At 37.5% G+C, this 72,089-nt stretch overlaps 2 protein-coding genes and 1 non-coding gene across 3 annotated transcripts; all 3 read right to left on the minus strand.

Annotated features, from left to right (window-relative positions):
* Positions 1-11,781: 11,781 nt before the first annotated feature.
* Positions 11,782-13,825, minus strand: LOC127128905 (F-box protein PP2-B15). The gene is made up of 2 exons (XM_051058266.1): positions 13,537-13,825; positions 11,782-12,451 (listed from the first exon to the last, which is right to left on the minus strand). Exons 1-2 carry the CDS (start codon positions 13,786-13,788, stop codon positions 11,933-11,935), a joined length of 771 nt encoding a protein of 256 aa, XP_050914223.1. The 5' UTR covers positions 13,789-13,825; the 3' UTR covers positions 11,782-11,932.
* Positions 13,826-25,594: 11,769 nt separating this feature from the next.
* On the minus strand, positions 25,595-26,911 carry LOC127132427 (F-box protein PP2-B15). Its single transcript, XM_051061374.1, has 3 exons — positions 26,462-26,911; positions 26,252-26,370; positions 25,595-26,171 (listed from the first exon to the last, which is right to left on the minus strand). The coding sequence occupies exons 1-3, from the start codon at positions 26,735-26,737 to the stop codon at positions 25,709-25,711; spliced, it is 858 nt and encodes a 285-aa protein (XP_050917331.1). The 5' UTR covers positions 26,738-26,911; the 3' UTR covers positions 25,595-25,708.
* A 6,175-nt stretch (positions 26,912-33,086) lies between these two features.
* On the minus strand, positions 33,087-33,193 carry LOC127133409 (small nucleolar RNA R71). Its single transcript, XR_007807387.1, has one exon. It is a non-coding gene; the product is annotated as a small nucleolar RNA R71 (small nucleolar RNA).
* Positions 33,194-72,089: the final 38,896 nt, after the last annotated feature.

The raw sequence follows: 72,089 nt of genomic DNA on the forward strand, positions 1-72,089 counted from the left end.
AAAGGAGCGTGAGTCCAGAATGGAGGGACCCTTCTACGCTCAAGACTCTGACACAACTGTACAAAGTACAAGATCTTGGGTTTGTGCCCCAATGCATCTACACAGTGGTGTGAGCAGAGGGGAGACTCAACAGAATAGCGGGGAATAGATTGCATATCCCTTGGGTCCCGCCAATTGCCTCATAGAGGTCTTTACCTGCTTGGCACAAAAGTAAACAATCACAAACATCGCCTCTTAAGGAGGACTTCAGACAGTTGCCTGGCCAGGTAACAGGCCAGGTCTTCCAGACTACATGAAGTATAGAGATTCTACCTCAACTGGTTAAAAAACCAAGCAACAGCAAGCAAGTTCTTAAAGAACTGTAAGCGACTAAATGTACCTGAAATCAATCAAGTATCATCAGTACTCAGGCAAACCAACAATAAACAGCAAAAGTCAATCTATACAGACAACACAAGTTAATGCACATAAGTGCAAGCCATGAGCCCAAGCTCAAGCATCAAACCCTACAACACAAAGTCAATGTTAGTTTACAACATCACAAGTCAACTTAATTAACTTGAATTTTCCTCCTTAAGCCTTTTGCATTTCAACCTGAAAATCTAAACCAAATATGAGAAACTAGACCACTAGGCCAAGCCTAGGGTCCAAAGGGAATGAAAAAATCAAAACAGCAAGTGAAATTTATCCAAAATCACATTCAAACAAATTAGAAACAAATTCAATTGGTCCCATTCTCATATCAATCACCATTATCATTTCATGCACAATTTAGTATCAAACATGCAATTTGCAACTTCAAAAGTCCAAACAGAACTATCTCAATCAAAAGCATACCAAAACAATTCAATTAATTCCACAAAAATTCACACCTAAACAAGACACATTCAATGTATAGCATGTCAATTTTCAGCTCAATTGGACAAAAGAAAGTAGGTCAATGAAAATCAAGAAGTCCAGACACATTTATTCAAGCCAAAACAAGGCATCCAAACAAGCATCCAATTCCATAAATCATAAAACAGTGACAACATATTAGAAATGAATGGGATCAAAACCATGATGTCCTATAATGTGTCTACAATGCTCATACCAAATTTCATCTTCATCCAATACATTATGAGAATTTCACAAACAAAATGCCAACATGTGTCACACAATGTCACAAAATGAGCATACAGAGAAGAAAATTATCAATCAATTAGAAAACTCCATCAAAACTTCCAGAAAAAATCACATGTAATCTTGACATATCAATGATCATTCATGCAAAAAATTGGAGCAATTCAACATTCCTAGGCCAGGCAAATAGAATCATGAAGTCAGCAGAAATCCAAACAAGTCAACACATGGTAGCAAAATGAGCATCAACTTCCATCAAATTCCAAACAGTGAAAACAATTAAGAAATGAATGGGACCAAAGCCAAACTACATCTAAACATGTTATGAATCACTCCATCAAATTTCACATTCATATGATATGGTATGAGCATTTCACAAGACTTGGAAGACAAACACTCAAACAAAGCCCTAAAAATGCTAAACAGCAATCAAAAATCTCAATTAAATGGAAAATGAATCAACAATTCATACAAAAAAATCATGGTGAAACTAGACATATTCAAGACACAGCATGCAAAATTTGAGATCAATTGGAAAAGCATAGGCATGTCAAATAAATTCATAAAATTGACCTAACCTAGTGTGACACAAATTGTCACACTCAACTTTCACACATCATATCTACCAAACCAGAGATCCAAAATTCACAAACTATACATCAAAATAACCAGCAAGGAGTCAAGAATTAGCATGTGAAATTTCATTCAATTTGGATAAGGTATGAGTATTTCGTGTTAAAAATGGTGAAACATATACAAAATGCACACAAGTCAAAGATCAATAGGCAAAGTCAAAAATCCACCAAGCACAACTTGGACTATCATGCCTATAAAAAACTAGATGAAACTTGGGATCTAACAAAAAAAGTTCCACTCAAATTGGATTAATATTGGATTTTATGTGAATTTTAGAAGATTTGTTAATTTATGGAATAATTATTTAATGGTTAAATGAATTGAATAAGCTTGCAATGGCAGTTCCGTAAATAGTCCAAAACGTGGTACAGCCTCATTTATTGCGTGGCAGCTTCTGGTTGGCCGGTTTTAGTGGGAAACAAGTTTTCGAAAATGGCCATGCTGTGAAACGGATTGAACAGCTTATTTTTCCAGAATTGTTCATGTTCATCACGCGTTCATCGCTTCTTCAACGCCAGCTTCGGTTACGAACTTTTCTTCACGAAATTGCACAAGCGATATACCAATCTCTCCGTCTCTCAACGTAGGTTACGAATATGACAACGATTTTTCCTAACTCTCACTATACAACTCGGATCGATCAATTAAAGTTAAGCACATAAAACCTAAAATCACGATAACTTCCTCTACAGTTAACCAATTCACAAACCAAGCATAGCATGTTACTCTACACTACAAGATCTATAAAAACCACCTATTAATTTAAGCAATGGTGAGATTCGAATTTATGTACCTTGGAGATGGCAGTGATGAATCTTGATGTTGTCTCGAGTAAAAACCAAAAACAGATGGAGATTAAGGTTGAGGAAGATGAATGCCACACCTAGCTTGATCCAAAACAGCTCCAAGTGTGAGAAATCTCAAAATGCCATTGATGAGTTCATGATGAACAGTCGCGGTTCTGAAGCTTTCTTGCATGGATTCACCAAAACAGTTGGAGAGGAAGATGTAAGGAGCACGAATCAACAAGAATTTCACAATTTGGTTGAGAATTGATGAAGATTTTGTGAAAAATGTTTGATGAAGTTCTTGATGAATTTGGAGAAAATGGAGGGAAAGTTAGTTAGATTTCTTGTGAATTGTGATTATCCTTTGCAATTCAGTTATGATTAAACATTTATACTCCATCTTAATCACTTTCTTAATCACAAAAACTCATGTGATTAGCATAATATGAAACTTAAGTGCAAGTTCCAAAATGCCCTTGCCAAATATTGAACCATGACAGCTCATGACAGCTCAAACAACTTCTAATTTGCATTTGGAGAGTGTTGCAAAAAGTCCCATTCCAAAATTCCATGTATTTCTCAAATTGGACCATTTTGCCCTTGGATTTTAATTGTTGCACTTGAAAATTGACCTTTTGCATTGACCATTTCTGATGAATTTTGATTATGCACCATGAAAGTACATGTGAAATGGAGTTTGCTCATAAAAAGATCATCCATTTTGGACATTCCATGTGAAAGTTATGCCACCTTGATTATGGGTCTTTTTTTGAAATTGAATGGACCATAACTTGTCAACCATACATGGGAATTTCAAGTTCTTGGACTTTTTGAAAAGGTGAGACCAAGATCTACAACTTTCATGTTGAACAAATTTTCATTTGAAACTTTTTTGGACACGTAATTTTGTGATGAAAAACTTTCCATGTTTGGAAACTTCCATTACAAGTCACTTTCTATTTTTGGCAATTTTTGTCCTGACTTTATTTTCTTCATTCTTGAGCTTTGACATGTCAAATGAAGCTTTTTTCAACATGAATGAAGTGTATCCAACTCTCTCCCACCTCCAAATCCATAAAATCAAGCACAGTTGACCACAGTTGACTTTTTCAACTGATAGATGAATTTGGCAATGCACTGATCAATCTGAGCCCCAATCCTCTGATGAAATGGCTCAAGGATGAAACCCTAGCCTCAATAAGCTCAATACAATCATGAAATGATTCCCATATCCATCATAGACCCCATCTCCTTGCTATGCCCTGATTGGCCCAATGCAACCGATTAGCGTTGACCAGTGGTCAAAACCCTAATCTCAAGGTGTCTGATCAAACTCTTGAACTTCTTGGATGATAATAAGACCATGATGATGATGATGTATCATTTCAACCAAGATCAAGATCAATCTCCAAAACCCTAACTCATAGCCCAATCCTCAGATGGTTAATGATCAGTCAATAAAACCCTAGGCTTGCATCTCCACCTCTTATCTTCTGACCAAGACTTATGAGGATGACTTGCACAATGTGACCACATGATATGCAACATGCAATGCCTAATGTCCTAAAATGATATGCAAATATGTTAAGCTAGTCCCAAGAGAGGAGGGCAAATTTTGAGGTGTTACACCCGCTCAGGGGGATTTTTGATCCCACTCTTATTGCAATTTGTTGACATCATATCAAAGATTAAAATATGCCAAGAAAGGTTGCATTTGGATGCTTGAGCACAAAGTTATGACATGTTGAAGTTGGCACGGAAATATGGTAATGTAACTTGGAAAATTCTAAGTCCTAAATGGCTGAAAATGACATATAATGTCTCAAAAATGATATTGTGCAAAACGAATTAGCCTCAAATGTTGAAACATGAAGAAGTTATGAACCTTGAAAGTTGAGAACAAGTCACTTGAAAATAGGTCAAATTTCACCAAGTCCACAAATGACCTATAATGTCTTCAAACTTTTGATGACCATCCAAGAATAATTGGCTCTTGTAATGCAAAGAGAAGTTATAGAGGATATTGAGAAGAGTCATATGCAAAAGAAGCATTCAAAAATATTGAGAATTGAAGGAGTTGTGATCCATTGAACTTTGACTTCAAATGTTGACTTTTGTTTTGTCAAACCTCTTGGAATAAACTTATGTACTTGGACTTTTCTTGCATTTAAAGGTACATGGGTGATCATATGAACTCAAAATAAGGTGTCCTTGAGTGTATCTTGATTGAATTGCTTAAAGTTTGAGGTAACTTGTTGAAGAAGGCATGGAAATAAATACATGGACCTTTGACTTTTCTTAAGAAATAAGCAATAAAACTTTGAGATGCTCTTGATTAAAATGAGATTGAAAGATGCTTGAGAACCTTAGAGATCATACTTTGAGAGATAATCCCCTTTAGAATCAATGGTTGGCCATATTTTGACTTAAGGAATCAACAAATACCCTAGTTGAGGAACCATGCTTGATGCTCTTGATGAAAAGCCCTACCTTGCATAATGAACTTAAAGAAAACAAGGCATATTTGTGCTATTTTGATTAGTGGTTAGATAAGCAATGAACATATAAACACAAAGGTAAAACACCAACAAAGAGATGTTTGATGATCCCTGCAAAAGGCAAATCCAAAGATAAGAGGGAGAGGACAAATATGTGATCTTGTTTATATGCAATGATGAAAATGATATGTGGGATATTAGGATTAAAAATTAGGGTATGCCACCTAGATACACACATTTTCTAGACATGGAGTCTAGTTTAGACTTATGAAAAGGATGACTACAAGCATAAACCAAACAACCAAAAGTCTTAATGTTAGAATAATCATGAATGTCATTGTAGAGAAAAGTATCAGGGCATTTGTAATGAAGTAATTTGGGCCGTTTGTTAATTAAATGGACAATATATGATAAAGCATAAGACCGAAATATTTTGGGAGTGTTAGATTGGAAAAGAAGAGCACGTGCACCCAAAGGAGGTGTTGATGCTTCCTTTCAACTAACCCATTTTGCTGGGGAGGTCTGATGATGGATACCTTGAGTTGAGTAGTAGGTTCTTAAAATGAACTCTGGTCCATTATCAAATCTTATGGTCTTAATAGTGATGTTAAATTGAGTTTGAACAAAGGCTACAAAATATGTAACCAATCTAGAGGTTTCATAATTAGTTTTCGTCAAAACAAATCCAACAAATAACGACTAAAATCATCAATAACAATGATAAAATATTTATTTCCTAGCAAAGAAGGGGTGGAAATGGGTTCCCAAGTATCCATATGAATAAGATCAAAACACTTAGATGATTTATTAGCGTTATTAGGAAAATACTATCTTTTTTATTTTGCTTGAAAGTATGTATCACAAGGATCATGAGATTTAGACAAGTGTTGTAAGGGAACAACTTTATTTGTATGAATTAAAGCATAATAAGGAGGGGGCATAGTTTATTGTGCCACAAAGTACAATTATTGATAAGGTGTTTATTGAGGTTGGGAACATGATTGGGAACCAGAGCAGTATTAAAAACATGTGAAGTAAACAAGTATAAGCCTTGATGTAATCTAGCTACACCAATCTTCATCAGAGTATGGGTCCTCTGTATGAGACAATGAGTGAAGATAAAAATTAAAGCAAAATTGAAAGAAGCAGTAAGCCTAGATACATATATTAAATTCATATAAAAAGATGGAATATCCAAAAATTCATGGAGGTAAAAGTTTTTTTTAGTAAAATGGATGAAGCCAAAAAAACTATGGTTATTATGGCTTCATTAAGAACCCTGATGTTAAGAGGATTAATTGGTTTAAGGAAAGTAAAATAAGACCTGGAATGGAACACATGATAAGTGGCCCTAGTGTCTAACAACCAATTATGAAGACACACATTAGGAATATAATGATTGGAAGAAGAAGTACCTGATTAAAAGTTGTTTGAGGATTGAAGGTGTTGGATTGTAGCTGTAGGTGAAGTTGTATTCTGATGAAGAAGTGAAAGTAAGGCTCATTGTTGATAAGTAGTAAGGACATATTGACCATGACCATCTTCTACGTTTCCTGAAGTGTCTTGAGGTTGATCATCAGTAGCGACTTGAGAAATATTAGGTTTTTTAAGATACAAAGGGAGGTCGTGCTTCTTAAAGCATACTTCAATGGTATGACCATATTTGTTGCAAAAGGTGCATATCTTGAGCCATTTAGGTTTAATGTAATAAGCAAGCTTGTTTCCTAAATCACATTGGCGCCCTTTCATATAAGGCTTGGCAATTTAAGCTATGGTATTTTCTTCTTCAATAGGGTGAATAAGTTACCTTTCTTGTTGTATGAGTAGTGAGTAAACCTTATTGACAGGGGAATGGTATTCATAAGCATGATTTGAGTGTGAACATGTGCATAACAATAATTGAGTCCTTTCAAGAAGCATGTGACATATTCATTCTCTCTATAAGCTTTAATTGTGGGGATTAGTAATTGAAAATAGGAACAAAACTGCAACTAGGAATGAGGCGGAAGTTATAAAACTCTTGCCATAGTTTCTTGAGTGTTATGAAGTATTGCGTTTGTAACACCCCAATTAAATACGTGTCTAGAATTGTATTAATCAAAGCATTTGTTTGATACTGAGTGCATACATAAGTGTCTAGATGATATCTAGAAACATCTAGGATACAAAAATACAAAACATTGTACATGAATTAGAATAGATGTTTACACATAATACTATATAAGATCACACTGCATAAATAAAACATGAACATCAGAGTCTTCAGGTCTTCAGGCCATCTTGCCTTTACCCTTATATAGCGTTAAGCTACTTGAAAGTAATCAACATGAATGGGGTGAGATTCTACATCTTAGTTGAGTTCTAAACTACACCATGATTCCACTCATATCTAAAGGTTCTCTAATCATATTTCCGTTTTAATAACACTACACTCACATGCTATTACATACAACTAAGGAAACAAAGCTTATTTCCGCTTCATACGTCACGTGAAAGTTGATATCATATATTCACAAGCCATGTAGAACTTAGGAGCTCACACTGGATTTTGAACGTGTCTAATGAATAACTAACCCAATTAGCGTTTCAAACATCCTTTAGGAAGACCTAATCTGTTTCTGACTAAGGTAAGGTTTTACTGATTTACCTACCTTCCTTCTATTAGGAACGTGTCAACTAAGGCGAGGTCTTGTGAATTTACCTACCTTACTTCTCTCGGGGTCTTACCCTTCTACTTTTAAACTAATTCAAGGTAAGCCCTAAGAATAAATATTTTCACCTATTAGGTTCCTTTTTTCCCATAATCATTGTATCGACATTTACCGAGAATCGAAGTGTCATTGCACCTCTAAAAATTTCTCATAGTTGGATTCTAACTCGATCCTATGGTGACCTCACTTACCAAATTATTTATGTTAGGCAAGCACATACATATAAATCAATAGTATTATCTCATTATTTTATCCTAATTGATTAACCTAAGAGACATTCGTCTTATTTCCAACTACAATCATCCCTTTGTATTTCACACCTTTTACTCCTTAATGATTTACATTCCTAATCACATATGATTATCAAGAGTTTCTGGTTCAATTTACCGCACTTGATCACTCATGTCAGGCCTAGGCATGCCCCCATACATTTTTCAGAGAGGAACACGACTCCCCTATGTCAGTGGATATAGGTTGTGTTTAGCCTAGAAAATCAAGGTTTTTCACACCCTATGATTTTGGTACCTGCATTTAGTCCAAAACTAACCATAATTTCATAAGAAACATGGTTTACTAAAAAGAAAGTGACTAGGAAGCATGCTAAGAAGAACATGCATTGATTCTACATATAATCACCTAGCCAATTCAATTCATTCTCGTACTAGCAAGATCAAACTAGCAACATAAAAATGATTTTACCAATGTTGCAGAGTAATTCTCATATTATAATCATATACAAGCATTTTTAACACAAGTCATCACTTTCATACTCATGCTATTCATACACTTTATGCTAATTAAAACAATCATTCACACAAAAGTCATGAGAAATGATCAAACACAGATTCATCAAGGAAAACAATCCCAAATCCCCATCATGCATGGGGCTACCCAATCAAAATATAGGATTAGAATCCCACCTTTGATGCAAATAACTATTTTTAAAGGCGATGGAAATGATGATGTTGTAAGCTTGCCTTTGATGCTTCTCCTTCAAGAAATCACTCAATGCTCATACATGCAATGAAATGGTGCTTGAAATCAATATCTTCTTCATCTTCTCCCAATTCCCCCCCCCCCCCCCCCCCCTCTCTCTCTACTATCTTCTCTTCTCAATTTTCAGAATTCTTAGTGAGATAAATGAAATGGTGAAATTAGAAATTTCACATCATCCAAGCTTACATACTAATCATGGACAAGGTCTAAAATTCCGTTGCCATTTAGCCAAATAACTAATGAATGCCACTCTCTTCCTAATTAACGATTAGGGTTCTTGCTAAGTCTTATAATCTCTTCCATTAGGCATTAATTTATCAATTAAAGGATGATGAAAGCTTAGAATATCTAGGGTATTACAACATTATATTCTTATCACCCTATTTCTGAGAATAAATTTCTTCCTGGAGGTCTATGATTCTTAAAATGTCACATTGGTGGTACCTTTTGTGAAGCTCATACCATATGTCTTTGGATGAATCCATACATATAACACATTTTGAGATATCTTTGTTAATAGAATTTGTAAGACACACAATAACAATATTATTGCAGTGGTCATAAGCGACATGTTTAGAGTCAGATGGGTTTAGATGTAAAATGGAGAAAGGAAGATGGATGAAGTATTCAGTAACCACAAGAATCTCCATGAAAATAAATAAAGATGAAGAATTTATGGAGAATTTAGAATAAAATGAGATATGCAGAGAGTGGTTTTTACATTGAGAATTTTGGAGAGAGAAAGCGAAGTGATAAATGAGAAATGAAAAATTGATTTTGCTATAGAAATGATGAAAACAAATAAGAAAGAAATTTGTGAGTTGAAAGAGATAAGGACACATGTATAATCCTTATTAAATCGGGGATAAGATGATAATGAAAAAAAAGATGAAATCTAGAAACTGAATGGAAAGATAAGACATTGTTAGCTTGAAACCATCGACCTAGTATGTTCAATAGGAGTAGAGATGTGAGATAAAAATGCAAGCTAAGTACAAGTGGATAAATCATGTTTTTGACGCCAAAAAAATCACAAGGTTCGACAAAGAGGATTCTCGACAGAGGCAGTTGGAAGACTTAAAGATGTTTTTCGACAGAAGTAGCAGTTTTGCACCAGTTCAAGGACTGAAGACAAGTGGAAGCAAAACAGAGGTCAAATGACCACGTAATAATGTACGTGTCAAATGCTGAAAAATTGACTGTTGTTGACAGTTATTGATGTATGTGTATATAAGTCGATTTAATATTTATAACAAGGATTCACATTTTTCATTGTTGTTCTCTATAAAATTCAAACATACAAGTTACAGAGATAAAAAGAATTTGTGAGAAATGTATGAATTTGCATCCCAAGTTTAATCTAAACACTTTTACTTCATTATTTTTATTACTTTCATTTGTTTACTTGATCTTTTAAAGTGATTACGCACTTTATTTATTGTGATTCTTATCTAATTATTCTACATTCAAGCGCTAAGTTATCAGACACAAATGTTTTTTCTCAAATATTTTTGTACAATATGTCCTTAGACATTTTTCCAATTTAATTTTGTAAGTAAATTAAAATTTGTGATTTGATTTAATAAAAACAATGATAAACACACGTATAGTTGAAAGAAAGAGAAAATATCAGAGTAACTTTTTTTCTCTTGATACCATGTTGAAAAATGATAGCAGAGAGATAGATAGAGTCATTAAAAAATAAAAATTATTTCATATTCTCAAAAGTGTCAAATAAAGAATGAGGTTTCTTAATGCATCCTATATACTTCTTACGTACCATGCAAAGATTCTAAAATGACTCTCAGTTTTTGGAGATGTATCTTCGGACGCATCCAATACACACACAACACAGACCATTATGAGTGGCGTCCTATAAGTTGGTTTACTTTTATTCTGAAAATACATCTTCAAAATAATCTGATAAAAAAAACAGTTGCATGATCACACAACCATTGTTGTCATTGTTATTTTCCTCTACAAACCCTCACCAAAAATCCTTTCATTATCAATCCATTTTTCATGCCAAATCTCCAAACTTGTGGCTCATTATATCAAAGGGAGCAAAATAAGTTAGACTTTTAGGTAAAGATCCTTTATTTCACACTGCATTGCTCATATTAATCCTGTATTTTATCTGAAAATATGAGCGTTGTGTCTGGAAATATATCTCCGAAATGAAAGTTCAAGCTCAATACTTGGTCGAACGTTCAAGCTCAATAACTTCACCTCCCTCGAAGATATTAAATACGAAATTCATCATCTCCTATCTTACAGAAACAATTGAAAGATTGTGAAGTTCGAGTACCGTTCACCGTCGATTGACAACGGAGGGAAGATTGAGTTCAACAAATTTGAGCTAAAGACGCAAGCAGATGTAAGTGCTATGTGAAATACGTATTTCCGTTTCGAAATAAAAATTTCGCTCGAGTTGGAAGCGACGAATTTAAGATGAATCAAAGATATTACGAAGATGTTGAAGCATCCACTTGGATATTGAAGTAATGTTGCATTTTATGTTGAAATGATTTATGTAATCCTAATATTATTTTATGAATCTTAATTTTATTTTGAAAAATTACATGTTTTTGATTATGTAACTGATGTGTTTGTGTTACAGAAATGTAATTACGATAACATTCAGGAAAAGTATCTCTAAAATAAATAAAAAAACAAATAATATGACGTCACTCAGAATAGTCTGTGTTTAGTGTGTGTTGGAGTGCGTCCAGAAATGTTTTTCTAAAATTTAAAGGCATTTTTGAATTTTCACGTGATATCTAAAAATAAGGTGCATTAAAAAAATCCTCTAGAATAACTAAAATAAATGGGCCTAATAAAAAACCGAAAACAATATAATTGCATAGTTTCTAGGTTGAAAATAAAAGGAAAGACAGGTAAAGAAAGATGAATGGTAAAAAGAGGAATAATAGAATAAATCAGGAAAGAAAAGAAATATCAAAGGATAATTCAACTAATATCTTGTAAAAAGTTTTTTTAATATACAAGAGCATTATTGCAAATAATATGTCTGAATAACCCTTCATGCTTATGGAACTTTATTAAAAATTAAAAGTACAAAATGACACCTATTAATGTATATAGGGTCATGAATGAGGACTTAATAACAAACTATGAAGTGATTATTCTAACAAACTAGTAAACAATAAACTAATTATTGTTAACAAACAGGTCTTAGTTCAATTCCATCAATGATTAGCCCACCTTTCAAGTGCACACCTTCAACTTCCTTGAGACACATTCTCACCTCTTGAACTTGAACTGATTCAGTGTAGAAACTCCCCAACTCAATCTCCAACCATTCATCATCACACTCACAATCACAAGATGATTTTGCATTTCTTTTGCAGTGTGAATGTATATAAACTTTTTCACATGATTTACAATCACCAACCTCAATAGAAACCTCTGATGGTAACAAATCTAACCCATAAGCACGATCTGCAATTTTCACTTTTAGATATGCTTTGTATGTTGTTTTTGGAGATAGCATTTCAATGTTTATGGTTCCCTTGATTTCTAGCCACCAAATGGTTCTGAGTTCAGCAGCTTCTGCAAACTTTGAGCCTTGAACATGTTTCCATGACCAGTAGAGAGGAGTGTTTCCAAATGTGATTGAAAGCTCCCTTGCACTTAACATGTAACATATTTTGCCTCTTCTTTTCTCAATATAAAACATCTGTTTCATTCATAAAACTATCATAAATATTGTTGCCTTATTAGTTACTACCATCCTATATTTCTTTTTTTAAAAAACATTTTAAATAAAGCTTCCATTTAAAAAAAATTATAATTAAGGAATAAATTAAAATAAAAAATTATAAAATATAAACAATTTCACAAACTAACAGGGTTGATAGTTAGTGAATGGTGATGTAACATTTTCTAAATTTTTATTCTTACATTTGTGTAATATAATTTATAAAATGATTGAATTTTTCTTTATAAATATAGAGTAAAAATACAAAAATTATTAACTTATAATTTGTGTATCCACAGGCAGTGGAGAAAATATGGATTTAAATTCATATTAGTAAATTCATATTTGCTCCTCCGCCTGAGAATACATAAATAATTTTTAGTTAATAATAATTGTGTTTATATTTCATAATAATTATATTAATAATAAATTATTCAATCTATTTTTAAATATAAACAAAATGATTTTTAATAAATTGTATACTAAATACAATTTTTTAACAATTTTTTATTTATAATTAAAAATAAGAGAGCATACAAATTGATATTTAAACATATTTATCAACATTTATTTTTATTGGTTGAAATATAAACGAGATTCATTAAATTTAGCTAGTATCTTGCATAAATTTAATATAACTCATAAATTCCAACAAATAAAAAATGTAGTTATATTTTATTAAATAAATTCTGAATTAGTATCTGACAATTCATAAGTTATTTAAAAGAGATGTAAATTTCGCTATTAAATTATTGTAAAATAATATTAATTTAATTGAAATATATTTATTGTTTAAAAGAATTTTAGATGACCGTTTAATTATAGATGTTTGATGTTGAAAAAAATTTATTTTTTATTATAATTATTTATAAAATAATGAAAAGAGATGATAGTCATGAATTTACTATGTAAATTTTTTTACACCACATTGTATAATAATTAATATCAAAAACATTTATTAAAAGATTGTGAATAAATTAACCAAAACCAGTTAAAATCAGTCATGTGAACATCATTAAAAAAAGTTGGAAAAGAAAAACAAAAGTTGTTGAAAAAGACTATACCTTGTTACCGTCGTCAATTAGTAGCGGTTTACATAAAGCCGCAAATAACTCTTTCTTTGAGGAACACGACAATGGAGGACCCACCAGTCTAGAAACAATTTGTTGATAATTATGTGGTAAGAATTTCTCCCATATACGATCTGAATCTGCCATGGATTGAAAAACTGAAGAAATTAGAGAAACTCTACAAACATCGATTGGTGATGTAAATGATAAAATGTGTGCGAAACAATCTTCAGGCACAAGTTCCATTATCCTATAATGTTTTTTTTATTTGCATATTCACATGTTATATGGTTTTATATAGTATATTAGAAGAATGGTCTATGATATCGAAAGTATGACGACATACTTTTTAATGTCAACATGCATTCAAAACATGTGAACATCATCCATAATTAGATTGCCGTGTTCCTTTAACCTAGAGCCAAATCAAGTAGATGAAGACATTTTTTTTGGGAAATATCTCCCATGTGTTTATGAGAAGATAGAAGACTTTTTAAAGTGAATAATTGACATGGAGATAATATGAAATCTTAGTAAGGGAGGGTGGATTTATGAAAATAAAAGGAAAATAAGTTTTTTTTTTAATTTTAATATATATATATATATATATATATATATATATATATATATATAGTTTTTTTTTTTATAATTTTCATAAAATGAAAATAGAAAATGTTTTTAATAAAATAAAAGAGAAAAAATTTATCACCAGAATTAAATTGTTTTTTTTCAAATTAACATATAAAAATATTAAATTATATTTTTAGAAAAAGTCATTTTTATTGATTGAGTTGGATTCACATTGTTGGTGCACAAGAAGGAAGATGATGAAGATGGAAGAGAGAATGTGTAACTTTCTATTAAAAAACTAAAATTCAGTGATGGACCAGATATTACAAATGGAGCTTAGCTTTGTTTATATACTACCAGAACCAACTTAAATGAAACTCAATTTATACTAAATGCAACTTCAAATGAAATGAATTATAACTAACATCATCCCTTAATTCATATTCAACTAATCAAAATCACCAACATCAGTTCCATCCCTGAGTTGGATAAAGTGTTAAGTCTTGATTGGTTTGGTAAGAATATATGTCGGTTGCTTATGAGTGCTACAGTGCACAACTTCAAGCACCCCAGTATGAACCTGGTTCCTTAGAAAATGAAACTTTGTGTCAATGTGTTTGCTTCTTACATGCAACACTGGATTATTGGCAAGGCTTATAGCTGATTTGTTGTCAATCATCAACTTCACAGACTTGCTCACCTTGATTTTCAGATCCTACAGCAGGTTCAGAACTCATACAACTTGACAAGCAGTCAAAGCACTTGCAATGTACTCAGCTTCACAGGTTGACAAAGTAAAAATTGATTGCTTCTTGGAGCACAAAAAAATAGGATCTCCTAGATACTTGAAAAGATATCCAGAAGTACTTCTTCTGTCAACTCTGTCTCGACACAAATTATAGTTTGAATAGCACATCAGTTCTGACTCGGTTTTAACACTAGAAAGGAACAAAACGTCATACTCCATCTCACATTTTCAGAATCCTTGAAGCTTGAAAAATGAATCAAATTTCAAATTCCAGGGTGTAGAGCTTATTTTAGTCCATACAAGGCTTTATGTAACTTGTACATCATCCCTTCCTGATTCTTTTTCATAAATCCAAGAGGTTGTAATGCATAAGCTTCCTCTTGTAAATGGCCATTTAGAAATGCATATTTCACATCTAAATGCATTAGAGACTAATTTCTATTAGCAACTATAACAATCACCAATCTGATTATTTCCTGTCTAGCTACAGGAGCAAACAACTCAAAGTAATCTAGTTCATATTTCTGCAGAAATCCTATAGCTATTAACCTTGGTTTGTGTTTGCCAATTGATCCATCTGACTTTAGTTTCACCTTGTAAACCCATATACCACTAATGGATTTCTTGTTCCTCGGAATCTCAGTCAACTCCCAAGTCTTGTTTATTTCTATAACCTCAAGTTTTTCTTTCATGGTCTTCAACCACATTGTCTTCTTAAGAGCTTATTATGTAATGACTGGTTCGGAGTCTACCAACATGACACACTGAATGACTTCTCCTTTAGAGTATATCTCATTATCTTGCAACATGTCAAACTTTGCAAATCTTTTTGGTATTTGTCTGATTCTTTGTGGTCTCTGAACTTGTTAAGAATCTTCTTCATATGATGGAACAATATCAGATACTTGACTTCCTTCAGAGGCATGATTACCACCAGATTCTGGATCATCATCAAAATCTGGATCAGAATCAGATTCATCTTTAGAGTCGGATTCGCCTTCGGACTCTTCTTCAGCCTCAAAGCCACCTTCAGACTCAGACTCATCTTCAGACTCATAATCTCCTCCAGAGTCTGAAATGTCTTCAGAAGTTAGCTCAGGTGTTAACATTGCACCAGAGTTGGATTGAGACTTGTCCCAGTCCCACTCTTTTGATTCCTTCACAACGACATCTCTGCTGAATTTAACTTTGTTAGTGACATGTCAGTAGAGCTTATAAGCATATGTACTGTGGTACCCTACAAGTAACATAACTCTACTTTTATCGTCCAACTTCCTTCTCTTAGCATATGAACATGTTTATAACGAATAGAGCGAAACACCTTTAGAGGATCACATTTTGCTTATCTCTAATCCATTTCTCAAAAGGAGCAATTTCCTTCAAGTTTTTAGTTAAACACCTGTTGAGCATATATGTTATAGTGGCAACAGTTTCTCCCCACAAGGTGTGAGGTAGCTTCTTCTCCTCCAGCATGCTCATTGTCATATAAAGCAAAGTTCTATTTCTTCTTTTAGCAAGACCATTTTGCTGAGGAGCATATGGAGCAGTCACCTCATGCTCAATTCCATTCTCCTCACAGAACCTTCTGAACTCTGTAGAGTTGTACTTACATCCACCATCAATTCTGAGAATTTTCAGCTTCTGACCACTTTGTTTTCCAACCTTTACCTTGAACTTCTGAAACTCAGCAAACACCTCATGCTTAAACTTGATGAGTAGTGCCCATGTCATTCTTGTGAACTCATCCATAAATGACATAAAATACTCGTTTCCTCCAAGTGAAGGTACTTTAAATGGTCCACATACATCATAATGCACTACTCCTAAAGCATGTTTTGCTCTTGGAGCCACTTCTGATGCAAATTGAAATCTAGGTTGCTTACCTCTCATGTATATCTCACATGACTTCTTAGGCTTCACAATCTTAGGAATTCCATATGCCATATTCTTAGAAATCATATGCCCTAAACTTCTAAAGTTCAGATTCCTCAATCTCTTCTGCCACAAGTCATAGTCACCTTCAACATGTTCTGCACTAAGGCATTTAATTTCAGTTGTTTCCACATTCACTTTGAATATTCAGTTGCTTCCCTGTTCAAATTGCATAATCAGCTTCTAATCAGAATCATACAACTTTAAGAGATTGTCCTTCATAGTTATTGAGAAACCTTTCTCAATTAGCTGACCTACACTCATCAGATTTCTCTTCATGCTAGGAACTTACAAAATATCCTTGATCATAACAGTTTTTCCATTCTTCACTCTGACCTTGACATTACCCATTCTTTCAGCATTCAAATACTTATCATCAACACATCTTATCTTTGTCCTCTTTCTAGAGTCAAAATCAACCAACCATTGTTTATTTCTAGTTAGGTGATTTGAGCAACTAGTGTCCATATACCACAAGTATACCAAATATCCATCATCAGACTCAGAAGCCATCAATAACATAGATTCATCATCAGATTCTTCTATGGCTATGTTTTCTTCTTCTGATTTCCTTTCCCTGTTTCACCAACAGTCATCAACAAAATGACCAAACTTCTTGCGACAGTAACATTGAACCTTCTTCTTGTCAAGCTTCTCCTTTCCCATATGATGTTTCTTCGCATCAAAGTTGGAGACTTCCGACTTCTGATAACCACCACCATGTCTCTTCTTGGCCTCAGCCCAAGACTACTTCTTATTCTTCTTACAAGAAGACGCCTTCAGAGCCTGCTCTACCTCTCTTTTAGAGGTTCTCTCAGTCAGAGGTAACTCTTGTGCCCTTAGACTGCTATGCATATTCAATTCTCATGGTTCTCATATCCTTAGAATGTTCAATTGCTACAAAAATATAATCAAACTGAGGAGTAAGAGATCTCAGTACCTTCTCGATGATTACTTATTCATAAAGAGTCTCCTTCCTTCTCTGATACCAATTATTGGTGCACAAGAAGGAAGAAGATGAAGATAATAAAGGCGGAAGAGAGACTGTGTAACTGAATCATGACAAACTTTCTATTATAAATTGAAATTCATTTATGGATCAGATATTACAAATGAAGCTTAACTTTGTTTATATACTATCAAAACGAACTTAAATGAAACTCAAATTCATACTAAATGCAACTTCAAATGAAATAAATTATAAATAACACACATGTTAACAAATTTGAATTTATAAAGTCATTAACCGAACCAAACAACTTCAAATTTAAACAAGTTGATTTAATTTAGATCTAAATCAAACCATTATAGATTTGAATTGTTAGTGCGTGACGAAGTTTTAATGATGAGAGAAAGAGAGAGCGAGAATAAGGAAATAAGGATTACTATTATTGAAGAAAGATTGTGATGTACAAAACTGAATTACAAAGTATCTATTTATATACTCCTAAGTTACTTGACTACTATGTAACAAATATAACAACCCTATGTTGGTGTAAGCCCTAGAGGCCAATACATTTTGGTACTTGTATCGAATAATAAAAGGCATTCTCTTTATTATGGTTGATTAATAAAGTCCCTGGAATAGATAGTCCGTTTAATGTATTAAGTGTGACTTAATCATGAGAACACATTAAACATAAGGACACTATTCCTAAAGTATCCGTAGTCGAGCTTTAGTGTGAAGTGGGATAACATTAAAGCACTATTATGTTTGTAGACTGATGATCACATCTCATGGATCATGGATAAAGAGTTATCAAGTCTTAAACATAGGTATGAATATTAGGAGTAATATTTATACCGGATTGACCCGCTATGAGAATACTATATAGAAAGTTATGCAAGGTGTCATAAGTTATTCTCATGGTGATAATAGTGTATTCCACTCTTCGACCTGAAACCACTATGGATCCTAGATGTAGAGTCGAGTGCTTTATTGCTGATCCAACGTTGTCCGTAACTGGATAACCATAAAGACAGTTGATGGGTACTCCACAAAGCATGCTGAGGGACATGAGTGACCTAGATGGAATTTGCCCATCCTGCATAACAGGATAAATGTCTATGGGCCCAATATTGAACTGGACAAGGATGACACGGTCTATGCCTTGTGTTCAATATAGACATAAGGGCAAAAGGGTAATTATACACATAATTATTATCACAGAAGGAATTGTCAGATCACATGACATTTTCGTGTCTTGGGTAGCAGTGATGTGTTGCTAGATACCGCTCACTGTTTATTATGTTAAATGCGTGATTTAATATAATTGCCAATGTCACGAAAACCTACAGGGTCACACACAAAGGACGGATTGATGAGAGATAGAGTAACTAAGGAATACCGTAAGGTACGGTGCCCTTAAGTGAGTTATAGAGCATCGTAAGGTACGATGTACTTGAGTAGAATACGAAATATGGTAAGGTACCATGGGCTTAAGTGATTTTGGGCATATTATAAGATATGGGCCAAAATACACTTAAGTGGGCTTTTTAGCTTGAAGCCCACACAAGTGGTTTTATAAATAGAACCCTTGTGCAGAAGCAAAAATTTTGCGGTTGCATTATTTTCGTTTTCTATCACTCTCTCTCTCTCACTCAAAGCCTTCATTCGTACCAGCTAGCACTGAGATTGAAGGAACCCGTTCGTGTGGACTGAGTAGAGACGTTGTCATCGTTCAACGTTCGTGATCGTTTCGTGGATCTGCATTAAAGGTTTTGATCGTCACAAGAGATCTGCACCAAAGGTTTCAACCGTCACAAGAGGTAAATATTCTATCACTGATCATGACCATTCGTAAGGATCTCTAAAGGAGAAAATTTTAATTTCCGCTGCGTTTTGGACCGCCAATTCTCCTTCACCCTAAACCCTAAATATCTTTTGGGCTTGGGCCACACATAAATTGGATTATATTATATCTCAACATACACCCTATAATCCAAGTTGTCGAACAAACTCTATTTATAGTTGGTTTGAACTATTCCTAATTTCATTCTCAAATTCAGGAATCTATCGATCTTCAATTCTTTGGTAAAAATGTCGTCCAACTATGATTCACTAGAGCAATGCCTCACTTCAAGTTCGCCTTGATTTACCTTCTCCCTAAGGATATGAAATCTTGCCTCAATGTGCTTACTTCTTCCATGCAAAACTAGATTCTTCGCAAGATTTATGGTTGGCTTGTTGTCTATCTGCAGCACCAGGGGTTTCTTTTCTTTGACTTCCATTTCTTCAAGCACAAATATGATCCAAATTGCTTGAAAAGCATAATAAGATCCTACTATATATCCAGCCTCACACGATGATAATGCCACCACAAGTTTCTTTCTTAAGCATCATGAGATTGGGCCACCAAATACTTGAAAGCAATAACCAGTTATGCTTCTTTGATCTTCCTTATCTCCACACCAATCAACATCTGAATAAAAAGTAACCATAGCTTCTTTGCTTTAGAGTCTCATAGAAATAGAAATCCTTAGTTTATTAATCCTTTTAAGTATCTCAGGATTCTTCTTGTAACCTTCATGTGTGACACCCTTGGTTCACTCATGTATCTGCTCACCAATCCAATTGAGAAACCTATACCAGGTCGACTTTTGCACACATATCTCAGAGATCCAGCAATTTGTTTGAAAAAATTTGCATCGACTTTGTCTTTCTCTCCATGCTTCTCTAACTTCAAGTTTGGTTTGACAGGTGAAAATGCAGGAGTCGAATCATCCATCTGGAATCTCTTGAGTATCTCTTTGACATACTTTCTTTGATGTAGCATCATACCTTGCTTCAACATTTGAAATTACATGCCTAAGAAGTACGACAACTTTCCCAGATCTGACATTTTAAATTCCTTTTTCATCAGCTCTTTCAACTTCGACAGGTTCTCCAAGCTATTTCCAGTCACTAGCAAGTCATCGACATATAAGCAGATGATTGTTATATCTTATGCCACATCCTAAACATATACACCATACTAACATTTTCATTTGACGAATCCCAATTTTACTAAGTATAAGTTTATCTTCTTGTTCAGTGCCCTAGGTGTCTGCTTGAGACCATAGAGTGCTTTATGCAACTTGTATACTTTCCTTGCTTCCTCCTGAATCACAAACCCATAAGGTTGTGTGACATATACCTCTTCATATAGAGGACCATTCAAAAAATTTGATTTCACATCTAAGTGAAATGTCGACTAACCTTGCTTACATGCCAAGGCGACTACTAGTCGAACAATCTCAAATCTTGCTACTGGTGCGTATACTTCAGAGTAGTCGACACCTGCTTTCTGAAGAAAACATCGAGATACCAATCTCTCCTTATGTATTGCTATCGACCCATCAACATTGTGCTTCAACTTGAACACCTACTTCACTTCGATAGTTTTTGTATGTAATGGCAATTCGACTAACTCCCATGTGTTGTTTCTTTCGATTGCTTGTAACTCTTCGACCATAGCTAACTTCCATTGTTTATCGTTTAAGGATTTGTTATAGTTGATTGATTCAACACTTGCAAGTAAGGCGAAATGAACTCATTCTCCATCTGGTGTGACTTCATCATCACCAGTTACGTCATAGTCTTGAATTCTTTTTGGATGAGCTCTAGTTCTTTGAGTTCTTTGACTAGTACTAACTACACCATCTTTGACTTCGACTGTGTAGGGCATGTCAACAACTGGTTCGACTTCGACTGGAATATCGATAATATTACCGACTTCGATATCATTACTTGCTTTGTCGAAATCATAGTTGATCAATGGCTTGTCAATTGGATCACTAGAATTCCAATACCAGGGAGAGTTTTCATCAATCACAATATCTCGACTCATCACGATCTTCTGATTAATTGGATTGAACAATCTACATGCACCAATTTTATGATATCCTACCAGAATATCTGTTCACTCTTGTCGTCAAGCTTCCTTCTTCTAGCGTAAAAAATATGCTTGTAAAAAAAGATCCAAACACCTTTAAATGACTCACTGATGTTTGTTTTCCACTCTAAACTTCTCCAGGGACCTTTTTCTTCAACTTATTGGTAGGGCATCTATTCAGAATATAAACAGTAGTGGAAACAACTTCTTCCCACAAGGATTTTGGAAAATTCTTCTGCTTTAGCATGCATCTCACCATGCCCAATATTATCTTGTTTCTTCTTTCTGCTATTATTATGTTGAGGCGTGTAAGGAGCAATTACCTCATGATCAATACCATGTTCTGAACAAAATTCTTCAAACATCTTTGATGTATATTCAGGGTCGATCTTGACTTTTTAGAGGCCCGGGGCAAATGATAAAAATGGAACCCTGATAAAAGATACAATTTTTTAAAAGGGGAAATACATTGTATTCTTCAAATAAAAAGATGTTACTACACTCACTTGTATATGAAATCTTTGTATTCGTCAGCGTCAACATTAGCTATAATTACTTCCTCCTCCAACCTGAATACTGCGAAAACCTTTTCATAAGTCTAAATAAATAGTATAAACAATATTAGGATCAACCTAGATATAGTTAATCATAAGTGAAAATTAACAAATTAAGATTATAAGTTAGTTATGGTAGAAGTCTTAGAGAAGGGAATATCCTTACATAAGAAAAAGCCTTACAATGACCACACTTAAATAGAATAATGAGTTTGTCAAGAAAATAAGATTCAGAAACATTGAAAATGAAAAAGGATCATCAAACTATAAAGTTACAGAAGATCACGTTAATATATACATAGCATGGTGCATAGAACTCCATTGAAAAATCTTTTGTTTCATCTTAGATAATCTTATCAAAGTTATCAGGGGAGAAAACTAACACACTAAATGGAAGAGAAAGTATCTTCATATTAGTACCTATATTAACAATATATTTTATACTAGTGTCTCCAAAAGATCATTAAACAATTAATAAATAAAATTAAAAAATTAAAAAAAAAAGATAAATTAACAATTACAAAATAAAAAGAATCAATGATTAAAAATTGAAAGAAAAATATTAAATCTTTAATTTCATTTTACTTTTATATTTTCTATTCATCTCTAAATAGTTTAAATTATTAACATTTATCATAATAATTAAAAAAATTAGGCAACAATAATTAAAAAGTATAATAAGGAGGATTAAACCCACAACCTTTACCACCATATTTGTTTAAAAATCAATCTCCCACCGCTTGGAAATGAAAAACTCGTGTTTAATATCTATTTTATAATTTATTTAATATAATAATAAATATATATTTTTATCTTTTTAATAAAAAAGGAGGCCCCTTAATTTGGAGGCCCTGGTCTAAGGGTCGTCTTGCCCTTGCTCAAGGTCGGCCCTATGTATATTCTCCACCTCCATCTTTTCGCAGAACCTTGATCTTCTTTTCACTCTAGTTTTCGACAAGTATTTTGAATCTCTTAAATATTTCGAATACTTTGTCCTTTCACTTGATCACATAGGTCCACAGCTTTCGACTAAACTCATCCACAAATGAAATAAAATACCTATTTTCACCAATGGTATGCTCCTCAAAAGGTCCACATACATCTGAATGTACAACTACGAGTATGTAGGAGAATCTCATTGGCATAGTATAAATGAAAGATTTTCTGGATTGCTTTCCAACTAGACAACCTTCACAGAGTTTGTCGGGCATCTCCAGACTTTGTATGCCAGTTACCACATCTTTAGTTATAAGTTGATTGAGTGATTGGAAGTTTAAATGTCCAAACCTCACATGCCACAACCAACTATTCTTGTGGTCGAAAATGATGTTTAGACATTGTACTTCATTCGAACTGATCATGGTCTTAAATATCCTATTCTTTGACAGAGGAGATTTCACGACCAAATTATTCCGAGTTTCAAATAGTTCAAAGGCTCCATCTTTCATAATCACTGAGAAACTGTTTTTGAACAATTATCTAACACTTAACAGATTTCACTTCATTATAGGTACGTAGAGTACATATTAGATAATAGTTTTTCCTCTATTGCTCCTTTGAATAACTATGTCGCCAATACCTTCTGCTTACAACGAGCTATTATCAGTAAGTTTGACCTTGCTCTTCTTCGAAGAATTGAAATCTGCTAACCACTTTTTTTGTAAGGCAAGGAGGAAGAATTGCTCCTTCCTCCTTGCCTTTTATCGCTCCCTTGTGTTTATTGTGCCAACAATTCTTGTCTAAGTGACCCCACTTTTCATAGTTATAACACTTCACACCTTTTTCTCTTTGCCTTTCTAATAGGGGTTTCTTCCTCCTCTTTTCGAGGATTCAAAAGCCATATCACCTACCTTCTTCTTTTGAGGGTTTGACCAAGACTTCTTACTCTGAGTCTTGTCTCATTTGCTTTTGTACTTGTCAGAACCATCATGCTTCTTCCAAGCCCGAGCATGTATTGCTTGTATCGAATCTTGAACCCATTTCCTTTCGACAATCCTAATCTCATGTGCCTCCAAAGAACCAACCAAATCTCCGAGTTTCATGGTTTCAAGATTGTTGGATTCTTGAATAGCTACGATAGTGTGATCAAAGTGAGAGGTCAATGTACACATTCCCTTATCAACTATCACCTTATCTGTTAGGGTTTCACCATAACCCTTCATGAGATGGACGCGATTCTTCACCTTTGACACATAACCTGAAATCTTTTCATCTTTTCCCATTTGCAGCAATTCATATTGTCGTCGTAAAGTCTGCAATTTAACGACTTTGACTTTCTCACCTCATTCATTATACCTGATAAGGATATCCCATGTCTCCTTCACCGATTCAACATGAGAGATCTTTTCGAAATTCTCCGGATCTACCGCCGATTGAATGCAATAAGCATCCTTGTAATATTTCTTCTTTGCCTCCTTGTTCGTGACTCTCTGAGCATCAGTTGCACTATCAACAAGCTCGGGGTGCGATTAGTAACCACTTCAAGAGTTTCATAAAATTTAAACAGAGATTACATATATTTTCTCCATCGAATTCAATTTTTATCGTCAAGAATTAGAAGAGAATTCATAATGCCATAAGTATCATTAATATTTGCAGCGATTGTTTAACAACCCATAATCCCGAAAATACAATTTCCGAAATATGATTCTTGGCAACATGATCAAGAACTTAATTGGAGTTCTAGATACCAATTTGATAATGCACGGGGCACTTTTAGTGAGGATATATATATATATATATATATATATATATATATATATATATATATATATATTATATATATATAGAGATAGAGAGAGAGAGAGAGAGAGAGAGAGAGAGAGAGAGAGAGAGAGAGAGAGAGAGAGAGAGAGAGAGAGAGAGAGAGAGAGAGAGAGAGAGAGAGAGAGAGAGAGAGAGAGAGAGAGAGAGAGAGAGAGAGAGAGAGAGAGAGAGAAGATGAGAGAGGAAATAATTGTTACTATTATTGAAGAATGATTGTGATGTACAAAACTGAATTACAAAGTATCTATTTATATACACCTAAATGACTTGACTACTAAGTAACAAATATAACAACCCTAAACCCTAATTATATTTTCGGTTTGGACCACATACAACTTAGATTATATTATATCTCAACATGAATGAATTGATTCAGGTTGGATCAGAATTTAAACATATCGGGTAAAATGCAAATTAGCTTGATTTGGATTATCAGATTGAACAAATCATCTCAACTCTTGAGTACCCCTAAATTGAGTTACATCCATGAGCATCAATATGTTCTTGTATAACATCAAACAAAAAAGAACTTATCTGAACATTAACATGGGCATCGTTAAAGAAAATTGATACTTATAATTATAATATATAAATAGTGAAATGGCATATTAATAAAATATTCTTTCATTTATCATATTCTTTTTAATATATATGAAACTCTTAAACATTTACAATATTACTTTCCCATCCTATAAAATACACACACACAATCAACAATAACATTATGTATGTTTGGGCCTCACTTCAATGCCTTCAAGAACAAGTCCTCCCTTCAACTGATGGCCAACTTCAGCAACACTCATTTGAATCTCTTCATCATCTTCACCACTAAAAAATTCACCAATCTCAATTTCCATCCATCCATCTTCTCTCTCACATGGCACTCCAACATTCTCTCCATCTTCTTGTTCTTGAACCATTCTGTTTCTTCTGTTTCCATAGAATAATGTCTCCATGTTACACTTATTCTCATCTTTATTACACAAATATGCTCTCCCTCTCTTTACTATCTTTCCTTTCGTAATTGATACTTCAGAAGGAGCAGAGTCAAGTCCATAAGCTCGATCAGAAACTTTCATCACTAAATAGGCTCCATACGATGTGTTTGGCGTTAGAACACTTGTTCTCATTTTGCCTTCTATTTCTAACCAGTTCACTGTTCTCAGCTCAGCCACCAACGAAAATCTACAAATTATTATTTATGTCGATGTGTCAGTGTCAGTGTGATGTTTTTAATATGTATGCTTCATAGATTAGAAAATTACCTTGATTCAGGGATTGGTTTCCAACTCCAGAACATTGGATCAATGCTCCATGCTATTGACAACTCTGTTGCCGATAACATGTAACATATTTTACCCGAACACTTCTCCAATTTGAAACTCTGTTTTCACAAATAACAGAACCAAACAGAGTAAAAAATTATTATAAACTAATTAGCTTTAGTAACAGATTAATTAAGGTTAACTAATCACCTTATTACCACCGTCAAGGAGAACTGGACGACAAAGAAAACGAAAGAGCTGTTTACATGAAGAGATGAATTTGAGAGCGAATTGATTCACAGTTCTCGAGAGAATGTCCTCGTAATCAGAGGGCAAAAAGTTCTTCCAAACCAAATCAGAGTTTGCAACTGAAACAAAAGTGTGGGAAACCATTGAAAATCGACATGCGTCTTGTGGTGATGTGCGAGACAAGATTGCAGAAACACACTCCTCAGGCAAAGAAACTATCGATGTAGCGGAATTCATTCAACCAACTTGGTTTTTTTGTTGTGTTCTATGTTGATGTTTTTTTTATTAAATTTAAGGGTAAGAGAGATAGAAGAGAAATTAGGGAGAAGAAAACTATTAAGGGTTGAAAATTGAAAATTGCAATTATCTTTATAGATATGACAGACGCTAGAAAAGTAGTTAGGCAATTTGTAATTGCCAACTATATTAAATTTGTATTTTTATTCATCATAGTGATCTTTAATAAATATACTAGTCAAATGTATGGGTGTTGGAATTATGATGTCATATAATAAATGTAGCATTGAATAAATACATTTGTTTGTTTTAACATCTTAGTACTTACCAATTTATTAGTCAAAGAAACTATTCACAAAAAAACTAGTAATGTTAGAAATTTTATTTTGTTATCACCGGCCTTTAATGTTGAGGTTAAAAAAGTTTAAAAAATAGAAGTGAAGAAAATGAATAGCATGTTTATTAGATGACTTATTGTAGTAAGGCTTCTAAAATCCAAAAACATTTAAGAAGTTCAATAGCATGTACAGTGGTGCAAATAAACAACTTAATGCCAAAACCACATTTTACTATAAAAAAAATCACATTTTGTGCGAAGGGTAACCTATTACTAGTTTTGTTGGAAATCAAAAAAATTAAAACTAAGACCAAATTTAGGGCAAAGGATAAGTTATTAATGGTTTGTTCAGAAGTTTAAATTATAATAGATAATAATATTTTTGTCCATATCGTATGAACGAGTTTTGATTGAGATTTCAACCTTAAAATATAAAAATTATTTCATTTAGAGCCTTCCTAACATATGACTATTCAAATACTAAGAGTTGACACGCTGAATATTTCATTTATTTATTTATTTTATTTTTTAAAAAAAAATCTGTATTATTTTATTATATTATTAATTAAATAATTTTTAAATAAAAAGTTATTTATGTTTACCGTATATTGTTGAGAATACATTAAGTGTGAGTAGTGTGGGTAATAATCTCACATTGATTGGAAATGTGGAGACTTGAGCATTTATAAGTGAGAGAACATCTATCACCTTAATATTTTAGATGAATATATGATGTGTCTCTCACAAATGTGTTGCTCTAAAAAAAAGTCTCACAATGTTCAATGATCCATACTGAAAAACTCCCAAAGCAAATGGTATCATGAGCCTTTGGTTCGAGAAAGGAACCAATTGACTTATATCGAAAGTCAACGGCGCAAAAACTCCCCAAACTAATGGTATCATGAGCCTTTGGTTCGAGAAAGGAACCAATTGACTTATATCGAAAGTCAACGACGCCACAAGGGCGGTGAATAAGAAACGTCCCGTTAAAGAGTGTCAACGACGTCAGGGTGGTGAATAAGAAACGTTTCATGCGGTACAATAGTTTGTGGAAGTAAATGTGAGTAGTATGGATAATAATCCCCTTGTTGGAAATGTGGAGACTTGAACATTTATAAGTGAGAGAACCCACCCATCTATCACCTTAAAATTTTAGGTGAATATGTGATGTGTCTCTCACAAAGGTGTTGCTCTAGACAAAAAGTCCCACAATGTTCAATGTTCTATATAAACAATATACAACACCCCCCCCCCCCCCCCCCCCCCCCCCCTCTCCAACATATATCTTTTCTTCACATTGAAATGTTCAATGTTTGGCAAAGCAACTATTTATCTAGATAATTGACCAATTTGCATCTCCAAAATTTTGATCGACGCATCATGGTTTCTACTCATTGTTTCATGGTTCTTATTCATCTAATCAAAGCTACTTTGAGTGACTTTAATTAAACTTTGAGAGGTCTCTTCCAACTGTGAAGGTTTCCTTTGAAATAGAGCTTGTTGGCCTTTTTCACACCTTGATTAGCACTTGAATTTTGATTATTGCTCCAACGAAAATTTAGGTGATCTTTCCAACCTGAATTGTAAGTGTTGGAATAAGGGTTATTCTTTTGAAAATTAGAAAATTGGACTTCTTCACTTGAACCTTCCTAAGAGCACCTTCTGTTTGCATGTTCTCCTCCAAAAAAATCACACCTAAGTGCTTGTACTTGGCTCATGTTAGCTTAACCTAAGCTACTTTCAGCTAGCTTTTTATTTAACAATTCAATTTGATCTAAAATTAAATTATGGGTATCAACAGCTAATATGCCTTTGGGCGTGCCCACAATTTCAATTTTTATCGGCCTTTTACTTTTTGAACGGTACTAATTCATACACGTCTTCCCAATAACGTCTTTCACCCATGGTTCAGTCATTGATCGGATAATGTCTCCTGCAGAATCATCCAACAACATGCATGTTTGACTCTTGAGACCTTTAATTAAGTTTTGCATCTGCTCCATATTATTCATATTGTTATTCGGGCATCTGCGTAACAAAGGTTTGAATATTTCCCACGAGTCAAAAAGTGACTCGGTTTCATGCTGTTCGAAATTTACAATCTCTGCTCTTCACTCGATAAACTGCGCAGTGGTGAAGAATCTTTCTAGGAATTTGTCCTCCAATTCCTTCCAAGTTTGAATTGTTCCATTTGGAAGGAAAAGGAACTGATCTTTAGCCCTTCGAATTAATAAGAACCCAAACAACCTCAACATAACCTAGTCTTCAGTGACATCGGTTGGTTTGCATATCGAAGCAATTTTGTAGAAGCGTACAAGATGCTCCCACGGGTCTCTGATCGCGTTCCCATCTAACAAATTATCTCTTAAACCTGAGAGCACATAATTTTTAATATCAAAGTTAGTAGGATCTGTCAATACAAACCCTCTTGAAACCTGTCCTTCATCGGTTCTTTTACATTAATCCCGCATAGTTTGGGGTGGTATCGCTGCCATGATGATTTCCTCTTCAGAGTCAGAAGAAATCGGTGGTTTATCTTCAGCTAAGATCCCTTGAGAGATATTTGCTTCCATGACTGCTCTCCTGGTAGCATGTGCGATTCTTTCAATTTCTGGATCAAATGGTGTCAATGTCGATCATGAGTTGCACATACAAAAATAAGAAATACCTCAGTATAACTATGATTAGTAAGAAAATAAAACGGAAATAAAAAACAATAAAAAAATAAAACATTGCACAAACGTCGCCTTGTTGAAATATCAATAATCCCCGGCAACAACGCCAAAAACTTGATGACTTCTCGACAAGTGTACTGATAGTGTCGTAGTAATAAAAAGATCGAATCCACAGGGACTGCCTATTAGCAAGACAAAATATGTGCAATGTATAAAAACTAGTAAAATGAGGGGTTTTCGAGTTTGCAATGCAAAAAGTAAATGAGTTTAAACAAAATTATGAAAGCTGTCAATTTATGTTTAGAATCCCCTATTTTTCTATTGTTGATGTTTGATGCCTTATATGAGTGATCTTACCACTATAACCCCATGGAGAATTAACAAAGCCGCTATAATCGATCCCTCGTGAAATAACTCACTAATCACTACTCTGAGCTTCCTATCCCTAGTCCACCAGTGTAAGCATGATTAGGCGATGCACAAAACATTAATTCCATATGCCACTACTCGGGGCCTCTTATTCCTATTCAACCTGCGTAAGTACAAGAATTTCCCTAGGTCCAACACATAGACTAATGGTCAGTATTCCATATGTGCCCATAATCAATTTAAAAGAGTATCTTACATAAAAAAACATTAAGAACAATAAGAAATTTAATGGAATTATAGATAAAAAGGTTCATACAAAGTGAAATCAACATATTACCCAACAATATTGAAATAAGTTCATCAAAACACAATCTAACCTAGAGGAGCTTAGCTACTCATAATTCAGATTACAATACCAAAATTGATAGATGGAATTAGCATATGAATTCCCTTGAAGTAATGGCCTCCAATGGCTTCCAATATCCTAAAAATCACCCTTGATGCTGTAAAAATCGTGCTTCGCTCTCCAAATTTTGTAACCCCTATCAAATTTAAGAGTTTCCCCTTAAAAAGAGCTCAAAATGGATTAAATGCGTCAAAAAAAGCCCAAAAACAAGATCATCGCGTGCGTGATGACTTGCATCACGTACGCGATGTAGCTTTTATGGTATCGTGCATGCGATGCTACCTTATGGGACACATGATTTTTCCCGAAGTTACACTCTTTTGCTCCCCTTTTCACCCAAATTTTCACTAAGTCCAATTTCTTCGCACTTAGCTATTGTTTCCTTATTCTTTGGTCTTTCTTCTTCATTTTGGCTCATCTTTCACTTTTTTTGGTCTGATTCTTTGATAACGCGAAAATGTATCGTATATTTGACTTAATATGCATTACTTTTTACTTGATTTTCCATAGTATTACACCGTATTTTATGTGTATTTCAGGTATTTATCGAATAAGAGATGTATAGGCAAGCAAAGAGGAAACTAGCAAAAAGGAAAGAAAAAGAGAAGAAAATGGAGCAAAATAGGAACGGTGGCGCCCTCCACAAGGCTTTAGGAAGTGGTGGCACCCACCACACTACATTAAGGTGGCGTCCATCACACTTCATGAAGGTGACGCCCACCTCACACAATGTGGCGCCCGCTACGTGGACCACATTAGGGTTGTGGCAGCCGCCATCAACCTGGTCCTCCTTATTCTTCTCCACACTTTTCGCCATGACCGTCTCTTACTTTTTCAACCAACCACTCCCCACTAGTAGATATCCAATGCTACTTTTAAGGAGAGTGGGGAGTATATATGGAAAAATTAGTTTTTACGGACGGGGTGCATTTTTTTCAGTCAGATTCTTGTTGTTAGATTTTCTTATGAGTTTCCTACCTTGTAAAAGCAATAGATTCTCCACATCGGGGACTATTGCAATTATTGTTTAAGCATCTGAATTTGATTGTAACAGTGTACTCGATTGCCAAAGCATGCCAACATTGTTTAATTTGAAGAATCAGTATTCATTCCAAGTTCTCGATTTATGTTTCAGGTTTTATTTTAATTGCCATTTTAATTACTTATGCCTTATTGTATGCTTAATTATTTGAATATCATGTCTATTACTGGATCCATGTCCGACTAAACCCATAGGTATCGATATGTAAAGACCGTCTAAACGACAGGATTCGTAAATAATTGGTGTTGCCTTTTTTAAAATATTATTTTCCGGTTTTAGTTTCTTGTTTTATTCAAAACTGTTTTCGTATGAGAGTACAAAGCAAACAAAGGTTACGGTAAATAAGAACGAGAGTTTGAGATTTTAACCGGATAGCTGAAACTAGACATTAATCCTAAACACAACGAGAGCGCTTTAGGATTAATTAGACTTTACTTATATTCAAACATTACTTTTAAATTCATAATGAGATCGCGAGAGCCAAACATTCTGGTTTAAGAGTATGGTCAGAGTCAATAAAAACGAGAGTGTGAGACGAAGTCCTTTTTATAAATAATTTCTACTGAAGAATATTTTGATCTTTAAGATTACATCAACTATCTATCGAATCCCTGAAGTTTGATGTGTTACATACCGATATCCCTTTATTAAATATCTTTATTAATATTCTGTTTACGTTATAGTTATTTCTCTTCATCCCTCCAATCTTAGAAAGATCCTCAACCTTAGATTTACATAGTAACATTAGATAACGATACGTTCGATTATTAGTCCTTTGGGTTCAATAATCTTTAAAACTATGCGATACGACTGTGCACTTTCAGTCACGATTCCCATAGACTTACTAAGTCGCGATCATGTTTTTGGCGCTGTTGCCGGGGACTAATTTAGTCGATATCGTAACTTCAGTGTTGCCCAGTATAGACTAAGGCAAACAATTCTATTTCCCTTTCTAATTTGTCAAGTGTATGCCAAGTACTCGCTCTCAAGGCGAGAAATTAAAGCTACCGTTCGACGAACCTGAGTGTTATATAAGATTAGAACTCCGGATACGAGACCTGATACGAGAACATCATATCAAGCAAAATCTTCCCGATCCTAATATCCATATTCCTGAACCAGTTATACAACCAGAGATGGCCGAAGAACCGCAGAACCGTCCTCTTAAGTACTATGCCATCCCTTCGCAGGATGAACCACATAACAACATCGTTGCCCCTGCCATCGAGGCAAATAATTTCGAGCTAAAACCTTCTTTGTTGTCAGCCGTACAACAAAACCAATTTTCAGATAGTCCCACGGAGGACCCGAACCTACATTTGTCAGTGTTTTTGCAATACGTAGACACATTGAAAGCAAATGGTGTTAGCCCCGAAGCTATAGGATTGCGTCTTTTTCCTTTCTCATTAAGACATAGAGCTAGAGCTTGGCTCCAGTCTCTACCATCCAACTATGTCACTACGTGGAACGAGTTGGAGAAAGTTTTCTTAGCATGATATTTCCCACCTAGTAAGACGGCTATGCTAAGAGCCCAAATAAACGGGTTTAAACAAAAAGATAACGAATCACTTTTTGAAGCTTGGGAGAGATACAAAGACATGATGAGACTTTGTCCACATCACGGTCTATAAGAGTGGTTGATCATCCATACCTTTTACAACAGTCTCTTGTACAACACAAGATCGACAATAGACGTCGCCGCAGGTGGCACAATGATGGATAAACCCTACAATGAGGCCTATCAACTTATCGAAAGTATGACCCAAAATCATTACCAGTGGGAAAGTGAAAGAACCTCCATAGAGAAACCTCCAACGAAAGGCGGTATGTACGAAGTAAGTAGTCTTGACCATGTCAATGCTAAGGTAGACACTCTTACTCAAAAGATAGACAACCTGACCATAACACCCGCATCCACCGTGGTTGCTGTAGCACCAAACTGCGAGATATGCGGAGTTCCTGGGCATGTTGCCCCTGAATGTCAACTTTTGACAGGAGTCTCCATAGACCAGGTGAACTATGCTAAAGGAAACCCTTACTCAAACACCTATAACCCAGGTCGGAAGAACCATCTTAACTTTACGTACAAAAACAATAATGCATTGTATGCACCTAACCAGGCACCTGTTGTACCACCAGGATATCATAAAGCTGCCACAAATACTCAAAATGCTCGTAGGAAGTCAAACCTAGAAATAATGATGGAAAATTTCATAGCTATCCAAGCCCAAACAAATAAGGATTTCCTAAATCAAAACATAGACACAAGTGAGCAAATCAAGCAGTTAGCAAACAAGGTAGACGCTTTAGCCACCCATAATAAAATGTTGGAAACACAAATTTCGCAAGTGGATCAACAACAAGCACCTACTGCTGCTTCTGCAGGCACATTTCCTGGACAGCCGCAACAAAACCCGAAAGGGCATCCAAATGCTATTATACTACGAAGTGGGACAAAACTAGACGGACCAACCGACCCTAGAATTCAAAACCCAACCATGCACCAAGACCCTGGTAAGGTAACTGAGAAGGAAGACGAACTAGAGGAAGATAAAAGTGAAGAGGCCGTAGATAAAGAAGAACCTTGTGTGCCTCCACCACCGCATAAACCTCATATCCCTTATCCTTAAAGACTTGTTAAATCTAAAAGTGTAGGGCAATTTAAAAAATTTGTAGAGCTTCTAAAACAATTGAATATCACAATACCCTTTACGGAAGCTATCACTCAAATGCCCTCATATGCTAAGTTTCTCAAGGAAATCTTATCTAACAAGAAGAAGATAGAGGATAACGAAACCGTTACACTTACTACTGAGTGTAGCACCATAATACAAAACAGTATGCCTCATAAGCTTAAAGACCCAGGGAGTTTCTCCATACCCTGTGTAATCGGAAAGTTTGTCATAGACAAAACACTATGCGACTTAGGAGCCAATATTAGCTTAATGCCCTTGTCCATATGCGAAAGGCTTAAAATAGGAGAACTAAGACCTACTAGGATATCTGTACAACTTGCGGATCGTTCTGTTAAATTTCTCGTAGGTATGTTAGAAAACATTCTGGTACGCATAAGTCAATTCTATATTCATACTGATTTCATAATCATGGATATAAAAGAGGATTCCAACAGCCCTATTGATCAATGCATTTTGATGCACGTTCTTTCATGTTTGTACTTAAGCATTTCTTCGGTTTGCTTTGATTATTTTTATGTTTTAATGTGTTTTCATAATTTATTTTATTTTTGCACTTATTTAATTTTCGTATTTAATTTTCAGCATTAGCAGCTTTCGCGAGAAAAATCATATCTTGAGCTAGGAGTATCGGATTGAGACGTGCTACCAGTCGATGGAAAGCTAAGAAAAAGATCTACAACTTTTGTTCAGAAGTAGAGAGCTGAATTAGACTGTAACAGGGCCAGAAAATTCGTTGAAGTTGCAGCATTAAATAAAACTAATGCTGCAACTTCAACGAATTTTCTGGCCCTGTTACAGTCTAATTCAGCTATCTACTTCTGAATAAAAGTTGTAGATCTTTTTCTTAGCTTTCCATCGACTGGTAGCACGTCTCAATCCGATACTCCTAGCTCAAGATATGATTTTTCTCGCGAAAGCTGCTAATGCTGAAAATTAAATACGAAAATTAAATAAGTGCAAAAATAACATAAATTATGAAAACACATTAAAACATAAAAATAATCAAAGCAAACCGAAGAAATGCTTAAGTACAAACATGAAAGAACGTGCATCAAAATGCACTGATCAAATTCCCCCACACTTGAACTTTTGCACTCCGAGCAAAATGAAAAACAAAACAAAACACAGACACATCAACGGTTACTCATTCTAGGCTATAAGTCATCTTCGGTTAAGTTTGCATCGATAAGTACTAATCTTGCATACTAAGGATATCGTAAGAAGACTAATCCACAATTGTGCAGTCATAAACCTCCTGAATACACAAATCAACTCGAATCATGTTATTATGTTAAAGCCTAACTTACTCATCCTTCTTTTTGCTTCTTTTTTCATTCAGGCGCAATCACATTAAGCCCGTTATCTCCACACACTCATAGCAAGGCGACCGGTTAGTGACTCTGATCCTTTTCTGCACGGGGTTCTGGTACTTAAGTGGCATAACCCTTTGCTTACTCAATTGTAGTTGCGGGGGATCGGACCATAATCCGCCCTACCAAGTTCAGCACCAGAAACCGCTGAACCAACTACAAAAGAGTCTTATTTCCAACTTTTTTTGAAGGTTCTACATCCGTTGGGTTAAGTGACCGGGTGAGGGTCACCAAACTTAGAAGGTGCATTCCCTTTTCTTTCTTTTCTTTTTCTTTTTCGGAACACTCACTTATATTCATCGGCTTCCCTGCGTAGAGTGTGTGTGAGATGGTGCTGACTGCTGAAATAAACTACTCAAGAGCTGTCAGAGAATGAGAATTTAAGGCTAAAACATAATAAGAATTCAAATCAATTTCCATATGCAGAAGACTTACGGTGTTAAGACGATACCGATCTTGTGAATTTTTCCCAAGTCTCCGCAAACTAATCTCAAATTATTCTATAGCCTAAAACTTTCAACAAAAATGCAATTTTTTTTTAGAAAGAAAACAAAAACAAAACAAAATGAAGAACAAAAACAAAGAAAATAAAGTATTCCCTTCCCACACTTAAAATATGCATTGTCCTCAATGAAAGAAACAAACATAAAATAAGAGAAGGAAGAGAGAGGAAAGAACACACCCGAGTAGTCAAGGAGGATAGGTGATCACATAAGCAGCCTTTCCCAAAAAGATATATTCTACATTTTCTTCTTCCAAAGTGGGGCTATCATGGAATAGCTTTGGGTAATGTCCATTGAACTTGAAATTTTTATTAGTATATTCGCCTTTTATTCCAGGATCAAAGAATCTTCTAAAAGTAAAAGTGTCAAATGGACACGTGAAGGTGATCTGATCTGGAATGTCAGCCAATGTCCAACCAAATGCCTTTTTATGCTTCCTTAAAACCTGCAAAAGCTTATTTTCTTGATCGAAATCAAGGTTAGAAGAAATTATAGCCGGTAGTTTTTCATTCATCTCTAAATAAGCATATTTCATATTTTCAGGAAGTTGCTTCAGCTCGAGGGAAGGTGGTTGCTCAATAGAATGAGTGTTTGGGGCAGCCGGGATGTCAAGAGCTTTATCTACATGAACAACTTTATTTGCAACCTCATCTGCAGTAAGAATATCAACTTGCAAGGCAGCCTCAATTTCAGCACAAACAGAGCAAATTTTAGTTTCAGTACAAATATCACAAGAATAAACATCATCAAAACCAGACAATGATGGAAAATCAGATGCAAACAAATCACTACAAGTATCATCAACAATTTCAGAAATCAAATCTATTTGAAAAATAGAATGTTCTTCCAAGGGTTGTTGGTTTGATCCTTGAGCTTGCTGCATGGCATTCACCAAAGTGGCAAGCTGCCCAATCTGTGTTTGCAAAGTCTTTAAAGTAGAATCTACTTGTTGTTGAAACTGGAGATTATTTGCAGCCATTTGTTTGACAATATCTTCTAGTGAAGGTCCAGAAGGTGCAGAGCACACAATCTCAAATTCCTTCAGATGCTCATGCGGATCCTCACCTGCAAGACCACTAAACCTTGGAAACAAGTGTATTAAACCAGATTTCAATTCAAAAGGAGTGTCAGCTTCAGGATATTCAATACACATGCCATTATAATTCACATCAGGGACAACTAACTGCCTTAAAGTTCTTTGGTCAGCCATAGTAAAAAACAAACACAACGAAGGAAAACGATTAAAATAAATTTAGAAAAATAAACTAACCCCGAAATTAATTTAACGGCGCCAATTTTATCCGCGGTCGCACACGGATCAAAAACGAGTATTTTTTACAAAACGTAGTTAGCGACAAATTGACTCGGATTATCGTTCTCACAAGGATTCTTGAATGAATTAACCAATGATAGTCCATATGTGAAAGGCTTAAAATAGGAGAACTAAGACTACTAGGATATCTGTACAACTTGCGGATCGTTCTGTTAAATTTCTCGTAGGTATGTTAGAAAACATTCTGGTACGCATAAGTCAATTCTATATTCATATTGATTTCATAATCATGGATATAAAAGAGGATTCCAACAGCCCTATCATATTAGGAAGACCATTCCTAGCCACTGCCGGAGCTATTATAGATGTTAAGAAAGGCAAGCTAACCTTTGAAGTTGGTGAGGAAAAAGTCGGATTTATTTTGACGCAATTCTTAAAGGCACCATCTATAGACGATACACGTTGTCTACTGGATGTCATCGACGAATGTATAAGATAAATGGAGAATGAGCAAACATCATACTCCGAAATACTGAAAATTCCAAGGCCTCATACTTTTGAAGATGAAAATTGGAGTAAGGAATACTAAGATGACAACCTAAGGGAATGCCTAGCACTAACGCCCGATCATATGCCTTGCCCAAAGAAACCAGCCCTAGAACTTAAAACGCTACCCAAAAATCTAAGGTACGAATTCCTAGGCACTGAACTCGAGCGATTTGTAATAGTTAATGCAGACTTAGGGCAGATAGAGACCGAAAAGCTTCTACACATTTTAAGAAAATATCCAATTGCTTTAGGCTAAAACATCTCAGATCTAAAAGGAATAAGCCCTTCCATATGCATGCATCACATAATGCTAGAGGAAGACAGTAAGATATCTAGAGAACATCAAAGAAGGATAAACCCCATTATGAGTGATGTAGTAAAGAAAGAAGTATAAAAACTGTTAGAAGTAAGGATTATCTACCTAATATCTGATAGTCAATGGGTCAGTCCAGTACATGTTGTACCGAAGAAGGGAGGCGTCACAATTGTTAATAATGAAAAAGGTGAATCTGTAGCATCAAGAGTGGTTACTGGAAGTAGAATGTGCATTGATTATAGAAAATTAAATAAAGCCACTCTGAAGGATCATTTTCCTTTACCGTTTATCGATCAAATGCTTGAACGATTGGCTAAGCATTCTCACTTCTACTATTTAGACGGTTATTCGGGACTTTTCCAAACTCCTATTCATCCTGACGACCAAGAGAAAACAACCTTCACATGTCCCTATGGCACATTCACCTATCGACGGATGTCGTTCGGACTGTATAACGCTCCCGTAACATTCCAAAGATGCATGATGTCAATTTTCGCTGATTTTATAGATGGCATCATGGAAGTCTTTATGGATGATTTCCCTGTTTGTGGGCAGAGCTTTGAAGATTGTTTATCGAATCTTGAAATGGTACTTAAAAGATCCGTAAAAGTGAACCTCGTGTTAAACTGGGAAAAATTCCATTTCATGGTCCGACAAGGGATCGTACTCGGACACACAGTGTTCGATAAGGGGATTGAAGTTGACAAGGCTAAAATAGAAGTTATAGAAAACCTTCAACCTCTGAAAACCGTAAGAGAAATACGAAGCTTCTTAGGACATGCCGATTTCTACCGGCGATTCATTAAAGATTTCTCAAAAATCACCAAACCACTGACTGACTTATTGATGAAAGACGCCGAATTCATCTTTGACGACAAATGCCTAGAGGCGTTTGAACAAGTGAAAACAACTCTTATCATCGCACCTATCATGCAACCGCCCGATTGGAGATTACATTTTGAAATCATGTGTGACGTTAGTGACTATGCTATAGGCGCAATCTTAGGACAAAGAATGGATAAGAAACTTAATGCAATATACTACGCAAGTAGAACCCTAGACCCTGCGCAGATGAACTACGCCACCACAGAAAAGGAACTTTTAGCTGTAGTGTTCTCTCTGGATAAATTTTGTTCTTACCTAGTAGGAGCAAAGAAATTATCTATACCGACCATGCTGCAATTAGGTACCTGTTAAATAAAAAGGACGCGAAACCAAGACTCATAAGGTGGATCTTATTACTGTAAGAGTTTGACCTAGAAATCAAAGATAAGAGGGGCACTGAAAATGTCGTGGCTGATCACTTGTCAAAAATGGAAGGTATTGAACCTAAACGAGTGCCTATAAATGAATATTTCCCTTACGAACGACTCATAGCCCAACTGGAAAGCAATACAGCTAAATGTGCATTAACCTATAAGGATACCTGATGGGAAAATAGCAAGTGTACTATTTTTCTCACTGTAGTAATAAAAGGGAAATTCCCCGTTTGTCGATCTCAAGGACTGCTTGACGATACAGAGTTTATAGATTGTTTCAATTAGACAAAAGCCTTTGGTTTTTGTGTTGTGAGTAATTATATTACCAATTACAAATAAATAAAATAAGTAAAAAGGTTGAACGAGAGACAAATGAGAGAAGATTTGCTGGGGTTCGGTGAATGAAACTTCCTGTAACAGATATAATTTATGAAGGCTTAGACAATAATTCTGTCCAATTAATTCCGGTCCTCAAGGGTATCTATTTCTAATTCCTTAGTGAAAAGACCTTTGATTATGTAACCTAATTACTATGTCCATAAATAATTAAGTTCATACTCAAGCATTCGAATATCAAGAATTACCGGTCAGATAGAAAATCCCTAGACCTAGGTTATTTTTACTATCCAAAATTCTTATACATATCAATGAATAATTGTTGTCCAGCTTAAACTATTCATATTAATCATCATTCGTTGGTCCGACGAATAAAGCATAAAGAACGGTAATAAGAACAAATCAATGGAAAAGAAGAAATAGTCAATGCACTCATAAACATAAAATCTGTCACATTCAGAATCAGGGTCACCCCCTAGCAATGGGGGGTTTAGCTACTCATAATCGAAATAAAAACAAAGATTAACATTGTTGTCATTACAGAATTTCGTGAGGAATCAATCTTCAATCGTCGGAAAACTCTTGAACATATGAATCCTCTGATAATCGTAGAGTCTCCAGGTCTCAAACGCGTCTCCTTTTTCTCTAAAAATTGTCCAACCCCCGGAAAATCGTGTTCTCCCCTCTAAATAGCTATGCAGTTGGGCTTTTCCTGATTTTGGGGGCCATACGCGTATTGCCCAGTCTGATACGCGTATTGCCCAGTCTCAAACGCGTACTGCACGTAAGACAGCATCTGATACGCGTATTGCCCAGTCTGGTACGCGTATTGCCCAGTATGGTACGCGTATCACCAGAAGCTTCTCTTTTTGCTAGATTTTCCATCCCTCTGGTCATATACGTATGCTACGCGTACTGGGAAGGCCCATACGCGTACCATGTAAGGCCATACGCGTATGGACAGTAGGTTCTCCAAGAATTTGGTTTTTTCTTCCGTTTTCTTGCTCGGGCCTAATTTCGCATCTGACGTTTGATTCCCTGAGCTTCCAGACTACTTTTTGACCTGCTAACATACCCAAAAGTGTAAAATATCCTCACGAAATTCATAAGTAACAACACACTTCATATTATAGAATTGAGCTTATATCTAACTAAAAATGCTTCAGTTTACGCAGTTTACCTGACTTATTTACGGTTAAATAGTGAAATACCTAGCATAAATGGTGACTGATCACAACCCCAAACTTAGCTTGTTGCTTGTCCTCAAGTAACATTTTATTACCATAAGATCATGTCACCCCAAACTTACTGTAAAACAGTTCTTGCCACAATACTGCTGAAATCTTTCGCACTGGACCTCTTGATGTTTTTTTTCAGGTTTTCTGATTTTTCCACATAGCCAACGAGCTAGAAACTCTTTCCCTCAGAGATATGACTTTACCTGTCAGCTTATATCACACTCTCACCAAGTCTCTCTGGGTTAAAATGTTATCACTCTCAAATCACAATATGCAATATCAAATCAGAAGTTTGAATAAATTCTCTCATCCTATCAACATGTACAATCACACACACTTTTTGAGGTCTTTTGGATTGTAACGGGGCTTTGGTTTAGGTAGGGTATGAAATTGGAACAAAGGTTTTTTTTTTATTTTTTTTATTTTTGGTCTTTTGGTTCAGAGTATATGAAATCATTCTCTCACTCCGTTTCTTTCCTATTATTCCAGTAGGGTTTTGTAATCCTCTTTTCCTTTTTTCTATAGTGAATGTAGCATTTTTCAAAAGCTATTCTTATTGTTTTTCGCTTTTCTCTTTCTTTCTTTTCATGTTGTTGTTTTTTTTTTTTTTTTTTTACTACATTCACTTACTATTCACTTACTGCAAAGCTACCCCAAACTTAAAGGTTGCTATTCCAACAACAACCCCAAACTTAGATAGAAACGTAGAGATGAAATCAATCCTCACATACTCTGAACAGGGTAGGATATTTACAAGGTCATGGGTTGAGAGAAAAAAAAAACGGGTATATCAGAAATAAATGATTAACAGGCTCAACAGGGTGAAACAATGGATAGTAATAATAATGGGATGGCTAGAAAGGCTCTAGGTGATAAACAAAAACATGCCTCAGTGTGTGTAGTCGTACAGCTAATAATAACAAAAGAACATACGCAAACCAAGATTGATAAAGACATACCTGATATCTCTCATATGATGATAAGTGTTTGGCTTTTTCGGATCTCACAAGGACGGGTTAAGCTGACTTGTTCTATCATACCTCTGAGTTCAAAGCTCATGCTCGTGGTTCTGATGTTAATCTTAACCAGTGCGTCCAATCATAAACAACAGTATCTACAGTCAGGGGACTGAAAGAGAGGACGCCCAAGTATTTGGTGTAAGTGATCAAGATAACCAATAGCCAGACATAGTCACATATCTAACAAAATAAACAGGAAACTGGAGGTAAACAAAATCAAATTCATTAGATTAAGACAACCCATAATAGGTGATTACATCAAAGCAAAAGAAAATAAAAACTGAATCAACCTAAAAAAAACAAAAAAAATACACAGAGAAAACCAAAAGTACAAAAAACATAATCAATCACCCAGTCCACCGTCCTGCATATGAGTGTCAAAATCAATCTCATCTGTCGGATCCAACATAGTGTGCCCTCGTGCGAAGGCAGAGATAGGCGTCAACGTCTCTGTGTGGCCCGACGGAGTATGCTGCTGCTGAGGTGGTGTCTGGTGCGGTGACTGCTGCGGAATCTCTCCCCCTATCTGAACAGACTGGTTCCACCAAGGAAAGGTGAACTGTCCGTAGTGAGGTGCTGGAGGCGGTCCAGAGAATCTATCTCTAAAGTGCTGTGCCTCCTCCCAAAGATCTGTCTGATGAGTAAGAACTCTCCCTGACAGTCCATACTGAAAACAGAAGTCCTGCATAACACAAAACTGTGACATCTGCATCTGGTACTCCCGAGAGTTCTCATCAATCGGAGAAGGCTGAGGGGGCTGTGTCTCGGTAGCAGTCGGCTGAGCCTCTTGGCGCGGAGCACTGGTGCTGCCCTCCTTGTCATGTGGTCGCCTCAGAGGTCGGGGCGGATCATCTGTGACCGTCCTCTCCTTCATCCAGTGGGCGTTCAGCGGTGCAGCCGGTCGCAACATAAGTGAATCAGAGAAATCCGGAACACCAGCTTTCTTGCACAGCAGGTAGATCACAGTCGCATGGCCTAATGATTTCTTTGGCGACTGAGCAATCTCATCCATATCAGCAACGATGATTCGTCCAATATTCACCTGCTTCTTTTGTAGGATCTGATGAAGAAGTAGGGCACGTTCTGATATCAATTCCGACCCGCTCCGATTAGTGCTCAAATTGTGATGAATGAAATATGCCAATGCCTTAGGAATCGGAGCTAGATCAACAACCATAATCTTCGCCGGAGAGATTTTTGAAGTAGGTGCCCAATCATGACCTGGCCTAATCAGTGACTCTTTCATATCATTGTACGACCAGTAGTTTTTGTCAGAACGCTTCAACTCAGCAAAAGGGCAAACATAATCATAGAATTTACATTTCAAGACACTGTTGATAGTTTTCGAATCATATTTAATCACCTTGCCTCTTACCCATGTAACGAAAGCTTCATTCCCTGTTGGGTCTTCTTCATCGGAGGTCACCCGTTGCGCGTTTGCATAAAATTCCCAAATCAAATCCAGCGCAACAGTTTGGATTTTATCATTAAAAAAGATTAACTTCTGCTTTTTGAGAAGATTAGTGACTTCTGGAAATGTTTCATTTTGATACATCCAATGCTTCTCTTCAACCATATTTCGGCTCTTGATCTGATCATATCTTTCTTCATGGTAGGAGGTGCGGAATATCTTGACCTCTTCTGGTGATTGAGACATTGTAGGATTTGTAGACTGAGTGAAAGAGAAGAAAACAGAGAGAAATCAAAGCAATACGCACAAAACACGTAACGAAAGCAGTGAGAAAATGAAGTCCGTACGGACAAAAACTATATAAGCATGCCCACAAAATGATATGCGTATGATACGCAGCCAATACGCGTATCTGGCTCCCATACGCGTACCATACGCGTATTAATCTGCCTTACGCGTATGATACGTTGCTTAAACCAGTGCAAAAAGTGATTTGCGTAACAGATCACGTATCAGAATGTGATACGCGTATTGCCTGGTTCACTACGCGTATCATACGCGTATTATTCTCTTGTACGTGTATCATACGCGTTTCACCAGAGGAGCGCAATATTGTGGTCCATTACGCGTATCATGAGGTCCATACGCGTATTGGCAGTTTTTCATTTTTCATTTTCATTTTTTTTCTATTTTATTTTTTCTTCTTTTCTTTTAAAAAAAACTGACTCGGCAAAAATAAAATAACAAAACCAATCAAACCTCCATTGGGTTGCCTCCTAAGCAGCGCTTCGTTTAACGTCGCATGGCTCGACGGGACACCTCATACTCAGATGAGTTTAACAGTTTCAATTGGTCCCCCTTCACCGGGATTGTATGGTTTCAACCTCTGACCATTAACTTTGAAGGTGTCGCCATTCTTCTCATTTTTAAGCTCTATTGCTCCATGAGGAAGTACTTTGTTAATGACGAACGGTTCAAACCATCTTGACCTCAATTTCCCTTGGAACAGCTTCAACCTGGAATTAAACAACAATACGAGTTGTCCCTCCCGAAATTCCCTCTTCTGGATCTTTTGACCATGCCATTTTTTTGTTTGTTCTTTGTAAATTTTGGCATTTTCATAAGCTTGATTCCTGAACTCTTCCAACTCATGAAGTTGAAGAATTCGGGACTCACCAGCTTTGAAAAGATCACAGTTAAGGAATTTGGAGGCCCAGAAGGCTTTGTGCTCGAGTTCGAGTGGTAAATGACAAGCCTTACCGTAAACTAGTTGATAGGGGGACATACCTATTGGTGTTTTAAATGCAGTCCTGTATGCCCACAATGCATCATCCAGCTTTACTGACCAATCTTTCCGAGAAGCACTTACCGTCTTTTCTAAGATCTGCTTTATTTGACGGTTGGACACTTCCACTTGCCCACTCGTCTGGGGGTGATATGGTGTGGCTATCTTATGCTTGACATTATACTTTTTCAACAAATTCTCAATGAGTTTATTTATAAAATGCGTACCTTGGTCACTAATTAAAGCCCGTGGTACCCCAAACCTAGAGAAGATGTTATGCCTCAAGAACTTCACCACCACTTTAGCATCATTTGTTGGTAATGCCACAACCTCTACCCACTTTGACACATAATCGACCACAACCAATATGTAATTCTTACCAGATGATGGCGGAAACGGTCCCATAAAATCAATACCCCAAACATCAAACAGCTCCACTTCTAGCATGGAGTTTTGCGGCATCTGATTCCGCTTTGTAATGTTACCTATTCGTTGGCACCTATCACATTCTCGGACTATAGAATTTGCATCCTTGAATAGCGACGGCCAATACAGACCCGATTGGAGGACTTTTGCTGCAGTTCTATCTCCACTGAAGTGTCCACCATACTCCGAATTATGACAAGCTTTCAGAATGTCGGCTTGCTCTCTTTCTGGAACACATCTTCTGATCAAACCATCCACTCCCTTTTTATAGAGAAATGGATCATCCCATAGGTATTACCTGCAATCATAAAGAAACTTTTTCTTTTGGTGAGAATTAAAATCATCAGGTATAACCCCACCTACCACATAGTTCGCATAGTCAGCAAACCATGGTATCTCCTGAACAACAAGTATTTTCTCATCAGCGAATGTGTCCTGAATAGGATGTTCCTCCTCAGTTTCTTTGATTGGGGACATGCGAGATAAGTGGTCCGCGACCGTGTTCTCGCACCCCTTTTTGTCTTTGATTTCCAAATCAAACTCCTGAAGGAGGAGGATCCATCTCAAAAGTCTCGGCTTTGATTCCTGCTTAGCAAACAAATACTTTAAAGCAGCATGATCAGTATACACAATGACTTTTGAACCAAGCAAATATGATCTAAATTTGTCAAAAGCATAAACCACGGCCAACAACTCCTTTTCGGTAGTTGCATAATTCATTTGGGCCGGGTTAAGGACATGACTAGCATAATAAATCACATGCAATAATTTGTCCTTTCTCTGTCCTAGGACAGCCCCCACAGCAAGGTCACTTGCATCAAACATTATTTCGAAAGGCAAGGACCAATCGGGGGCGATTACAATAGGTGCACTGATCAACTTACTCTTTAAAGTCTCGAAAGCTACCATGCAGTTTTTATCAAAATTAAATTGCTTGTCCTTGACTAGCAAATCAGTCAATGGTTTGGCAACTTTTGAGAAGTCTCTGATAAACCTGCGATAAAAACCTGCATGACCCAAAAAACTCCTTATCCCTTTTTCATTCACCGGAGGTGGGAGGTTAGCTATCACCTCCACTTTGGCTTTGTCCACTTCAATTCCTTTGTGGGAAATTTTGTGTCCTAGCACAATTCCTTCCTGCACCATGAAATGACATTTCTCCCAATTGAGAATAAGGTTAGTTTCCTGACATCTTTGCAAAACAAGAGACAAGTTAGCTAAACAATTATCAAAAGAAGAACCAAACACAGAGAAATCATCCATAAACACCTCCATATACTTTTCAAGCATGTCGGAGAATATAGACGTCATACACCTCTGAAAAGTAGTTGGGGCATTACATAGCCCAAATGGCATCCGTCTGTAAGCGAAAATACCATAAGGACTTGTAAATGCAGTTTTCTCCTGATCTTCCGGGGCTACAGCAATTTGATTGTATCCCGAATATCCATCCAGAAAGCAATAATACTCATGACCTGCAAGTCGTTCTAACATTTGATCAATAAAAGGGAGAGGAAAATGATCCTTTCTTGTTGCAGTGTTCAGTCTTCTGTAATCGATGCATACTCGCCACCCTGTCACTGTGCAAGTTGGGATCAGTTCATTCTTTTCATTTAAAATTACTGTGGTTCCTCCTTTCTTTGGTACCACATGCACAGGACTTACCCACGAGCTGTCAGAAATGGGGTAAATCATTCCCGAATCCAACAACTTTACAACCTCTTTCCTTACCACTTCTTTCATTGCTGGGTTTAACCTTCTTTGTGGTTGTACTACTGGTTTCTGATTATCCTCCAACAGTATCTTATGCATGCATACTGTGGGGCTAATCCCTTTTAAATCCTCAATAGTCCAACCAATAGCACTTTTATGTTTCTTTAGTACCTGTATCAACTTTTCTTCATCTATGGCATTTAGCTCAGAACTGATAATAGCAGGACAATTTGTTCCAAATCCTAGAAAGACATATTTGAGGTTTACAGGTAATTGTTTTAATTCAAAATTTATACCTGGTTTACTCACCTTTTCATCTTCTAATTCTGGTGAAGCTCTCAGATCCTCCCACCTGCGTGGTTTGGATTTCATCCAAAGGGGTTGTGTATCCAGCATGGCAAGCACTTATTTTTCTTTTTCATCATCATTCTCTTCACTCTCTCTGACCGACAGACTAAGAACTCTTTCCAATGATAATTCAGGAAACTTTCTTTGCATTGTGCTAGTTACCATTTGATCAATTACTTCCACAGAGTGGTTTGTACACATATCCTCTTTATGTTTCATAGTATCTCGGACATCAATTCTGAGCTCTTCATCATATACCTTTAGGGTCAAGGTACCTCCCTCAATGTCTATCATGCATCTTCCTGTTTCTAAGAAAGGTCTTCCCAGAATCAGAGGTAACTCTTCATCTTCTGGCATTTCCAAAATTACAAAATCAACAAGAAAAACAAATTTATCAACTTTGACCAGAACATCCTCAACTACCCCAAAAGGTCTCTTCACTGAGTGGTCAGCAAATTGAAGTGTCATTCTGGTATCTTGAACATTTCCAATTCCTAGCTTTCTGTAAATAGACAAAGGCATAAGGCTAACACTAGCCCCCAAATCAATCAGCGCCCTTTTAAAGGACCTATCTCCAATGGTACACGGGATGGTCACATACCTCTATCTGGCTTCTTCACTGGAATCTTCATACCCTGCAAAATAGCACTACAAGTTTCAGTTAGTATAACAGGGTCAGTGTCAGTGGTGCGCTTCTTGGAGATGATGTCTTTCATGAATTTCGCATAGATAGGCATCTGCTCGAGTGCCTCAGAGAATGGAATATTGATTTCTAATTTCCTGAACAACTCCATGAATTTCTGAAATTTTTTCTCATCTTGCTTCTTCTTTTTGTTTCTTTGTGGGAATGGAAGCTTAATGATGGGTTTTGGTTCAGGTAGCTTTTCTTGTACCACCGGCAGTATCACACTTTCTTCCTCAGGTGGTGTCTTGTTTTCTAAGATTTCCAGGTCCACTTCAAGCAATTTATCTTCTTCTTCATCCTTCTTCTTAAGATCTTCAACAGATTTTCCGCTTCTTGTTGTTACCGCACTCACATTATTGTGCTCCCTCGGATTTGTCACTGTTGCACTCGGTAATGCGCCTGGTGTTTGGGAATTTGTTATCTGTTGTGCTATCTGACCCAATTGAATCTCCAGATTTTTAATGGATGCATTTGTGCTCTTCTGATTATTCCTGGTTTCTTCCTGAAATTGCATACTCTGAGTTGCCATCTTCTCTATAGCAATCTCCCAATCCGCTTTCTTTGGTACTTGTTGCTGATAATGTTGTTGTTGCGGCTGATATTGTGGTTGGTAAGGTGGTTGTTGTTGTGGAGGTCCTTGCTTCTGAACATTACCTTGCTGATCTTTCCAAGAGAAATTAGGATGATTTTTCCATCCCAGATTATATGTATTTGAGTAGGGATTATTCTGCCTCAGGTAATTTATAGCTTGCACTTGTTCTGCGGTTGCAACACAATGCATGGCAAAGTGTGGTCCACTACAAATCTCACAAATCATGGTCGGAACCGGTTGAACTTGAGCAACAGTCTGGGTACCTAAATTCATAGCTTTCAATCTTCTTTCAACCTCAGCTGCAATCTGGTCTTCCATTTTCACTACTTGATTTGCTAATTTCAAGTCAATTTTTCCCTCCGGCTGATTTACAGTACGGTCATATAGTTCCAAATGCTCATTCGCTGCAATAACTTCGATGATTTTTTTGATACCGGTTGCTGTTGAAAAATTAGACGAGCCACCAGCAGCTGTATCTATGAGTTGCTTAGTTCTCATCTTCAGCCCGTTTACAAAATTATGCATTTGTTCAGTTTCATCCAGATTATGTGTAGGACATGCAACTAAACATCTCTTGAATCTTTTGTATGCATCTCCAAGTGTCTCTCCGTCTTTCTGTTTAAAATTCACAATGTCATACCTCTTACGGATTGTCATACGGTGAACTGACTTGGGGTATTTTTCTTTTTATCGCAATGTCGCGGATAGCAAGAGTCGCCACCGACTTTTCTTTTATCCAATAAGGAAAGGTGGAAAAGAACAGGAAAGACCTCAATAGATTTTGGGTTCGGGAGGTACATTATACAAAGGGAAGGTGTTAGCACCCTTTGTATCCATGGTTATCCATGGGCTCTTAATTGCTGGATCACTTATATTTTTGTCTGAAAAGTGTTGGTGAATTGCTTAAAAAAATGTTTGAAAGAGAGTTTAACTTTGTAATGATTCTCGTATGAATGTATACAAAGTGTTTATCTCGTTTGATTTTGAAAGCGGTTTAGAAAAGGTATAACTTGGTAATGATTCTAGTGTGAATGTATACCAAGTGTGACGTGTGAAAAATGTTTTAGGTTGTGAGTCAGCAATTAAGAGTTATACCTATCCGAGGTCTTTGTGGGCATTTCCTATCCTGAGGAGGGTAAAACTGTCCTTACTATTGAGAAGTAAGTAATTTTATCCTTTGGATATAAAGGGATATCGTAGGGTCATCGCTTGGTCATTGAAGGCAACATTTGTAAGGATACCTTAGCATTCAGAGGGACGATCATCATTTAACCGTAGGCTACACCGAAGGGTCATCGAGGGGCAAAATCATTCAAGGGCAACATCCGAGGGACTATGATTTATGTTATGATGATTTAATCGAAGGGTCTTTGCTAAGTGTATCCCCACGTTCGCGGGACATGACCGTAATACCGTAATACCGTAAGGCAACAAAGAGAGGTCCAAGGTCACATATTCAAAGGCCATGTTTTACAATTAAGTATTTAAGATGAATTTCCACATTAACATTAATTAGGCAATTAGGATGAATCTCCCCATTAAAATTAATTAGTTCGGAATCCATCTCCATAAGGGTATCCCTCAAATAAAGTGGAATACCTAGCAAGCCACCTTCTTCGGGAGTATGTGAGCCCTTACAAAATTCCGCAAACAGGTCAGAATACCAAATGGGGTGCAATCAAGAGTTGCACCAAAGCAGTAATAGTATCAGGTAAACAAAGCATGGTTATAATAAAACAGGTCAGATGGGCAAAGATCAAAACAGAGCGAAAAACAGCGGCATCCATTACAACAATTCAAGGTATCCAGGCATACCTAAGTCCACATGCAAAACCTCAAATATATTTATGAATTCAATTATGGTATCACATGTGAATTCGGAACATAAAGCGGCGATAGTAACGCAAACCTGTTTGCAATTGAATTGCAACCTTGAATTGGCCGATCGGATCGAATTGAGCGGTGCCGCCGGCTTTTCCTTCAGGGTTTCCTTTAGGGTTACTCGGAATAAGTTAAACAGTAGTCCTGAACACTCCACCACAAGCCGGTAGGATTTGTTCTTGGATTCTTCAACTAAACAACAAATTAAAACGAAGGAAATAAACTAGATCCTAACGTAAGGTTAGATCCGGTAAAAAGGTACACAATAGTTTCCGTTGCAGAAACTATTGTGCGAAAAGAATTAACTAAATGCTAAATGGAAATAGGAAATTGCAAGGGAAATAGTGTAGAACTCGTAGGAAAAACAATGCCTAAGCTGCTGGAAAAGAAAATATGCAAAAGCGAAAACGGCAAAGGAAAAAAATGTGGAAAAGCTTCCGGGCCCCTTTTGGTTTTGCAAGTAGCTATTTATATATGCTTCAGTAACCGCTTCCGCTGCCAAAAAGGTCTTCAACGTGCATAAAAGCATGGCGTGGATATAGGGCTCAACACTCCCTTAACGCTCAACGTCTCTGAGGCGTTCCTTGCGCCAAAAATGTAGGGGAATGGTGTGACGTTCGTCACACCATGTGTGACGTCCGTCACAGGGGTGTGCAAGGCGTGACGCTCGTCACAGCCTCTGTGACGCTCGTCACAGGTGCAACACCTGTGTTCTTGTACTTTGGGCTGGGCTTTCGTTCCTTTAAGATCAGTGTCATAAAAATGAGTCGGAGTGCCCTGAAAAAATGTCTTGAAATATTAATGGGCAAATTTTGGGGTATGACAGCTGCCCCTGTTCAATATTCTTGAACCGAGAGAGTCAGAATGGTATGTACGCCATTCGTGGTCTGGAGGTGGAAGATTATTGAACACTTAGAACGCCCCAAAAATTTGCACTTGTCAATTAGTTAGTCTTGATGGAGATGGGCTTAAAGATGCCATCTAGGAAGTTTGATGATGAGAGCTTCAGAGTGCGTCGTACGTTAGAAGATATCTGAAGTCACGGGTGTCACTGGGTCATACGCTAGACCGTATAGTGGGTCATTCATTAGGCCGTCGACTTCCCTGGGGATTTAGAATGGGTCATACGCCACTAGGGATAAAGGATCAGAATGGATCGTACGCTAGATCGTATCTGAGTTGCGGAACGAGCCGTCCGTTAGGCTGTATCGTTACTGGGGGTGAAGGATCAGAATGGATCGTATGCTAGATCGTATCTGAGTTGTAGACTGAGCCGTCCGTTAGGCTGTACCTGATGATGAAGGGGGGGGGGGGTAGTCATACGCCAAACTACACTTCAGAATGTACCGTACGCTAGGTAGCATTTGAGGGGATGAACATCCAAGCGGGTCGTAAGCTAGACCGTCTCTGAGTAGCAGGACGAGCCGTCCGTTAGGCTGCATCTGATAATAAAGGGGTAGTCATACGCCAGACTACACTTCAGAATGTACCGTATGCTAGGTAGCATCTGAGGCCTTGAAGGTCCAAATGGGTCGTATGCTAGACCGTATTGGAGTTGTTGAAGGTCGGAATGGATCGTACGTTAGATCGCATCTAAGTTGAAAGAGTCATATGTTGAGCTGAATCAGAATGAACCGTATGCTAGGCTATATTTGATAGTATTTGTATATGTTGTATTTGCAATAAATGTCTGGGACGGGCTTATAGATGCCATCGTTAGGAGGATGTCAGAATGAATGTTGACATGGAGTATATCTGAAAGATATAGTTGAATCCTGAACGTAATTGTCGAGGATGTCCGTCTGAATGGACCTTTGACTGTATCAGGAGGATAATTAACCTGAACAATAAAGTTAGCTTCATGCCATGTCATGATGCATGAGATGTTTTATGCTTCTGAAACTAAATGCGAACAATGTATGCATGCGTATGTTGTGAAATGATGTAATGAATGAATTATGCATCGGAAAAGTTCTTCCAGGGGACTCTACTGGGGAAAATAAATCTCAATCTTCTGGTTGGGAGATACTGGTATCGATGACCTTTTCTTAGCCGGAGATGCTTGATTTCTGTCTGATGGTAGAAATGTTCAACAGAAGCCTGGCTGGGGATAGAAGAGATGACCAGTCTGTCTGGTGATGCCGACCTCTTCTGGAAAATAGCTGTCTTTGCTGGGGAATAGGATTAGCAACGGATTCATTGGAAAGCATGATCAGACCTTCCCCTCGATCCTGAAGTCTAGTAGTAATCGCTATTTCTATTTTATGCACGCATTTTTGGTAAACATCGATCATATTCAAATGCATATATCAATTCAAGTTAAATCAATGGACGTTTATGCAAACAAAACAGAGAAAGTAAAACAAGAGCATTTTTTTGAAACTAAAATTATATTGATTTCGAAAGAGGGCCTATAAACAGGCAATTTGTGTACAAGGAGACAAAAATCCTAGTAAGAGGAAATTGTCAAGAAAACAAAGAGAAAGCTATGCAGAAAACGTCCTATTGACTTTAATTCCACTACTGCCATTATGTCTTCAAGCCTCTCATCTCCTGCTGTCGGATAGAAGTGATTAGCTTGTTCAGTCCTTTGAACTTGGATGAAGCTGTCTGAGAACGGGACGTAGTCATACGCTTTAATCCCTAATTTTTGCCTGGACCGCCTTTTCAGGTTTTCAATCCACCAGGATACCCTTTTTTGCCCAAGCCTCCTTTTCAGGTTTTCGACTTGCCGGGTGTACATTTTTATATGTTTATCCCTAATTTTTGCCCGAACCCCTTTTGGTTCGCCGGGATGCCCTTACTTTTATCTAGGTACGTCGACCTAGCGGGTCTCTTTTATGCGTAGTATTTTTTAACTATGTCTGCGTTCACGGGATGCGGGAAGTCTTCGCCGTCCATTGTGGCTAGTATCATGGCTCCACCAGAGAATATCTTCTTAACTACAAACGGCCCTTCGTACGTGGGAATCCATTTGCCTCTGGGATCACCTTGTGGTAGAGTGATGCGCTTTACCACCAAGTCGCCAATTTGATACACCTGTCTCTTGACTCTTTTGTTAAATGCCTGGGTCATGCGTTTCTGATATATCTGTCCATGACAAACAGCCGCAAGTCTCTTCTCATCAATCAAGTTTATCTGATCGAGTCGAGTCTGAATCCATTCATCTTCATCTAGGCCCGCCTCTTTCATGATTCTTAGAGAGGGAATCTGAACTTCCACTGGTAAAACGGCTTCCATTCCGTAGACTAAAGAGAAAGGAGTTGCTCCTGTCGAAGTGCGTACTGAAGTGCGATAACCGTGAAGAGCAAACGGTAACATCTCATGCCAGTCTTTGTACGTCACTGTCATCTTTTGTATGATCTTCTTGATATTCTTATTAGCAGCTTCTACAGCGCCATTCATCTTTGGTCGGTACGGAGAAGAGTTATGGTGCTTTACGTTGAACTGCGTGCAGAGTTCAGTAATCATCTTGTTGTTCAAATTAGTACCATTGTCGGTGATAATCCTTTCAGGGATACCATACCGACAAATAAGACTATTCTTGATGAACCGTGCCACCACATTCTTGGTGACAGAAGCAAATGAGGCGGCCTCTACCCACTTTGTAAAGTAATCAATAGCGACAAGGATGAAGCGATGCCCGTTAGAAGCAGTAGGTTTAATCTCTCCAATCATGTCAATGCCCCACATTGCAAAGGGCCAAGGTGCGGTCAACACGTTCAATGGAGCAGGAGGTGCATGTACTTTATCCGCATATATCTGGCACTTGTGACAGGTTCTGGAGTGATGGTGGCAATCAGCTTCCATGGTAGACCAATAATACCCTGATCTCAGAATCTTCTTGGCCATCGTATGTCCACTAGAATGAGTCCCAAAAATACCGTCGTGCATATCTCCCATAATCTTTTCTGCTTCCTTTTTATCCACACAGCGAAGCAAAGTCGAATCGTGGTTACGTTTGTACAATACTCCATTACTCAAAAAGAATTTAGCAGAGAACTTCCTCAGGAATTTTCTATCATTGATAGATGCCCCCTCAGGGTACTCCTGAGTTTCTAAATATCTTTTTACTTCGTGGAACCAAGGTTTCTCTTCCACTTCATCAGTATTAAGCTCATAACAATGTGCAGGTTCATCCAATCGCTCAATGGTGATCATGGGAGCTTCATTGTCCCATCTGACTCTGAACATAGATGACATGGTAGCCAATGCGTCTGCCAACTGATTCTCTTCTCGTGGGATATGTTCGAATGTAATCTCTCCAAAGTATGGGATTAGTGACAACACCTTCTCTCGATAAGGGATGAGATTCGGATGTTTAGTGTCCCATTCTCCTTTGATCTGACTGATTACTAATGCTGAGTCTCCGTACACACTCAAAAACTTGACCCGCCGGTCTATAGCAGCCTTGAGTCCCAAAATACATGCTTCATACTCAACCATATTATTGGTACAATGAAAACATAGTCTAGCAGTGAAAGGCGTATGGTAACCCTCGGGAGAAATGATTACCACACCAACACCATTGCCCAATGCATTAGAAGACCCATCGAAAACCATAGTCCATCGGGATCCTAGTTCGGGTCCTTCATCCGGTCCAGGTTTTTCAAAATCAGTAACAAGCATGACATCCTCATCTGGGAACTCAAAATTCATAGATTGGTAATCATCCACTGCTTGATGAGCCAAATGATCGGCTAGCACGCTTCCTTTGATTGCTTTCTGGGTAGTATACTGGATGTCGTACTCTGTTAGAATCATCTGCCATCTTGCTATTCTTCCGGAGAGAGCGGGTTTCTCAAATATGTATTTGATAGGATCCATCTTAGAAATCAATAAAGTGGTGTGATTCAACATATACTGTCTCATTCGGCGAGCAGCCCAGGCCAAAGCACAACAAGTTTTCTCGAGCAGTGAGTATCTTGTTTCACAGTCGGTAAACTTTTTGCTAAGGTAGTATATGGCATGCTCTTTTCGACCGGACTCGTCATGTTGTCCCAACACGCACCCCATTGAATTTTCTAACACGGTTAAATACATGATTAGAGGTCTTCCTTCAACTGGTGGCATCAGAATTGGAGGTTCTTGAAGATACTTCTTGATTTTGTCAAAAGCTTCTTGACATTCCTCATTCCATATCATCCCTTGATTTTTTCTCAGTAACTTGAAGAGGGGTTTGCAGGTGGCGGTCAAATGGGAGATAAATCGGGGAATGTAATTCAAGCGTCCCAAGAAACCTCTGACTTCTTTATCTGTATTGGGAACTGGCATTTCTTGAATAGCTCTCACCTTGGCCGGGTCAACCTCAATCCCTTTACCACTGACAATAAAGCCCAGGAGTTTGCCGGAAAATACTCAGAAGCAGGAAAATACACAGAAGCAGGAAAATACTCCTTCAAGAATGCTGTTTCCATTTGTTGCCATGTAGTAATGCTTCCTACGGGTAGGGAATAGAACCATTCCTCAGCGTCCTCAGATAACGTGAATGGGAACATGACCAATCTCTTTGCCTCTTCAGAATGCCCATCAATTTTCAATGATGTAGTCATAGTCAGAAACCTCTGCAGATGCTTGTTTGCATCCTCATTGATCTTTCCTGCAAAAGGTTTGCTTTCTAACTGACGGATAGTTGAGGGGTGTAACTGGAAGTGAGCAACATTAACAGGTTGATTAACAATGGTCAATCGCACTGCTGGATTATTCTGTCTGCCATAGTCACCTAAAAGTCTTTCAGCTGGGGGTGGGTCTGCAGCCATGTTAACAGTGTCTGGATGTGAATCTGTGTCTGACTCAGATTTTTCGGAGTGAACAGAGACTGGTGTGACAGGTGTGGCCGGTTCTTCGGTGTCAGAGTTTGCCAGTTTCTTTCTTCTAGCTTCTCGAGCTTTGCGCGCAATGTTCTCTCTGGTTTTGCGTCAAAATGAAAATCAGCTGAGGCCTTACCTCGCATACACAGATTAGACAGAAATTAGTTATAATAATAATAAAATAAAATAAAATTAACAGTAAATAAAATTTTGGATGCAGAGCAACAAAATTCTAATTGAAAATAAATTAATAAACTCTATTATCTTTGGCAGTCCCCGGCAACGGCGCCAAAAACTTGATGGGAAAATAGCAAGTGTACTATTTTTCTCACTGTAGTAATTGTCGCATCCGCGAAAAACAACCGGCGGGCTAAAACAAAACAACACAGAGCCGCCACCGTGCGTTATTTATCCCAAAAGAGGGAAAGGAAACGCTCGAAGTAAACCTGGGAAAAGCATGGTCTCGCGACCAAAGAGATGGGATCGGGAGTCGGTTACGCAAGGGGAAGGTATTAGCACCCCTCACGTCCGTCGTACTCGATGGGATCCACGCTCTAAAAGAAAGAAAAGGTTGCTAAAACAAACATCACACACACACACTGAAGACAACACAGGTGGGGAAAGAGGGGAGAGGGCTCGATAGGATATTGCATCCTATGCCTACGTATCTCGTTTGGAACGAGAATCAGAGCTGCCGTAGTTCGGCTCACGCACGCCGAAAAAAACACATGCACAAAAAGGCAAACATGGAACCCGAACGCCAATAGCTGGACTTACATCAGCTTCCGAACCAAACAAACACACACTGGAAACCAGATGCCACTTGATGGACTTATACCGGACTCCAAGCACACAACAAGAGGATACGGAATGCCAATGGCTGGGCTTACATCCATCTCCTACACACACAAGAAGAAACAAACAACAAGCTACTAAGGAGTCGGGAACTCGAGCCTAGCAACTGTCAAGCAAACACACACAAAAAGAAAAAGGGTGCCCGGAGAGATCTCGTACGACCTCCTGCCTACGTACCTCATCTGGTATGAGGATCAGGGCGACGTAGTTCCCCTGAACGGGAAAGAAATTCTCACCTAACCAGATACAAAGGGAGACACACTACTAGGGAGCTGTACTCGAGCCTAGATGTTATCATGCATCATTGCCCTATGTTATGGTTTCTATCCTAACTTGCACAGGCAGCAAGTTAATCCTAAACAGGCAAAGCAATCAAAGCAAACAATCACAAATAGCACACACTATATACAGACAGAGGTGGCTCAAACAAGGGTTAGACTGCCAAAGCAAGTCAACTGTATCAGGTGATGTTAGCTCTTAACCCTGACATTGAGAGTCAGGGTGAAGCAGATGAAATGGGAGTGAGGGGTGTGCCTCACAGCTCTTATCCCTGGCCAGGGAGAGCTTCAGACAAAGAAAGTGTGGGTCCAGAAAGTGGGAACCCTTCTACACTTATGACACTGACTCAACTGTACATGGATCTTGGGTTAGGATCCACAAGGCATCAACATGTAATGTGAGCCAAGGGACGACTCAACAGATTAGCAGGAGGTGGACTACACACCTCTTGTGTCTGCCAATTGCCTTAACAAAGGTCTTTTTTTGCTTGGGGACAAAAATAAACAAGCACAAACATCGCCTCTTAAGGAGGACTTCAGACAGGTGTCTGGCCAAGTAACAGACCAGGTCTTCCAGACTACATGGAGTTAGTGATTCTACCTCAATTGGTTTACACAACCAAGCAGCAGCACAAGCAAGTTCACAATGAACTATAGCAACTAAGGTACCTGAAATCAATCTAACATAATCAGTACGCAGACAAACAAAAGTCAAACAGAAAATTACAAGTCCACAGCACAAACAGATAACAAGCATCAATGCACAAAGGTGCAAGCCACAAGGCCTAAGCATAAGTCTCAATGCCTACAAAACAAACTCAAGTTAGTCATAAACAAGCAATAAACCAATCCCAATTGAGTGCACATCATCAAGTGTAACACCTCAAAATTTGCCCTCCTCTCTTGGGACTAGCTTAACATATTGCATTGCATTTTTAGGTCATTAGTCATTTCATATTGCATATCATGTGGTTACATTGTGCAAGTCATCCCTCAAAAGTCTTGGTCAGAAGATAAGGGATTAATGTGCAAGCTAGGGTTTCATTGATTGAATGGACTGGTCACTAACTGTCTGAGGGTGGTTCAAATTAGGGTTTCATGGTTCTCAAGGAGATTGAGCTACATCTTGGTTGAAATGACACATCATCATCATCATGGTCTTGTTATCATCCAAGAAGTTCAAGAGTTTGATCAAGATACCTTGAGATTAGGGTTTTGACCACTGATCAACCCTAATCAGTTGCCTTGGGCCAATCAGGGCATGGCAAGGAGATGGGGTCTACAATGGATATGGGGATCATCATGTGATTATATTGAGCATATTGAGGCTAGGGTTTCATCCTTGGGCCATTTCATTAGAGGATTGGGGCTCAGCTTAATCAGTAAATTGCCAAATTCATCTATCAGTTGAAAAGTCAACTGTGGTCAACTGTGCTTGATTTTATGGATTTGGAGGTAGGAGAGAGTTGGATACACTTCATTCATGTTGGAACAAGTTTCATTTGACATGTCAAAGCTCAAGAATGAAGGAAATAAAGTCAGGAGAAGAATTGCCAAAAATAGAAAGTGACTTGTAATGGAAGTTTCCAAAAATGGAAAGTTTTTCACCACAAAATTACATGTCCAAAAAAGCTTCGAATGAAAATTTGTTCAACATGAAAGTTGTAGATCTTGTTCTCACCTTTCTAAAAAGTCCAAGAACTTGAAATTCTCATGTATGGTTGACAAGTTATGGTCCATTCATTTTCCAAAAATGCCTATAATCAAAGTGGCATAACTTTCACATGGAATGTCCAAAATGGATGATCTTTTTATGATCAAACTCCATTTCACATGTACTTTCATGGTGCATAATCAAAATTAATCAAAAATGGTCAATGCAAAAAGTCAAAATTCAAGTGGACTTAAGTGTATTTTTGGTGTGAACATGTGATTTTGAGATTTACAAGGCCAATTGACATGAGACCAAAGCCAACACACTCCAAATGCCAATTGAAAGTTGTTTGAGCTGTCATCTTGCTGTCACATAGCCAATTTGGAAAGGTCACTTTTGCCCTTGCATTAAGAAATCACATTATGCTAATCCAACTCATTTTTGCTAATTTGAGATTAAGAAGTGATTAAGGCATTGGTATAAAGCTCTAATTGTAACAGAATGATAATCACAATTCTCAAGGTTTGTAACTAACTTTCCCTCCATTTTCTCTCAATTTCTCAAGAATCTTCATCAACATTTTTCACCAAAACTCCATCAAATCTCAACCAAATTGCAAAGTTCTTTTTGATTGATCTTCCATGAACCATAAGCTACATCTGTTTTGGTGAATTTGTGCAAGAAACCTTCGAAATCGTGACTGTTCATGTTGAGCATAACCATGGCAAATTGAGAATTCTCACACCTGGAGCAACCTTGGATCGAGCTAGCTGTTCTACTCAACTTCCTACACCTCAATCATCATCTGTTTGAAGCTTTTACATCCAGAAACTCCAAATTCGAGCACTGCCATCTCCAAGGTGCGTAAATTCGAATCTCACCATTTCTTAAATTGTCATATGCTTTTGAAAGATCATTCAATGTAGAACACGATGCAACTTGTGGTTTGTGAAATGATTGACTGTGGAGAAAGTTATTGTGATTTGAATGTTTGATGTCACAACTTTAATTGCTCGATCCCGATTATATAGTAGGAATTAGGAAATTTGAGTCACATATCTTTGATCTACATTGAAAGACGGTTCTAACGACTATACGTTTGTGCATTTTGGTTGAGTTTCATTGTTCATCGTTGCTGGAAATTTCTGAAAGTGTTCTTGTACAAGAACACGATGAATATGCTGTTAGATCCATAATTGCCTTGGCTTTGGTTCAAAAATGTGTTTGGCGCCACCGTGAGCCAATCAGCGCGCGCCATGCAGTCTTTTCCAAACTACGTCGTTTTGGCTAATGCATTAAAATTTACAAAAATGCCATTTCCGTGTTCAATTATATATTATTTCAATTTGTTTTTTTTCATTTCATTTTCATTTTGTTACATGATCTTAAAAAATTCATATCTCACTCAAAACTCATCCAAATTGAGTGAGACTTTTTGCATTGTTTTCATGATGATGTGTAGAATTTAATGGTTATTTTTGTGGATTTTTTGCATGTGTAGAAAAATAATTAGCCTAGGGTTTGTGGAATGTGTCACATTTATGTATGTCTTACCAAAACCTTCATGAAATGCTCATACTTCCAAAGAAATAAATGAAAATTTTTGTGCTTGTTCTGGACATGTTGATGGTGATTTTCATGTGTGGTTTGTAATTTTTGGATACATGGTTGATTAGATATGATTTTTTGAATAGAGGTGTGACAATTTGTGTCACACCAAGCTAGGTTAACTTCATGATTTTATTTGCCTGGCTTAGGAATGTTGAATTGCTCCAATTTTTTGTGTGAATGAACATTGATATGTCAAGATTACATGTGATTTTTTCTGGAATTTTTGATGTCATTTTCTAATTGATTGATAATTTTCTTCTCTGTATGCTCATTTTGTAACATTGTGTGACACATGTTGGCATTTTGTTTGTGAAATTCTTATATTGTATTGGATGAAGATGAAATTTGGTGTGAGCATTGTAGACACATTATAGGACATCATGGTTTTGATCCCATTCATTTATTAATTTTTGTCACTGTTTTATGATTTATGGAATTGGATGCTTGTTTGGATGCCTTGAATTAGCTTGTATAAATGTGTCTGGACTTCTTGATTTTCATTGACCTACTTCCTTTTGTCCAATTGAGCTGAAAATTGACATGCTGTACCTTGAATGTGTTCTGTTTAGGTGTGAATTTTTGTGGAATTAATTGAATTGTTTTGGTATGCTTTTGATTGAGATAGTTCTGTTTGGTTATTTGGAGTTGCAAATTACATGATTGATGTTAAATTGTGCATGAAATGATAATGGTGATTGATATGAGCATGGGACCAATTGCATTTGCTTTTAATTTGTTTGAATGTGATTTTGGTTGGTTTGCACTTGCTGTTTTGATTTTTTATCCCCTTTGGACCCTAGGCTTGGCCTAGTGGTCTAGTTTCTCACATTTGGTGTGGATTTTCAGGTTGAAATGCAAAAGGCTTAAGGGAGAAAGTGCAAGTTGATTAAATTGAGTTTTGTTTGATGTTGTAAACTAACATTGATTTTGTGTTGTAGGGTTTGATGCTTGAGCTTGAGCTCATGGCTTGCACTTATGTGCATTAACTTGTGTTGTCTGTATAGATTGACTTTTGCTGTTTACTGTTGGTTTGTCTGAGTACTGATGATACTTGATTGATTTCAGGTACATTTAGTCGCTTACAGTTCTTTAAGAACTTGCTTGCTGCTGCTTGGTTTTTAAACCAGTTGAGGTAGACTCTCTTGTCTCCATGTAGTCTGGAAGACCTGGCTTGTTATTTAGCCAGGCAACTGTCTGAAGTCCTCCTTAAGAGGCGATGTTTGTGATTGTTTACTTTTGTGCCAAGCAGGTGAAGACCTCTATGAGGCAATTGGCGGAACCCAAGGGATATGCAATCTATCCCCCGCTATTCTGTTGAGTCGTCCCTCTGCTCACACCACTGTGTTGATGCATTGGGACATTAACCCAAGATCTTGTGCTGTTGCACAGTCGAGTCAGAGTCTTTGAGCGTAGAAGGGTCCCTCCATTCTGGACCCACGCTCCTTTGTCTGAAGCTCTCCCTTGTCAGGGATAAGAGCTGTGAAGTCTAATCTTCACTCACCTTTCATCAGCTTCACCTTAGCCTCTCAATGGCAAGGTTAAGAGCTAACTCTACCTTGTATAGATGACTTGCCTCGGCAGTCCACCCTTGTTTGAGCCTCACTTGACTGGATATAGTGTGTGCTATGTGAAATGTTTGTTTTATTTTGATTGATGCTTGCATGCTTGCTTTCTTCCTGGATAGGATTAGCTTGTTGTTGCGCAAGTAGGTAGAAACCACAACATAGGGCAATGATGCATGATAACACTAGGCTCGAGTACAGCTCCCTGGTAGTGTGTCTCCCCTTGGTTTCTGGCTAGAATTTCTTTCCCTTTCAGGGGAACTACATCGCCCTGATCCTCGTTCCAGACGAGGTATGTAGGCAGGAGACCGTGCGAGGTCTCTCCGGGCACTTTTTTTTCTTTTTGTGTGTGTGCTTGACAGTTATAGGCTCGAGTTCCCGACTCCCTATTAACTTGTTTGGTTGTTGTGTGCTTGGAAGCTGATGTAAGTCCATCGAGTGGCATTCGGGTTCCAGTGTGCGTGTGTTTGGTTCGGATGCCGATGTAAGTCCAGTGATTGGCGTTCGGGCTCCACGTTTGCCTTTTTGTGTGTGTTTTGGTTCGGATGCTGATGTAAGTTCAGTGGTTGGCATTCAGGCTCCATGTTTGCCTGTGTTTGTGTGTGTCTTGTTTGGCGTGCGTGAGCCGAACTACGGCAGCTCTGATTCTCGTTCCAGACGAGATACGTAGGCATAGGATGCGATGTCCTATCGAGCTCTCTTCCTCTTAACCCCATCTGTGTTGTCTTCGGTGCGTGTGTGTGTTTGGTGTTTTAGCAACCTTTTCTTTTCTTAGAGCGTGGATCCCGTCGAGTACGACGGACGTGAGGGGTGCTAATACCTTCCCCTTGCGTAACCGACTCCCGTACCCTTTCTCTTTGGTCGCGAGACCATGCTTTTTCCAGGTGTCTCTGAGCGTTTCCTTTCCCTATCCTGGGATAAATAACGCGCAGTGGCGGCTTTGTGTTGTTTTTGTTTCAGCCCGCCGGTTGTTTTTCGCGGATGCGACAGCTGGCGACTCCACTGGGGATTGATAGATGTTGACCTGTGCTGGTCCATCTTCCCTAAGCGAGTCTCTCCTAGCGTTCTAGGATAGTTTAGGTTGTTTTGCTTTATTTATTGCATTGATTATCCTGACTGTGTATATATTTGCATAAATATTTGCATGCATTATACTATCATGTTGCCGTCCTCTGTGCAGGTGGTTCATCTGATTTGGGGTGGGTGTTCTGAGTGAGGCCCAATACCCAGGCCTGAGTGCACACCTAGGATTAGCGTGGTCTCATGTCTCTTCACATGTTGTACGACATGATGCGGAGACATGTCACCACAGCCGGACGAGGTTCATTTGAGAGAGTCTTGCCGGGTGGAGTTATTCCGCTTAGGTTGGATTATCTCTTTTGGGCTATTGACTTCGGTGACCGTTCATTCCCGGATCTTTGGTTTAGACGATCTCAGGAGAGCTACAATGGCACACCCGAAAGGGCAAACCCATTGTGTATCTTTGCCCGATTGTCGAGACTATTATCCGCCTTAGGATAACCTGATTAGAATTTACCTGTGAGGGGCGGGTGATTCTTTCAGATGCATGTTCAGATGGTGACTCAGATGGTGACTTTTGGTTCCGTTGATCAGAGTCATATTTATAAGTCGGATTTATGGTCATTTATTGCCGAGACGCCGGAGTGCTGTCCGAGTTATTTATCAGTGGGGATCCGTTTATTTCAGGATTCCCCGGGCCGATTCAGAGGATTATGGTTATCTGACCAGAGATTGTTTGGTGATGATGATGATGATGATGATGTATCTTTTCAGTTCCGTTTATTTTGGAACTCTCTTGAGTCGGATTTGGTTACATATTCCCTCAGATGGTTGTGATCGGTTCAGAGATCAGGGTTGTGATTCAGTGCGACAGATGATCAGAGGACTTGGAGGATGGCACAATGCATTGCAATTCATACATCTGCATCATTCTCATTTTGCATTCATCTGCATCAAACCTACATCTAGCCACATGGGGAGTATTATGGATTGAGAATCTGGTTGAGAGACATCCGGATGCGACATCAAGTATAAGCAATTGTGCTCTTTGACCTGAAACAAAGCTCAAATGTGAGAACACAAACCACTAGTACAAGACTAGGGTCAAAATAGGATCAATAAGTCAAAACAGAACATGAAACTTATCCAAAATCAAGATCAATCAAATAAGAATCAAATCCAGTTGGTCTCATGTTCATATCATCAACCATTATCATTTCATGAAAGAAATAGTGCAAAACATGTCATTTAGAACCTCAAAGGACCAAACAGAAAGATCCAATCCAAACTCAATCCAAAACAATTCAATAAATCCCCAAAAGATTCACAGCTAAACAGCATTAATTACATGTCAATCACACCAAATTTCAAGCCAATTGGACAATGGGAAGCAAGTCAATTAAATTCATCAAGTCAAGTCATGCTCATACAAGTCCAAACAAGGCACAATATCATGTATCAACTTCAAGCAAGCATAAAACAGTGTAAGAACATGATAAATGCACCAAACCAAAACCATGACAAACTTCAATGTCTCTATAATCACTCCACAGAATTTCAAGTCCATCCAATACATATCAAGAATTTCACAAAACAATTAAAAACATGACTCACAAAAAGTCCACATTTGGTCAAACAGAAAGGAAATTCTCAATCAAATTGGAAATGCACTCAAAAAATCCAGAAAAATTCACATGTGAACCTAACATCCCTAAGCATCATCATGCAAAACTCAACCCAAGTTCATATGGCATGGTAACAAAAATCATGAAGTCAAACAAGTCATGGTGTGACACAAATTGTCACACCTCTAATGATCATGTCATATCTCACAATCCAGGAATGCAAAAATCACAAACCACATATCAAAATGACCAGGAATGAGTCTAGAACACACATGTAAAATTTCAAGAATTTCCAATTAAGCATCACCATTTCATGATCAAAAGAGTAAGCATGGTGCAACAAAGGACATGTCCAAATAAATCCTAGCCAAAACAGAAATCCACATGTGCACAATTTCATTAAAAATCACAAAAAAATACTAGAGGTTACCAGGATCATGGTGAAAAAAATTTCATTCAATTTGGACAAGTGGTTTGGGAGTTATGATTTTTCATGTTGAGAAAAAAAATAAAAAATGAAATGGAAGCATGTGTAATATATGAAGCATGATTGAAATAAAGGCTAAAGCAAAAAAAGTGGAAATGACACAACACGGAATCGAAGGGAGGTCCAAATTTGAAAAAAAAAGGCGCTCAAACACTACCAGCAATGAACAGTAAGCGAAATTTGGATCAAAATCACTTTTCTGGAAATTTTTTGAATGTTCATCATGTGTTCTTCATGTTCATAGGTCCAAGAACAAATGTTCACCAAATTGGACAAACTTTATATCAATGGAAAGGTCTTTCCACGTACATTCACAATCTCAAATTAATTTAACCTAATTCCTCATGATTTAAGAAATTCGAATGCAAACATGTTTGTGCACAAAACTTCAAATCATCATAACTTCCTTGTTTCTCAACCAAATTTAGTGGTTCAAAGTGCAGAATTCTCTACTAAACAAGATCTATCCAAAGCATCAAACAATTTCAAGAATCATTAAAGTCGAAAACTCACCTTAATTTGAGGACAGTTGTTAAATCGCGCGTTTCAGGCTTCCAAAAGCAAAACAGATGTTCTATGATGCTAGTAGAAGTGAATGGATGCAAGGCCTTGGCTCAATAACGCACGATCTTGATGAAATCTCCATTTGCCATTGTTGCACCTCACTTTAACAGTCCACAATTTGGCTTGGAAATGAGGAAATCTTGCTTCAATTAGCTTCAATAATGCATGTAGATGATGAATGGATGAAGATCTTAGCAAGGCTTGTGAAGAAATTGCAAAAAAGTGAAGATGAAAAGTTGAGAGAATTGTGCAATTTTGGATCTAGATCTGAAATTCTGTTATGATTCATCAAAAAACAGTTAGGATTATCCTTTTATATGTTATGTTAATGATGTTAGTAATCCTAATTAATGTTAATGCAAGTGTTTAGACCAAATCACATTTTCATGCTAAATGGTAAAAATGGCCAATTCACCCTCACTTGCAAAACCAATGTAACAGTAGAAATTTCTGGTTGCAGCAAGTTTGAAATGATGTTTGTGAGCTAGTGCAAGTGAAATCATGTGAAAACCATGCTTATTTTTCAAAAACACCCTTTTCCCTCCAAAATTTAAATTAAGTCCACTTGAAAAATGCACTTTTTGTGTGAGCACAATTCATGAAATGTAATGCTTGTTTTGGATAGAGGACATCAAAAGAATTTTGCTCAAAGAAACCTCACTCCATTAGGCCTTGTGAATCAAAAGTTATGCCACTTTGAAATTCAACTTTTTTGACAATGATCAATCCATAACTTGCCAACCATAAATGAGAAATTCATGTTCTTGGACTTTTTGGAAAGGTGAGAGCAAGATCTAAAACTTTCATGTTGAACAAATTTTCATTTGAAGCATTTTTGGACACGTAATTTTGAGGAGAAAAACTTTCCATTTTTGGCAATTTTCAATTACAAGTCACTTTCTATTTTTGGAAAGTTTCCATCTGACTTTATTTTCTTCATTCTTGATGTTTGAAATGTCAAATGAAACTTGTTTAGACATGAATGAAGTGTCTCTAACCCTCTCCCTCCTCCAAATCCATGAATTCAGGCACAGTTGACCACAGTTGACTTTTTCTGACTGATAGATGAATTTCAGCTTGACTGATCAAATTGAGCTTCAAACTCCTGATGAAATGGCTCAATGATGAAACCCTAGCTTCCATAAGCTCAATATAATCACATGATGATCCCCATATCCACTGAAAACCCCATCTCCTTGCCAAGCCCTGATTGGCCCAATACAACTGATTAGGGTTGACCAGCGGTCAAAACCCTAATCTCAAGGAATATGATCAAGCATAAGGAATCTCTTGGTGATGATAAAACCATGATGATGATGATGATGATGTATCATTTCAACCAAGATGAAGCTCAATCTCCTTGACAACCAAGAAACCCTAATTTGAATCACACATCCTCAGATGATTAATGATCAGTCCATGAAACCTTAGCTTGCATCTTAACCTCTTTATCTTCTGATCAAGACTTAAGAGGATGACTTGTTCCATGTAACCACATGATATGCAAATATGCAATGCCTAATGACCTACAAAATGATATGCAATATGCTAAGCTAGTCCCAAGAGAGGAGGGCAAATTTTGAGGTGTTACAGCTGCCCCTATTCAATCCACTGTGAACCTGTTGATATGAATAGCCTCGGCTTTCAGATGATCAGGGTGAAGAGTGATTGAATACCAAGAACAGACGAACAATTTGCACTCTGATGGGAAATAATTAACAATGCCTGTCAGAATCGGCAAAGAAACAATCTTGAAGAAAGAAATATCCGTCTGGTACGGAAAAAGTCGGCTTGAATACCGAAACAGAAATATGTCGGAATCACAGAGATAACCATGGCCTGAACGCCGCTTGTCAGTCTGCATACTGAGCATCATAATATGAGAGTATCAATGTCGGTCGGAACACCGAGAGATCGGCCTGAATGCCAAGAGATCGGCCTGAACGCCACTTTGGTCTGAACACCACTTTGGTCTGAACACCACTTCGGTCTGGATACCGCCTCGGTCTGGATACCGGGAAACTGGCCTGACTGCCGCAAGCTGCATCGATCTAATCGTCGGAAGCTTCTTCGATCTGAAAATCGGAACTGGCCTGAACGCCGCATCGGTCTGAATACCCGCCTCGGTCTGAATACCGGAAAATTGGCCTGGATGCCACAAGTACTTCGACTTGATCATTGAAAACTTCTTCGATCTGAAAATCGGAACTGGCCTGAACGCCGCATCGGTCTGAATACCCGCCTCGGTCTGAATACCGAAAAATTGGCCTGGATACCACAAGTACTTCGACCTGATCATCGGAAACTTCTTCGATCTGAAAATCGGAACTGGCCTGAACGCCGCATCGGTCTGAATACCCGCCTCGGTCTGGATACCGAAAAACTGGCCTGGATGCCACAAGTTCTTCGACCTGATCATCGGAAACTTCTTCGATCTGGAAATCGAAACTGGCCTGAACGCTGCATCGGTCTGAATACCCGCCTCGGTCTGGATACCGGAAAACTGGCCTGGATGCCACAAGTTCTTCGACCTGATCATCGGAAACTTCTTCGATATGGACATCGGAAACTGGCCTGAACGCCACATCGGTCTGAATACCCGCCTCGGTCTGAACACCGGAAAACTGGTCTGGATACCATAAGTACTTCAACCTGATCGTCGGAAACTTCTTCGATCTGGACATCGGAAACTGGCCTGAACGCCACATCGGTATGAATACCGCCTCGGTCTGAACACCGGAAAACTCCTCATGCCTATCAGCATTGGCAAAGGTAACAAAACAATGATACACGAGACGACACGCATGCCAACGACCCATGTTGGGGATAACAAGCCCTGAGCCTGCTACTCTGTTCAATCCTAGCCAACGAACACTTGGCGCTAAACTGGGGATTATCTCTTCCTCAGAAGACACCCATAACGACCTCCATTGGCCTCAGCCAAAGTCTAAGGTGACACATGAACAGAAGATAATCCTGCGAACCTCATCCCGGATATAATCTTCAACTCCAATCTCCATTTGGACCCCATTCTCCAGAAAATGCCTCAACACTTCCTTTTCTCCAATTGAACCCCGATTGTCGCGTTGATCGTGTAACGTCCTTTGATTTTATTTCCATCCCCGTCCGACGGAAAAATTTCCTCCAGTATCGCACTACTGGGGAACCTTGCTGATCTGACGTCATGATGCTAAACTTCTCAGAGTAACACCTTCAACCAGACACTGACTAATGACTGGGAAGAAACTCGACGTTTACTAGACATCGAACAATGATGTTTACTGACACCAAAGAAAACTCGACCAGACATATACTGATGACTGGGAGGGAACTCGACGTTTACTAGACATCGAACAATGATGTTTACTTGATGTCGCATCCGCGAAAAACAACCGGCGGGCTGAAATAAAAACACAACACAGAGCCGCCACTGCGCATTATTTATCCCAAGATAGGGAAAGGAAACGCTCAGAGAAACCTGGAAAAAGCATGGTCTCGCGACCAAAGAGAAAGGGTAAGGGAGTCGATTACGCAAGGGGAAGGTATTAGCACCCCTCACGTCCGTCGTACTCGACGGGATCCACGTTCTAAAAGAAAGAATAGGTTGCTAAAACACCACACACACACACACACCGAAGACAACACAGGTGGGGTTAAAGGGAAGAGAGCTCGATAGGACGTCGCATCCTATGCCTACGTATCTCGTCTGGAACGAGAATCAGAGCTGCCGTAGTTCGGCTCACGCACGCCAACCAAGCAAACACAAACACAGGCAAACATGGAGCCTGAATGCCAATCACTGGACTTACATCAGCATCCGAACCAAAACATACACAAGAAGGCAAACGTGGAGCCCGACCACCAATCACTGGACTTACGTCGGCATCCGAACCAAAACACACAAGAAGATAACAAGCAAACACACACAAAAAGAAAAAAAAGTGCCCGGAGAGACCTCGCGCGGTCTCCTGCCTACATACCTCGTCTGGAACGAGGATCAGGGTGATGTAGTTCCCTTGAAAGGGAAAGAAATTTAGCCAGAAACCAAGGGAAGACACACTACCAGGGAGCTGTACTCGAGCCTAGTGTTGTCATGCATCATTGCCCTACGTTGAGGTTTCTACCTACTTGCACAACTGCAAGCTAATCCTATCCAGGAAGAAAGCAAGCATACAAGCATACAAGCAAACAGAGCAAACAAATATTCACAAAGCACACACTATAACCAGTCAAGTGAGGCTCAAACAATGGGTTTGACTGCCGAAGCAAGTCATCTGTACATGGGTATTGCTCGCTCTTAACCTTGCCATTGCGAGGCTAAGGTGAAGCAGATGAAAGGTGAGTGAAGATTAGACTTCACAGCTCTTATCCCTGACCAGGGAGAGCTTCAGACAAAGGAGCGTGGGTCCAGAATGGAGGGACCCTTCTACGCTCAAGACTCTGACTCGATTGTGCAACAACACAAGATCTTGGGTTTGTGTCCCAATGCATCAACACACAGCCGTGTGAGCAGAGGGACGACTCAATAGAATAGTGGGGGATAGATTGCATATCCCTTTGATCCACCAATTGCCTCATAGAGGTCTTCACCTGCTTGGCACAAATGTAAACAACCACAAACATCGCCTCTTAAGGAGGACTTCAGACAGTTGCCTGGCCAAGTAACAGGCCAGGTCTTCCAGACTACATGAAGAATAGAAGTCCTACCTCAAGTGGTTTAAAAACCAAGCAGCAGCAAGCAAGTTCTTAAAGAACTGTAAGCGACTAAATGTACCTGAAATCAATCAAGTATCATCAGTACTCAGACAAACAAACAGTAAACAGCAAATGTTAATCAGTTAATCTGTACAACGCAACACAAGTTAATGCACACAAGTGCAAGCTATAAGCCCAAGCTCAAGCATCACAACCTACAAAACAAAGTCAAGTTAGTTTATAAACATCAACCAAACTCAATTCAAATTGCCTTGAAGCAATCTCCTTAAGCATTGTGCATTTCATCCTGAAAATCCACACCAAATGTGAGAAACTAGACCACTAGGCCAAGCCTAGGGTCCAAAGGGATAAAAAAAATCTAAACAGAAAGCAAAACCAATCCAAAATCACATTCAAACAAATAGAAAGCAAATGCAATTGGTCTCATGCTCATATCATTCACCAATATCAATTCATGCACAATATACCACAAACTAGGTCAAATACAACACCAAAAGTCCAAACAGAATGACTTCAATCAAAGGCATACCAAAACAATTCCAAAAATCCTCAAATAATTCACACCTAAACAGGACACAATCAACAAGTAGCATGTCAATTTTCAGCTCAATTGGACAAAAGAAAGTAGGTCAATGAAAATCAAGAAGTCCAAACACAATTATGTAAGCCAATTCAAGACATCCAAGCAAGCATCCATTTCAATAATTCATAAAACAGTGACAACAATTAAAAAATGAATGGGACCAAAAGCATGATGTCCCACAATGTGTCTACAATCAACATATCAAATTTCATCTTCATCCAGTACCATATGAGAATTTCACAAGCAAAATGCCAACATGTGTCACATAAATTCACAAAATGAGCATACAGAGAAGAAAAATACCAATCAATTCGAAAATGCAACCAAAAATCCCAGCAAAATTCACATGTTATCTTGACATATCAATGATCATCCACACAAAATTTCAGCTCAAATCAACATCCCTAAGCATTTTAAATAAAATCAGAAAGTTGACCTAGCTTGGTGTGACACAAATTGTCACACCTTAATTCAAAAATTCATATCTAATCAACCAGGTATCCAAAATTCACAAACCATACATGGAAATCACCATCAACATGTCCAGAATAAGCACAAAAATTTTCATTCATTTCTTTAAAGGTATGAGCATTTCATGATAAAAATGGCAAAACATACAAAATATGCACACAAGTCAAAGATCAATAGGCAAGGTCAAAATTTCTCCATGTACAACTTATGGTATCATGCCTATAAAAAACTAGAGAGAATTTGGGATCTATAAAAAAAAACCTCACTATTTTTGGATTAATATTGAATTTTTTATGATTTTTTTAAGTTAAATGAATTGTTGAAATAATTATTAAAATGTTTTAATGAATTAAATAGATTTAATTATTTCCAATGGCACGTTCGTAA

Source organism: Lathyrus oleraceus, chromosome 3, assembly GCF_024323335.1.
Source record: "Lathyrus oleraceus cultivar Zhongwan6 chromosome 3, CAAS_Psat_ZW6_1.0, whole genome shotgun sequence".
NCBI classification, from domain to species: Eukaryota; Viridiplantae; Streptophyta; class Magnoliopsida; order Fabales; family Fabaceae; genus Lathyrus; species Lathyrus oleraceus.

What these genes read in the sequence shown, in the direction of transcription:
- LOC127132427 (XM_051061374.1), bottom strand. Translation starts at nt 26,737, where the DNA reads ATGAATTCCGCTACATCGATAGTTTCTTTGCCTGAGGAGTGTGTTTCT. An exon ending in TCCTTGACGGTGGTAATAAG is followed by an intron (nt 26,371 to 26,461) that starts GTGATTAGTTAA and finishes TTGTGAAAACAG; the next exon opens with AGTTTCAAATTGGAGAAGTG. An exon ending in AAACCAATCCCTGAATCAAG is followed by an intron (nt 26,172 to 26,251) that starts GTAATTTTCTAA and finishes AATAATTTGTAG; the next exon opens with ATTTTCGTTGGTGGCTGAGC.
- LOC127128905 (XM_051058266.1), bottom strand. Translation starts at nt 13,788, where the DNA reads ATGGAACTTGTGCCTGAAGATTGTTTCGCACACATTTTATCATTTACA. An exon ending in TAATTGACGACGGTAACAAG is followed by an intron (nt 12,452 to 13,536) that starts GTATAGTCTTTT and finishes TGAATGAAACAG; the next exon opens with ATGTTTTATATTGAGAAAAG.